Source organism: Xenopus laevis, chromosome 8S, assembly GCF_017654675.1.
Source record: "Xenopus laevis strain J_2021 chromosome 8S, Xenopus_laevis_v10.1, whole genome shotgun sequence".
In the NCBI taxonomy this organism is placed as follows: Eukaryota; Metazoa; Chordata; class Amphibia; order Anura; family Pipidae; genus Xenopus; species Xenopus laevis.
This window is the reverse complement of record NC_054386.1, coordinates 58,457,616-58,518,563: the sequence shown is the minus strand read 5'-3', so window position 1 is coordinate 58,518,563 and position 60,948 is coordinate 58,457,616. Positions and strand designations below refer to the sequence as shown.

Genomic DNA, 60,948 nt, shown 5'->3' with positions numbered 1-60,948 from the left:
ATTTACAGATACCGATCATTTAGTCTGATCAACTGGCTATAAAACATAATGTTTTATTTGAAAATGTATGTAATATTTCTAGTAAGGCTTTTGGGGCAGGGCATAAATAGGTATTATCTACCCATGGGGGCTCTGATACAGATAAAGATGTCAGAGTTGACAGCAAACACACTGCAATAAAACAAGACATCCTTCAAAAACAGAATTTGTATACATGTTATGTCGATTGTTAATACAACTTCAAAAACTATGGGTTTATTTTTGTATTAATTATTAATATGCCAGGTAAGCAGAGAGTTGTAACAACCAAAACCCCTGCGGAGCATGACACAGCCTACTTTTGTCCCAAACATTTTGTTAAAAATGAAGGAAAAATCATTTACTTTTAAACTGTGGTGGAACTACCAGAGGTGGGGGTTCACACCCCCTGGGGCCCGCTGACAGTTTGCGTGCAAGCGAAACCGATGCGAAAATTGTCTCGGGAGGGGGTGGCTGCACTGCCTGCACCCGGGCCCTGTGGTTATGTTACTGAAAACTGTGTACTTCTTTGATAATGATAGTGTTTGCCTATTTTTATATTTTTATAGACTGAAGTATGCATATTTGCATTTCATTTTCAAGTCTAAGCTATGTCTATGTTGATATCCTTCAGCCCATTCTTTCCTTGGCATTAGAGTACTGTAGTAGCTGCCAAACTATGAAAGGCTTTTTTCAGCTGAAGTGTTTGCCGTCTTTATAGTTATCACAGGGTGAAGTGCTGACAGCTTTAGGGTTTGCCTCCAATTTTAGGACCTAATGGTTAGTTCTTCTGTGGTTAGGTTTATAAAGTATTCCCTGCAGGCAATGACACCAACAGCGCTCTCTTTAGAATTGTGCAGAAAAAAATATGCACATTTAGAGATAAAGTGGCAGCTTTTATTAATTTTATTTGCATGAGTCTAGGTATAAATACCTCTAACAAGTGCACAGTATCAGCTCAACTGAAAATAATCCATTTTCCACTGTAGTAAATTAAAGAAAAATGATCAATAATAACTGACATCTTTTTCAATCACCCTTAGATTCAGAAACATATTGCGTCTTCCAAGACAGAAAGTATCATGTTGGAGAAAAATGGCATCCTTACCTAGAGCCCTATGGCCTTGTATATTGTGTAAACTGTCTGTGCCGAGAGGTAATACAATTTGATGATAATTATCCAATAGGAAGAGATTCAAGGAGAACTAAAGCTCAAAATAATTTGTCTAGTTAAGTGACGCCTCATTGTCATGTGCCAAGCCCTCCCTCCAGAAACATTTTCAGAGGGCTTGGCAAGCATAGGGACTCCTGCGAGCATGCATCTCCCCACCCCCACTGCTTGCACGCTCGCTAAAGCGTCACTTTAAAGAAAAAAAAAAACGCGGGGAGGGGGATTTCAACACTATAGATCAAACAGACCCTGCGGGCCCCCCTTTTCCCCGGTCCCCTGTGCGACCGCGGGGTATGCTTCCTCTATAGATACACCAGTAGAACGGTTCCTCCAAAGATGTCCCCTGTATCTACCTTTTCTGCTGATTCACAGCAAATGTTGTAGGCTGCTGCCAATTTAAAATATTAGAGACTGGCTCATAATATACAGGATATATACAATATTCTCTGTTTTAAGTATTGGTTCCACTTTAAAGGGCAAGTCAAACAAAAAATAACAATTTGCCTTAAAGGAAACATAATTCTAATAAACTTTGAAATATACATTTAATAACAAATGTGCTTTTAAAGTTACAGGTATTTGTAAAAATAATTGCTATTAAAAGCAGCATTTGCTTAACTCTTGGTTGTTACTTTTTAAGCAAAAGTCTTAGTTCCCCAGCAAGGACAGGTATGTTAATCAGCTACCTTGTCTTACATTGTTTCCACAGTCTGTGCCATCGGAGCAGAGAATAGACAGGGATTGACATTGTTTTCAGTAGCATTACATTCAGGGGATTATTTACTAAAATCCGAAAATTTCTCACTATTTTCTTAAAACCACTTTGAACAAACTCCCGTGCACATTTTTACCATATTTATCAATATATTTACTAGAAAAAATCTGGTGTGGGAAAAGACTCGATAAAATCATTTAAAATTTTTGACACCCGAAAATTATAAAATTATTGTACAAAACCCAGTGCAGATCATTATATCTTCTAACTGTAAACAGGACATCTACCATTGACTTCTACATGACCTCATCAGGTTTTAGATGGAGTACTTTTTTATTTGAATTTTAGCAACATCGAAAAAGTAGAGGTTTTTTTTTTCTTCCAAAAAATTGTGTTTTCCCCTTTAAAACTCTGACCAGAAAAAATCAGAATAAATAACCCCCATAAAAATACCTGAAAAACCATAGAAAATATGTAAAGAAGGTATATTGGAAGGTTGCTTGAATTATGTTTTCTTTTATTAGGCAAATAATTTGGGTTGACACTCCCTTAAAGGGGTAATTTGCTTTAGGAATATATACCCCAAGCTTATTCAGTTGGGTTTATGCACTTCAAGCTAATAATATCAATGTTTTTTATTTTTACACTGACATACCTAATTACACAGATTGAAAGAAAACCATAACGCCTGTGAATTTGTTTGCTATCTGTGTGTTTGCCAGTTCCCCACCCCCCTAGGGTCTCACCATAATGCAACCCCACCATTATCTTGTTCCATTGTAAAGTGATGGATTCTGGGACCTGAAGTCCCTCTGCTTTTCAGAGAATCTGTTCACCACCCACTTCATATCCCAGAATTCATTACCTCACAATGGAACAAGTTTGTACACTCTCAGCATAAGGGATATTGGGAAATAGTGTACTGGACTTATTATCATTGTTTTCTTCAATCTTTGGAATCAGGTATGTTTGTTTAAAACAAGAACATTATATAATGAACAAAGTACCCCCTCTTGTAAAATATAAGTATATTATAAATCACAGAGGAGTGATGGAACATGGAACTAAGGGGAACTTCTAATATCCTCATATTTTTCAACTGGGGTTACTTTATTTAGTATAATACACAAGTTTTAGTGAGTCATTTGACAGAAATGACATCAGAACTCACCGTTTATAACGGATGACATCAGAACTCAACGTTTATAAGGATATCATTTACAGGATATTCATGGCTTTTATGTATTATACTGTATATAATACTTTATATGATATGAGAACTCCTGAAAAAAATAAAGTTGTATTAGGTCAGTTTACAGCATATCAAAATTTAATTTAAAAGAGAATTAAATCCTAAAAGATAACTTGTCATATTTTATAGAGTTTATACCAGCAGAGAGGTTAGCAGCAATATTCCCTCTAATTCCTTTTGGGCTATGTGCACAAAAAAATATTTTGTGTGCACATTTTAAACCTGTGTGCGCAGAATTGATACAAAATTTTGTTTTCGCACAAATTTCTTTGTGCGTACTGGGCTGGCCTCAAAATATGTGTGCACTGGCCTCAAAATTTGTGGTCTCACGCACAAGTGCACACCTTATAGGGGACATTGGTTAGTAGCCCTATAACATTAATGATTTAGTTCTTCACCTTTGTCTATAACATCTTTTATTCATGCTCAGTGTGCCATGGGCAGCTGTTGAGAAGATAAATTTAGGGGTGGTTGGAAATCATTCTGCAGAAAATGAGGTTTGTCTGTCCTAGAAGGTCTGTTTATTAAATGCAGATGCATAATACACTTGAATGTGAGTTGGTATGTAATTAATTTGCTTTGTATCATTACTGTTGTATAAAATATCAATACTAAATATTGTGAGATATCCTAGAGGCTTAGGCAACTAACGGCAAATCATGTACTGTGAATCAGCACTAAAGAATATGGGGCTGTTGAATAAATATCTGATGGGTTGCCATGGATTTCTAGGCCTGGGCAGATTCATATAGATTACATTACTTCATATACAGTAAATCCTGACTGGACCAGTGCAAATACCCATATCTACCAATCAGACCTTTGTTTTATTTTATTTTATTTTGTGTCTTGTGTTAAGCTGTTTCACACAAAAAACCTATGTGGTTGATATTAGCAATTGCAGTAAATTATATATTAATAGAAGGGGAAATACATTTACAATAAACTCTAGAGTCGGTTTTTGCGGTTTTTGCAGGATTCTCTACCTAATTGTTCAACACTGTTTATGTGACTTTAAAGCAACAAATTACAGAAAGCAATTTTTCATGATTTTTCAGAATTGTATTCTGAATTAGGTTCGGTATTCTGCCAAATCTTTTATGTAGGATTTGGCGTATGGCTTTATCCAGAATTTATTGATTCCCTACTAAAAAATGTAAAAGCTTTAGCCACTTTGAAGAGATGTTGAATTTTATAAATAAAGGTCATACCTCATATTTATTAGGAGTTTCTGGGTCAAATTAATTAAGGCTTTTTTTGCTCCCCACCTTCCAAATTAAGATGAGTTTTTAGTAAAAGCCATGTCTTAAATACTGGATGTAGCATTGCATTTTTAAATAGAGACTAGTTTTGCTCCACTAAACCCCATGGCCAGAAATCTTCCTTAGCTCAGGAAAACAGTTGAAAGTGTGCTGAAAACAAGCCAAAGAAGAACTAGTTATAGTCAATTAAAGTTACTAATAGACCATAAAGTGATTTCTGATGCCCATATTAAAATCATGCTTGGCAGTAGAGTTAATGTGAGATTTATCTTTCAGAGTGGAAATGTTCTTTGCAGTAGAGCGAGATGCCCAAGTCTACAATGCACCAACCCAGTTTATATACCACAATTGTGCTGTACACGATGCCCAGGTAAGGCTGGTATTTCTTGTGAGAAAAATAAATGTGTCTTTGTGCCTATATAGTTGAATAAAAAATGTATATAAAAAATGTATTGTACATGAGGAAGGGGTTGGTCCCAGAAAACTTGTGCATCAACTTCTGCAATAAAATGTGATAAAGGCAATTGTCAGAGTTGGTGTGTGCCTTCCCCATATGCAGCCTGGATTGTATATTTGGCCTGGAAGTGGTCTGGTAAGTGGATGCAACCCATAGAGACAAGTAAGTGGTATGCTGCTGCAACAATCAATTGTTGTTTGTGCCTATATAAACCTTTACAATGCCATCTATAATCTGTTCTTTTATAAGTATCCCCTTACTTCTACCAAGCCCCCTGGTTACTAACCTATGTTGAACCCCAACCCAACTTCTAGCAGAGCATCAAGGCAATACAGGTATGGGACCTGTTATCCAGAATGCTTCTGTAATCTGGATCTTTATAAATTAAGGGGGAATGTAATATTGGTTGCTAGTGCAAAAATATTTTGCAATGCGAATAAATGTTTGCCTTTGGGAAATTTATTATATTTCCCCATTAGTCTACTAGAGAATTATGTAAACTTCAAATAAACTCAACAGGCTGGTTCTGCTTCCAATAAGGATTCATTATATCTTAGTCGGGCTCAAGTACAAGGTACTTTTTTATTATTACAGAGAAAAAGGCAATCATCTTTAAAAATTTGGATTATTTGGATAAAATGGAGTCTATGGGAGACTGCCTTTCCGTGATTTGGAGCTTTCTGAATTATGGATCCCATACCTGTATTATGGTAGTCTGGAGAACAAACAATGCCCCAGCATTACCATGCCTAGCTTTGCCTAGCCAGATTCATGTTTTGCCGAAAACAGCTAAGCTTACTTGCCATGTCAACTTCTCTTGTTATATTTACACTGCACCAACTGATATTGTAAGGTGCTTAAAAATTCTATAATTTTCATTTACCATCTACTAAGTAACAATAAGCCTTTGATACACAGTAAAAATCTAAAAACAAACCCACTCTTAAATGAGGCCTGGTATATTTTTTTTAAGGACTTTTACTTACGTTATGGTGGTGCTACTCCCTGGATGCCTGGAAACATAAACATCTCACTGTCAATGTATAATACAAATAGAAGCTGCATACACAAGTGCTTAACCCATTTATCCATATCTGATATTGTAATGGCTGACTAAATGGATTAAGTACCCGCAACAATACTGAGCTGTGCAACTTCTTTTTGCATTATAAATTAATGCATGTTTTTAGAACACTTCTAAAGTTGTTAGTGCAAAATTTCTCTCTAATGAAAATGGTAATAATAGACAAACTAAGCTGAGCTTAGTAATAAGAAAAAAAATAAATACATAGAATAAGCAAGAAATGGAGCAGTCAGGTAAAGGCAGGGAAGTGGCCACCTCCAAACATCCAGATATGGCAGTGAATAGAAATATGACTCCGCAGAAATTAACAAAAATGGCACATAAAGTGTATGCCCCCTAGATATTCGTCTAGCATTACTGAAGCAAACCCTGGTGCACCCAAGATGCACTTTTACGCAAAAACAAACTGTAAAGTAGTTACAAGCGACATAAGCTTCCACTTATAGAATAGGTTGATATCCCAGTGGTGTAACTAGATGTTACTAGGCCACACAACAAATTAAATTCTGGGCCCCAAAAACACTGTGGCCCTTATTTTGACAGACATTTTAAGACTGGGACTATGGGCCACAGTGTCTGAGCTTTTATTGCCTTTTTTTACCTTTAGAAAGCCATTATAAAGGATATCCAGTTCAAGATTGGCCATTTGATCTTTGATAAAGCAACCCTTTAGGGTCCTTGTGGGTGTTTACCCTTTTTACAATTCTCCAAAAGAGAAGCTTTCTGGATGATAAGACTTTTTATATTACATAAGGTCAAGTTATAACACCAAAATACGTTGAAGCACCAGTAATGGCACACTGCCCCACATAATAAATAGTAGGCAATATTGTGATGAGATTTTTAATTTTTCTGGTGGCAATTATTGCAGCACAGTTTGAAATTACACATTTTTTCATGAATAACCTATATTTAGACCAGTGCTTCTAAGCTTTTTCTTCATGGGACCCAAATTATATTCAGGGTTTTATGTAGTTAAAGTATTAATTTTGCAATAACCACTGCATTATCTGTTTTTTCATTCTCACACTCAAATTTGGAATTGGTGGAAGAACACTATTTGTGGAGGTATTCTGTGATCAGAGAAGTCTACTGCCAAGACCCAGACAGCATTCTTTGCTCTGTTTCCTTGTTCCTTTGTGAGCTTTCATGATAGATAGATAGATAGATAGATAGATAGATAGATAGATAGATAGATAGATAGATATACATATTGTGGGGGTTCACTCGCTGGTAGGCTGCAAAAGAGGCGACTTCACACACCAGGATCAGTTTAAGGGCTTCCTGCCCGCGTTTATTTTCCAGCGGCTGCAGAAGTTTCCCCACGCAGGGGGAAGGTAACCAAAAAACAGCAGTTTAACAGAAATATCCAGCCTCCTGGCTAACACAAAATAAATGCTTTGCTTTCTCTCCTGAAGCTGAGCAATACCAGCAGTTTGTCTCACACACATTCAGCACTGCTGCTCAGCATCAGGTGTACTAAATAGGCCTAGGGCCTCTTGAAAACCTGGCCTACGGATTTGGGAATCCGCCCCACCCTACTCTTGCGGGTTCCCAGTAAGACCAGTACCGGATCAACAATTAGAAAAACCTTGCAGAGAGACATAGTGTTTCTCTGCTAAGAGCACTACTCGTCTCACCTCAGTAACAATATCTGAGAATCCGTGGCCCAACATACATACCATCAATCACTTTTCCCCAGGAAACTGGGGACCTTTTTGTCACCATACCACAATATATACATATACAAACTGTACAGTACAGTAGATACATTTGTTTTATTAACGATCCATATGTCCAGCTAATAAGCTTGAAAAAAAGACATGCTCAGGCCCAAAACTTTGCTTGGATGGTGTTGTGACCAATTTTTACTTTCTTTAAAGAAGAAGAAATCTATCTCCAACATACCTCAATTAAAAGATGTGTACCGTTTTTATAATAAACCTGACTGTATGCAGTGAAATTCCCCCTTTGTTTTACTTACTGTGACAGCTTCAGATAGAAAACTTCAGACCGTCCCTAACTGCTCTGCAAGGAAACAATCATACTTTCAAACGGGGGAGCCTCCCCACAACTTATTATTATTATTATTATTAACATGTATTTATATAGCGCCAACATATTGCGTAGCACTGTAAAGTAACTGTGATTATACAACTACATCACATGAATTACATACATAGAACATATGGAGTAACAAACATCACAATCAATACAGGTACAAAGAGGTGAGGAAGGCCCTATGCATAGGCATACAGTCTAAAGGGAAGGGAGTAAGACACAAGGTGTGGGAGTGGGCAAGATCGAAGTAAGTGGGTGAGAAATGTGGTGTTGTATGTGGTGTTGCGTTTGGTAGTTAAGCAGAGTGAGGGTAGGCTTCTCGAAAGAAGTGCGTTTTCAGAGATTTTTTGAAAGCAGAAAGGTTGGGAGAAAGTCGGACAGATCGTGGGAGAGCGTTCCAGAGGAGGGGTGCAGCCCTTCCAAAGTCTTGAATGCGAGCATGTGAGGAGGTAATGAGAGAAGAGTTGAGTAGCAGGTCAGTAGAGGAGCGAAGTAAGCGAGTGGGTGAGTATATAGAGATGAGTTCAGAGATGTAGGGTGGAGCAGAGTTGTGAAGTGCTTTGAAAGTCAGTGTCATTAATTTGAATTTGATTCTGAAAGGTAACGGAAGCCAGTGCAGGGATTGACAGAATGGCGAGGCAGAGGATGAGCGGTTGCTGAGGTGTATGAGCCTCGCAGCAGTGTTCATTATGGACTGGAGAGGTGACAGTCTCTGGAGGGGGAGGCCAATTAAAAGAGAGTTACAGTAGTCTAGACGCAATATGATGAGAGAGTGAATAAGAATTTTGGCAGCGTCTTGGGTGATAAATGATCGTATTTTGGATATGTTCCTTAGGTGGAAGTGACATGATTTAATAAGTGACTGGATATGAGGAGTGAATGACAGGGCAGAATCTAGGATAACCCCAAGGCACCGGGCCTGGGGAGAGGGGGTGATAGTGGAATTGTTAACTATGATGGATACTTCGGGGATGCTACTGGTGTTTCTTGGAGGAAAGAGAACCATTTCAGTTTTAGAGAGGTTTAATTTAAGGTAGCGTTGCGACATCCAGGTAGAGATAGTGGACAGGCAGGAGGAGACGCGAGTTAGGAGTTCTGGGTTGAGATCAGGAGATGAGAGATAGATTTGAGTATCGTCAGCATAGAGGTGGTAGTGGAAACCATACGAATTTATTAATTTGCCAAGGGAGGAAGTATAGAGGGAGAATAGTAATGGTCCCAGGACAGAGCCTTGAGGAACTCCAACAGAAAGAGGTAGGGGAGAAGATGATACTCCATTGTAGGAGACACTGAAGGAACGATTGGTGATGTAAGAAGAGAACCAGGACAGGGCTGTGTCACGAAGGCCAAGCGACTGGAGGGACTGGAGGAGGAGAGGGTGATCTACAGTGTCAAATGCGGCTGAGAGGTCAAGCAGTATTAGTAGTGAGAAATGATTGTTGGCTTTAGCGGTTAAAAGGTCATTAGTTAGTCGAGTCAGGGCAGTTTCCGTGGAGTGTTGTGGCTTAAAACCAGATTGTAGGGGGTCCAGCAGGTTATTGTCAGAGAGGAATGAGGTAAATCGGTTGTAGACTAGGCGCTCAAGTAGTTTAGAGATGAAAGGTAGCAGAGACATAGGTCGGAGGTTGTCAAGATTGGAGGGATCAAGAGAGGGTTTTTTCAGAATGGGGGTGACAAGAGCATGTTTTAGTTGAGAAGGAAACAGTCCAGTTGAGAGCGAAAGATTAAATAGGTGAGTTAACGCTTTGATTAGACAAGGATTGGTATTGCGGAGAAGTTTCGAGGGAATTGGATCAAGCGGGCAGGTGGTAAGGTGAGAAGAGGCCAGAAGCTTTGAGACTTCCTCATCAGTGACAGGGGTGAAGGAGCACAGGAGAGACTGGGCAGTGTGGAGGGAGGGTGGTGGAAGTCTAGGGGGGTTGAGTAGTGTAATGTCCCTTCTGATAGTGTCAATTTTGTTTTTGAAGTGCTCAGCAATATCTTGAGCAGAGACAGATGTGCATGGAGGGGGTGGAGAAGGGGAAAGGAGAGTGTTAAAGGTGGAGAAAAGTTGTGCTGGTTTTTTAGAAAGGGAGTTAATGAGTGAAGTAAAGTATGTTTGTTTGGCTTGGAAGAGGCTGGTGTTAAAGGAGCGCAGGGCGGATTTGTAGCTCCAAAAGTCTGATTCTGAACGGGATTTGCGCCAGCGACGCTCAAGTGCACGTGAGTGTCTTTGGAGCGCTTTTGTATGAGCAGTATGCCAAGGTTGAAGTGGTTTGGGTCGAGAACGTTTAGTTTTTATAGGAGCAAGCTCATTTAGGGCAGTGGTGAGAGTACTATAGTAGACAGAGGTAGCCACATTAGGACATGAGATGGCTGAGATATTAGAGTGAAGAGAGTCAAAGGAAGAAGAGAGATGTGACACGTCTACAGCTTGCAAGTCACGGTAAGTACGTGTTTGGGGAATAGCAGGGGGTGAGGAGGGAGTTAGTGAGAGTTGAAATGTGAGCATATTGTGATCAGAGAGGGGAAATGGGGAGTTAGTAAAATTGGAGGTTGAACAGAGTCTGGTAAATATGAGATCCAGAGCATTACCATTGGAGTGAGAGGGGGAGTCTGAGCACAAAGATAAGCCTAGGGAGGAGGTTAGTGAAAGAAGTTTAGAGACAGAAGAGTTGTTGATGTTGTTAACGGGTATATTAAAGTCACCTAATATGATGGATGGGATGTTAGATGAAAGAAAGTAAGGAAGCCAGGCTGCAAAGTTGTCCAGAAATTGTGCAGTTGGTCCTGGTGGTCGATATATAACTGCAATGCAGAGTGAAACAGGAGAAAAGAGCCTAATGCAGTGAGCCTCAAATGAGGAGAATGATAAAGAGGGAACAGGTGGAAGAACTTTAAAAGTACAGCGGGGAGAGAGAAGCAAACCTACCCCACCTCCAGGTCTGTTACCAGGTCTAGGAGTATGAGTAAGGTGTAGGCCCCCATAGGACAGGGCAGCAGGTGAGGCAGTGTCAGTAGGAGAGAGCCAGGTTTCAGTAAGCGCAAGTAGGTTAATGGAATTTGCAATGAAATGGTCGTGTATAGCGGTGAGTTTGTTGCAAACAGATCTGGCATTCCAGAGAGCACAGGAAAGATTAACTGGGTTTTTGGGTATAGGAGTAAGTGTTCTGTACTGATTGAATTTGCTCCGGAGAGAAGGAGTTTGTGGTCGTGATATAACTGGGATGGGGTAAGGGCCAGGGTTTGGGGAAATGTCCCCAGCTGCCAGCAATAGAAAGGAAAGATAGATTAAGTGACAGTGGGATTTATAAGTCCTTGGTTTGTATGAAAAGGAGGAGTTTTGTGGAATAGCTAAACAGAGTACTTTATAAACTTCATGTGTGGAGAGGGAAGGAGAGGAGAGTAGAGAGGCTGAGATTTGTATAGAACTGGGATTTGATGGAGGAGGTAGTGAAAAATGTTTTATGAAGCATGAGAGTGAAAGGAGGAGAAATGCAGGATAAAGCATGTTTGGAGTAATAAGTAACAAACTAGCAGGTACAAGCAAATCTGTTTTCTTCTTATCCCAGATGGTTCGCTGTTGATTGCAGGGGAATCCGGGTCCTTTTGCCTTGTCAATGCCTTGTCCAACTGTCTTGTTTAACTGTCATTTCTAAGCACTTGTGAAATTTTAGCACTTAGGAAAGGTTAGCACTCATGCCATGCCCCAGACACGAGTGTCTTCAACTTACTTCCCAGAACTCGAGCAGCTTTGATTGTTTCCCTATAACGCAGCCAGCGACTGTGTAGAAATTTGTATCTGCAGGCCCAGTGCAGTCTGCATATTCTGATTATTAACCAGTCTTGCTGTATCAGCTTCTACAGCATTTCTAGCATTATTCTAGACTTATTCTATTATTTTAGACTTTAGTTCCCCTTATGCCTGTTGAGCGGACAACATGTAGCAGGCATTGTTCTAAAGAGGATAAAGATTGGTGAGTGCTTACCAATTTCATAGTTGTTTAGTAAAATGCTCTCCTTAGCAAATTTATCTATTTTCACCCTTTGATACATATTCTCTGAAAACTCCTATAAAGTGAATATAGAGCTATAAATGGACTGTGAACTATATTCTAACCCTCAGAGTTCCAGTGTGTCTTCATAATAAAGAATTCTGATTGTAGTACCTTTGTATCACAGGTCAAATAACAAATACAAAAAGTATTGAAGAAGTGATATCTATATTGGCTAATAATAAAAAATACATTGCAAGCTTTCGGAACACAAACTTTTGCCTGACGAAGGGGCCTTGGTGCTCCGAAAGCTTGCAATGTGTTTTTATTGTTAGCCAATATAGGTATCACTTCTACAGTACTTTTTGCATTTGTTTGTTTTTTATTGTTATTTTTGCTACTGGCTAACACGGTACCACAGTTTTTGATTTGTGCTATCACAGGTCAGACATAAATGACGTGTTTATGAACAAATGACCCTCCTTTTACACAAACTAGGTTATTCTTATGGCATTGCTCATAATTACAGTAATGCCCATGCTTTAGAAATTGTTAAGCATTGTGGTTTTTGTTTTATAACATGGATTCATTAGTTTCTTAACATCTAATTTTTTTAAGGAGATGGAATTTTACCCTGGGAGCATCACGAACCAGCCACCTACAGACAGCCTGCTAACAGAGAAGCGGTAAGAATATAATCTGTGGTGGTGTGCAATGCCTCTAATAGTGTTTAAGAGGAAAAAATCCCTCCTACATTCTTAATTAAAGTGATTTTGCTCCTATTGTAGCTACACATATGCTTGTACTGTATCATTGCACATTGAACTTTTATTCATGGAAGCAATGGAGGGAAGTGGTGTATTGACAAGACACTCAGCTTTTCAGTACTGCTCATTTCACAGACTATGCTACACCATGTTAATATTTCTGAGCCCACAGAGGCAATTTTGCAATGTAAATTGCACAGATCAAAAGCATGCCTTGAATGAAGCATTTTGTGGTAAGAGTTTGTAATGTTAAAAACTAGTTTATTATATCTTACTTATTCTGATGTACAGAGACACTCCTATCACCGTGCCCATGACCATTCACCTGGCCACAGCAGGCAAACAGACAACTCACATCAAAAAATCTCCAACACAAGAAGTAATCGTGGAGTCCTCTCAGATCCTCAACAGGCCTCGGGAACTATCGTGCAGATTATCATCAACAACAACCACAAGCACGGGAAAGGTACATTGCATCTCCAATCTGCTTTTACAAATCAAAGTATTAGTAAGACTATTTACTGACTATGTAAAACAGTGGAGAAAAACATCACAGGTGATGTTGTCCATAGCAAACCAATCAGGTCTTTTCTTATTGTAGGCAGTGGCACACTCCGATTCCTATCCTCCAGCCCAATTACCATCCCGCCTCCGCCCTGCCCATGTCCCACCTCCAACCCGCCTCAACTACCCCACTACCACCTTGCTTCCCCCTTCCTTGCCGGTAAAAGAGAGCTGCTGGGGAGTAGTGGGAGTTCTATTAGCTATAGAGGAAGCAGATCCCACAATCTGCGCCCCCCTGCAACTGCGGGGTCTGCTTCCTCTATAGCTATGCCATAAAAACTGGGTAACTATATAGCCTGTGCAAAATAAAAAAAATTCTAATATAGTTATAAAATGTAATGTATAAAGGTGGGGGCTACATGGGTCATACCTGTTTGCTTTTGAATCTGAGCTGCATACTAAGCATCAATTGCAAACTCACTGAACAGTTATGTCTCTTTTGCGGCCCCCTTTCAAGTCGCTGACTAACTCACAGTTAGAGAGCTGAAAAGCAGGAAGTAGTGTTCTGGCTATTATGTAAGACATCCAGTCACTCCAGCCTTTATACATTTCATTTTTGGCTAACTAACTATATTAGAAAACATTTTTATTTTGTACAGCCTATCTATTTACCCAGTTTTTATTTTTACCCTGACCGTTCCTTTAAATAAAATTTGTTATTCAATAGTAATGGATTATTTGCTCAGCTGACAGTCAGTATGAGAATATGCAGGAAACAGCAGGCACAGCTCCAATTATAAACACTTGAAGAATATGGAAGATGCCATTATACAGTTAACTGGACAGGCTTTTGTAGGTGTTAAGGCCAAGCACAGTTCTTAGGTTAATAACTGCTGTATCTCAACCTCTGTGCTTCAGAACCACTGACATGGCTGCCTTGCTTTCGTGACGCTGGGCTGAGGGCGGAGCGATCCTTCCATAGGCTGAATCCCTTTTTCATTCGCCCCCAGTCCAGCATCTCTGAAACAGCACAGAAGATCTTTTAGCCGTGTCGGAGGGTCGGTTCAGCACAGGTTTGCGGGGCTGGTGTGGCTTTGAGGGGAACTATTCCGGGTGCAGCAGCTACTTGATACTGACACGTTCCTATGATTTTTAAAGGAAGGTGTCAGTCTCACTTTAAGTTGCTTTGGGGAGTGATGCATTTGATAGAAATCTTTATGAGAACTTATCACGGCTTAGCTTTTCTGTGTGTTTTCTTTTTAAATATCTCATTTTATAAACTAACACTGCTACTACATCACTATTTTGCATGTTATGTCACTGTTTCTCCTCTCCTAGTTGTTTATGTTGTGTAATGTTGGCTTTAGCAAGCACTGCTTTATTTACTGTATATCATGTAGATCCAGGAAAATGTCAAAATCTTAATCAAATCCTGTTGCATGCCATGTTTTCTTACAGTATGTGTGTCAAATGGGAAGACATACTCCCATGGAGAATCTTGGCATCCCACCTTACGAGCCTTTGGAGTGGTGGAATGTGTGCTCTGTACCTGCAATTTCACAAAACAAGAATGCAAGAAAATAAGCTGCCCAGAGCAATATACATGTAAATATCCACAGAAGATAGATGGTAAATGCTGCAAAGTTTGCCCAGGTATTTCATATTGTTTTGATGGTATTATATTAATGAGAAGCTCACCTTCATTAACATATATGTTGTATGTGGACTCATTTTCAGCTGGCCTTAACTTTTTATTTTTTAAAGTTGGCGACTGATAAAACTTTTATATTCTGCCTCTTTTCATCCTGCAAGTGAAAATGCTTTCTGGTTGTCAGGGTCACTGTTCCTGGCAAAACATTTTTTATTTTATTTGGTTCATGTTTATATACATTTTTCTATTCTAACTTCTGCACTGTGAGGATAAATGCACCCAGAGATATAGCAGTTTCAATTCCAAAGCTGATAGGAGCAAAACAAGCAAATATGTTGAGTGGCTTCACCAAACAGCAGTTTTATTGATCTTTTTAAATAGATACTGATACCAGAAATTAAACCTTTTTTACATCTATCTTAATATTGTCTTTGAATGAGACATATTTTGCCAAAAAATTATTTTCTCTATGTTTTTACTTTACCTATCGACTCCCCCATTTGTGCAGCAGTTCTCAGTTAGCATTAGAAACTGTAACTGAGAGGCTGAGAAAGATTGGTAAAACAGTCAGGTTTAGTAACAATGATAGAAGACCTATCAGATCAACATGACCTACAGTATAGGTATAGTTAACTTTTAGGGGGTTATTTATCAAAATCCGAAAATTTCTCTGAATTTTCTGAAAAATACTCCGAGCCAATCCACACGCATTTGTTCCCCTTATTTATCAATACATTTTCAGGAAAAGTTATTTCATGGGAAAAACTAGTATGATTGAGCGCAGATCAGGATATCTTTGGGACATCTTCATGAACTCGGCAGGTCTGAGTTGGAGTACTCTTTTATTTGGAATTTTAACACCCTCTGGGTTTAATAAATCCCAACAAATTTGAAGGGTTTTTCTCACAAAAAATTGTGTTTATCCCCCTTAAAAGACCAATGAGAAAAAAAAACAGACTTTAATAAATAACCCCCTAAATGTACATTAATATTTTGAAGAATAGGTTTAAGTGTTGGTATCACTTTAATATACTATCGAATCTTACTTGGGTCTCTACTTATACTGCACACATTGGGAGGCAATGGGAATTACCCACACTGCATAAATGAAGGAGCAATCTACTGGGAGAAGCTCAGAAGAAGTGGAAGTTACTGTGATTAAGGGATCTTCAGGGGTCTGTTACTGATCAATATAGATGTACGAGGGCTTTGCAAGACTTTATCACATGGGGCAAATTTCTAAAATCTAAAGCCTGAAGCACCATTTGGCATTAACCACTATTTTTAGAGTAGGTATAATGGATTAGTGCCGGGTGGGTAAACTGTCTTATTTTGAATACATACATTATTATCATGTTGTGTTCCAGGCTTTGGCAGCTTGGCAACATCCATCCGGTGGTGTATCTCTATAACGATGCAATAAGGTTACAATATGTGGCTATGCTTAACTTTATTAAACATGATGCAAATTAAATTGCAAAAGTGATTAATTTAATGTAATGATAACTTGCTTGATAATGCAGTGCACTGGCAGCCAAAAGGTTAAAGGGATCCTGTCATCGGAAAACATGTTTTTTTCAAAACGCATCAGTTAATAGTGCTACTCCAGTAGAATTATGCACGGAAATCCATTTCTCAAAAGAGCAAACAGATTTTTTTATATTCAATTTTGAAATCTGACATGGGGCTAGACATTCTGTCAATTTCCCAGCTGCCCCTGGTCATGTGACTTGTGCCTGCACTTTAGGAGAGAAATGCTTTCTGGCAGGCTGCTGTTTTTCCTTCTCAATGTAACTGAGTGTGTCTCAGCGAGACATGGGTTTTTACTATTGAGTGTTGTTCTTAGATCTACCAGGCAGCTATCTTGTGTTAGGGAGCTGCTGTCTGGTTACCTTCCCATTGTTCTTTTGTTTGACTGCTGGGGGGGAGGGAGGGGGGTGATATCACTCCAACTTGCAGTACAGCAGTAAAGAGTGATTAATGTTTCAGAGCACAAGTCACATGACTTGGGGCAGCTGGGCAATTGACAATATGTCTAGCCCCATGTCAGATTTCAAAATTGAATATAAAAAAAATCTGTTTGATCTTTTGAGAAATGGATTTCAGTGCAGAATTCTGCTGGAACAGCACTATTAACTGATTAATTTTGAAAAAAATGTTTTTTTCCCATGACAGTATCCCTTTAAGGTTATAAGAGCAATAAATTCTGGTTCTATTTTTTTAAATAAATAGCAGCTTTCCTTGGCTGGTGAGAATGTCAAATTCTTGATGACTTTCCCACAGGTCAGTTAAGGATAGACTAAACCCAGCTCCAGTCAGCAGATAAAGCAAAGCAATCATGTCTGAGCTATTAGTGGCACTAAAAAGGAATATGGCTTTGGGAAAAGCGGTCTTGTGCTTCCCTACAATTGTGACGTTACAATACCTTAACCAGTGGACTCTGCCTTCTCTTTTCTACCAAAACAACATGACTCCTCATATAATGCTGTCATTCGATCCTAATTTAGCAAAAGTGTAAGAATTATAAGAATACGATTTCCAGTAAATCACAATTTGTTTGACATCACTGATTTCTTAAAGGGATACTGTCATGGGAATTTTTATTTTTTTTAATTAATCAGTTAATAGTGCTGCTCCAGCAGAATTCTGCACTGAAATCCATTTCTCAAAAGAGCAAACCAGTTTTTTTATATTCAATTTTGAAATCTGAAATGGGGCTAGACATATTATCAATTTCCCAGCTGCCCCAAGTCATGTGACTTGTGCTCTGATAAACTTCAATCACTCTTTACTGTTGTACTGGAGTGATATCACCCCCTCCCTCCCCCCCCCAGCAGCCAAACAAAAGAACAATGGGAAGGTAACCAGATAACAGGCCTCAGTTGTGGATGCAGGCCTGAGGCCAATTTCAAAAAGTATAAAGCCCTGTCTAAGTAATTCAAGTAAATATGCAAGTGCATGTAATTTTGAAACAGGGTTTTTTTGTTACAAAGTTATGATCATAATATTGATAAGCCACCATACCACGTCAAGGTAAAAGCCCACATGGTGGTCCCTAACTTATTTATCTTTAGTCATAGTAAAAAAGGAATATTACCTCTCTGTAGTAACAATTCTTTATGTAAACATCTCCTGTGCTTTGGTTTCAAACTCTGTGCTAAATCCTCCCCCGCCAACTGCTAAGCGGCTTCTAAGAGGGAGAGACTGCCTTAACCAACGCCCATTTTAGAAAAGTAGAAGTCAGGTGTTGTAATTAAAAACAAAGTAGAGTGATATGTGCAGTTGCACAATAGTGTGTATATGTGTAAGTGAAATGTGAAGGTGTGTATGGTAGTGATAAGGGAAAGTGTATGTGTATTTGGGAGTATGTATGTAAGTAAGCATAGAATGAGAAAGTGTAAAGGAGAACTAAATGAAAGACACAATAAGTGTGTGTGTACATAGAGAAGTGTCTAATGGGACGTTGGTTTTTTCACGGCTAGATCCTCCCATGCCGCTAGCATTTATGGCTTTTAAGAGAGAGCGATTGCACAAACCAAGGCACAACAAGTGAGGGGGACCACCAAAAATATAAAGGGGTGGGTATGAGGGTGCAATAACCACATGAGCTTAGCCAAAGCTTCCGGCAAATACATAACTATGGGGGGGTTGTGGATGCACACCTGAGGCCAATTTCAAAAAGTATAAAGCCCTGTCTAAGTAATTCAAGTAAATATGCAAGTGCATGTAATTTTGAAACAGGGTTTTTTTGTTACAAAGTTATGATCATAATATTGATAAGCCACCATACCACGTCAAGGTAAAACCCCACATGGTGGTCCCTAACTTATTTATCTTTAGTCATAGTAAAAAAGGAATATTACCTCTCTGTAGTAACAATTCTTTATGTAAACATCTCCTGTGCTTTGGTTTCAAACTCTGTGCTAAATCCTCCCCCGCCAACTGCTAAGCGGCTTTTAAGAGGGAGAGACTGCCTTAACCAACGCCCATTTTAGAAAAGTAGAAGTCAGGTGTTGTAATTAAAAACAAAGTAGAGTGATATGTGCAGTTGCACAATAGTGTGTATATGTGTAAGTGAAATGTGAAGGTGTGTATGGTAGTGATAAGGGAAAGTGTATGTGTATTTGGGAGTATGTATGTAAGTAAGCATAGAATGTGGTTATTGCACCCTCATACCCCCCCTTTTTACTTTTGGTGGTCCCCCTCACTTGTTGTGCTTTGGTTTGTGCAATCTGTCTCCCTTAAAAGCCATAGATGCTAGCGGCATGGGAGGATCTAGCCGTGAAAAAACCAACGTCCCATTAGACACTTCTCTATGTACACACACACTTATTGTGTCTTTCATTTATTTCTCTTCTACACCCTTTCATTCTATGCTTACTTTCATATATACTCCCAAATACACATACACTTTCCCTTACCACTACCATACACACCTTCACATTTCACTTACACATATACACACTATTGTGCAACTGCACATATCACTCTACTTTGTTTTTAATTACAACACCTGACTTCTACTTTTCTAAAATGGGCGTTGGTTAAGGCAGTCTCTCCCTCTTAAAAGCCGCTTAGCAGTTGGCGGGGGAGGATTTAGCACAGAGTTTGAAACCAAAGCACTGGAGATGTTTACATAAAGAATTGTTACTACACAGAGAGGTAATGTTCCTTTTTTACTATGACTAAAGATAAATAAGTTAGGGACCACCATGTGGGGTTTTACCTTGACGTGGTATGGTGGCTTATCAATATTATGATCATAACTTTGTAACAAAAAAACCCTGTTTCAAAATTACATGCACTTGCATATTTACTTGAATCATTTAGACAGGGCTTTAAACTTTTTGAAATTGGCCTTAGGTGTGCATCCACAATCTCCCCTAACCAGATAACAGCTCCCTAACACAAGATAACAGCTGCCTGGTAGATCTAAGAACAGCACTCAATAGTAAAAACCCATGTCCCACTGAGGCACATTCAGTTACATTGAGAAGGAAAAACAGCAGCCTGACAGAAAGCATTTCTCTCCTAAAGTACAGGCACAAGACCTGGGGCATCTGGGAAATTGACAAAATATCTAGCCCCATGTCAGATTTTAAAATTGAATATAAAAAATCCTGTTTGCTCTTTTGAGAAATGGATTTCAGTGCAGAATTCTGCTGGGGTAGCACTATTAACTGATGCGTTTTGAAAAAAACTTGTTTTCCGATGACAGGATCCCTTTAAAGAATATGTTCCATATCCTCACCAATCATATGAAGACTGTGGGAGATCACTCTTTAGGTAGTAGCAGCAGCAGCTCCTTTCACACAGATAGTAGACAGTACAACTTTGCAACTTAGGCAACTTTGGGCGACTATTGCAAATGCATCGCCGCGTGTGCATTAGCGCAGGTGATTTTGCGCTGTAGCCTATGGGGAAAAGACGCTGAGGCAGTTCGGGGAGATAGTCACGCAAAAGACATGGCGATAAGTCGCCAGGCGACAAAATCTCCCCGAATCTCCTCGTCTGGCCTTACCCTAAAGGAGCGTGATCATTCTCTAAGTCACTAACCTGAACTGGCGCCCTAAGAGATAGTACCTTAGTGCTTCTAGAGCCCACTTAATGGCCAGGCACTCCTTTTCCACAATGGCATAATTTCTTTCCCCTGATGTTAGCTTCCTGCTAAGGTAGGCCACTGGGTGTTCTTCACCCCTGATCACCTGGGACAAAACAGCGCCTAGTCCTACATCTGAGGCATCTGTTTGAACTTTGAATTCACGGTTAAAATCAGGGGTTATCAAACTTGGGCACTTACAGAGAACAGTTTTTAGATTATGGAATGCTGTCTCTACTTCTGGGTTCCATGTAACCATGGCAGATTTTCTACCTCTAGTTAACTCTGTTAGTGGGGATGCGATAGTGGCAAAATTGGGCACAAATCTCCTGTAGTAGCCTACGATTCCTAAAAAAGCTCTTAATTACCCCACTTCCAATTACATATCCCAGGTAATGGGCCTCTTCTAGCCAAGGGCACATTTTTTGGGTTGGCTGTTAAATCAGCCGCTCTGATTGAATCCAGAACAGCCTGGACTCTGGGTAAGTGACTTTGCCAATCTGTGCTAAAGATGACCATGTCATCAAGATAGGCAGAGGCATATTTCTGATGGGGCTTAAGAACACGGTCCATCAGCCTTTGAAATGTAGCTGGGGCCCCATGTAAACCAAAAGGCAGTACCTTGTACTGGAGTAACCCTTCAGGGGGTAGAAAAAGCAGTTTTCTCTTTGGCCCTGTCAGTTAATGGAACTTGCCAGTAACCTTTTGTAAGGGCAAGGGTGGTTATATACCTTGCCTGGCCAAACCTCTCAATCAGCTCATCCACCCTGGGCATGGGGTATGCGTCAAATTTAGAGACCATTTAATTTTCTGAAATCATTAAAAAAACTGAGACTGCCATCTGGCTTAGGAATCAACACAATGGGGTTAGACCACTCACTGCATGACTCTTCTATTACCCCAAGCTCTAACATTATTTTAACTTTGTCTGAGATCGTCTGCCTGTGAGTCTTATGTACTCTATAGGGTTTCAAGTTTACTTTTACCCCGGGTTCTGTCATAATGTCATGGTTAATCACCATGGTTCGTCCTGGCAACTCTGAAAACACATCCTTATTTCTCTGTAGGAATTCTTTTACCTCTGACTTGGCGACAGGGTCTCAGATATTTTTACCTCTGGGACTGAACAACCTGCGGTTTTCCTAGGGACGGTTACAGCCGCAAGGGTCTCACGATCCTTCCAGGGCTTAATCAAATTTACATGATACACTTGGTAGGGTTTCCTTTTCCCAGGTTGATGCACACTGTAATTATCTTCTCCTTCCTTCTCTACAATCTCATATGGACGTTGCCATTTTGGTAAGAATGTACTTTCTACTGTGGGAACAAGAACCAGTACTTTATCCCCCGGATTAAAGGTTCTCACCGTAGCGAACGATTATACACAGGGGACTGGGCCTCCTGAGCCTGGTGTAAATGTTCCCGTACAATAAGCATCACCTTTTCATTTCTACTTTGCATTTGGCTGATATGTTTGATTATGCTCTTAAAGGGAGTGGTTTCCTGTTCCCAGGTCTCCTTAGTAATATCCAGGAGACACCTTCAAAAGGAGAGAACCCAGTGGAAGCTTGGGGCACCTCCCGTATGGCAAACATGAGGTAAGGTAAAAGCCAATCCCAGTCCTTACCATCTGTGGCTACCACCCTCTTTAACATGCCTTTTAGCGTTTTGTTAAACCTCTCTACCAGCCCATCTGTTTGAGGGGTGGTACACTGAGGTACACATTTGGGTGATTTTCAATAACTTACACAAATCTTTTGTTACCTTTGACATAAAGGGTGTCCCCTGGTCAGTAAGGAATACCTTTGGGATCCCTGTACGTGTAAACATCAGAACCAACTCTTTGGCAATGCTTTTTGACGAAGCATTCCTTAGTGGGATTGCCTCGGGATACCACGTGACATAATCAAGTACAACAAGGATATATTGGTGTCCCCTAGCAGATCTGACTAGAGGGCCTACCAGATCCATGACAATCCTGTCAAAAGGTAACTCAATTATAGGCAAGGGTACAAGGGGACTTTTGAAATGTGGCATTGCTGCCGTTAACTGACAAATGGGACAGGAATCACAATACTGTTTTACATCTCGGTGTACCCCAATCCAGTACAACCCAGTCTTTCATTTTCTCATAGACCAAATCTCTCCCTAACACATGGGCATGGGCCAGATCCAGCACTGTATGTCTATGGGCTTGGGGAACTATCAGTTGGTCTATCCTCTCACCCCGTACTTCATTTACTCTATACAGTAAATCATTTTCCATTGCAAAATGAGGAAATATTGTATTAGCCCCTGGTTCCTGGGGCACCCCATTTACAACCTTTATTTGTTCTTGAGCTTTACTTAAGGTGGGGGTCCCTTAATTGGGCAGTGCCAAAATTATCCCGGGCAATTGGTAGATCAGGCAGATCAAGTTCAGGCTCCACATCCTCTCCTACCAATACCTCTAAGGGGAAATTGCAATTTTTATTGGGAGCCACTCCTACAGCCTCACCCGGGGGAAAAACACTCTAAAGGCTCCGGACATATGGGAAGATTAGACTCTAAAAATTCACGACATATTGGGGAAATAGACATTGAAGGCACACTTCCCTCCTCGCACCCTTTTACTTTACCCCATAAGTCCCAAAACACAGGAAAATCACATCCCAAAATAACATTATGCATTAAAGTTGTTATCACTCCCACTTCATGAATGCAAATTCCACCAGCTATTTTAAAGGAGAGTGAAGTGGTAGGATAGTTCTTAACATGACTGTAGCTTCTGCTTGTCTACCAGGCTGGCATGAACCAAAGTTACCAGACTTCCAGAGTCTAGAAGGCCCAAAACTTCCTGTCCGTCTACTTTGCCGGTACACATTTGTGGCTCCACTTATGCCCCAGGTTCGGCAATACAAACAGGCTTAGCAAATAAGGTCAAATGTTCCAGGGTAAGTGGGCAACTGGCTGCCATTGGGGAGTGGTTAGCCTAAAATTACTGCTCATGACAGCGCCAAATTACTGCTCATGACAGCGCCAACAAATTACTTCTAATTCCTCTATCCCTAACTTGCAGGTCTGTTTTAGGGCTTTGCCCTCTCAATGACTTTGTCACAGAATCATTTCCACCTTTTGGGGCCTCTTTCCACCCTTTAGTGGTTGGTATGTCTTTACCTATACCCGGCGCCTTTTGACTCTTAGAGCCAGCACTTTTAGCTATTGAACTTTTAAGAAACCGCTCCACCAGGGCCACCATATGGTTAGCATCACTTGAATCAGCTTGTCCTGCAAATCTTTGCAGCCAGAGAAAACGATCCAGGACCACTCTTTCCACCATTAGTGCAGGAGTTAATTCCTCTGATTGTAGCCACTTTTGGACAAGATGTATTAAGTCATACATCTGAGACCTTACAGGTTTGACCACATCAAATGTCCAGGGATGTACCTGCTGGGCCCTCATAGCCAGGGTTACTCCCAACCAGGACACTATTTCCGCTTTTAACTTTTGGTACTGGTTGGCATCCTCTCTATTCAAATCAAAATAAGCCTTTTGGGACTCTCCGGACAAAAAGGGAGCAAGCACCCCCACCCACTGGTCAGTTGAAAGTTTTTCCCGCTCTGCCACTCTTTCAAATATAGAGAGATAAGCCTCCACATCATCCTCTGATGTCATCTTTTGTAAAGAGTTTTGCACTCTTTTATACACAGAGACGCACTCTCTTGATCCACTTTGGGACTTTTCCATAGCCTCGATCCGTTTTAGAAGCTGACTGCTTATAGCCTGCTGTTCCTTTAAAGATGTTTGAACAGCCTCTGCAAGTATTTGATTAGTCTGCTGCTGATGAGCATTGGCTTGCTGCTGATGAGCATTGGCTTGCTGCTGATGAGCATTGGCTTGCTGCTGATGAGCATTGGCTTGCTGCTGATGAGCATTGGCTTGCTGCTGATGAGCATTGGCTTGCTGCTGATGAGCATTGGCTTGCTGCTGATGAGCATTGGCTTGCTGCTGATGAGCATTGGCTTGCTGCTGATGAGCATTGGCTTGCTGCTGATGGGCATTGGCTTGCTGCTGATGGGCATTGGCTTGCAGCAGATGATCATTGGTTTGCTGCTGCCGAGCATTGGCTTCCTGCTGCTAAGCATTGGACTTTACAAGTTGTTTTAGAATCTCCTCCATATTGCCAATGTTCTACTGTGCTTGATAAAACATTCCTTTAATATGACTGTCTCTTTATGGAGCTGCCCGCATCTGAGCACCAATTGTGGGAGATCGCTCTTTAGGTAGCAGCAGCAACTCCTTTCACACAGATAGTAGACAGTACACAGGTTTCCAGCTGATCTTTGTATGTGATTTTATTCCACACACCAGTTTACACACAAACATTAAAGTCCATAATCTTTTAGGAGGCAGAAAACAAAATAGTTCCAGCTGTGCTGGTAAAGGAAAATGTATTTTTTCCAAAGGATCCACAGCCCCACTTGGGCAATATAAGTCCAGAAAACAAAATAAACTGTTAACTCACAGTCCTTTGGAGATTCCCTGTGCTTTTCTCCTGGAAGCTGCTCACTCCGCAAGCACTTTAGGGTAGTAGCTGGGTAGCCAGTCCTTGTTACCAGAGAACTTGTCTCCTTGTGGAAAAAACTTGTGCACAGCAAATAAAGTACTTCAGCTCACACACAGATAACCTGCAGTTACAATGGACACTCTTCAACACAGCCCAATAGCTTTCATTTTTCTCTCTCACACTCTCCAGGGCAGAGCTGCCTTAATTGAGCCCCCACCTTTTTACTCCAAGTGAGGCTAATCACTCCCCACTGCTGCTCGGAGCCTCATTTTCACAGCCCTCTGTACTGCTTCATAGAGGATTCTGGGAGGGATATCCTTCCATCTATGATTTTCCCAACCATGCTACAAGACAAAGAATTGTTTCCAAAATAAAATGACGTAGACAGATGGAGGCCTTGTAGATTTTTGTCCTTCTTCATTATTGAAGGGCATCCAACAAAGCAGTAATTTGCAACTTTGATATTGGCCTCCCTGGTGGTGTCCAGACCAGATGAGGGAGGAAAGAAATTGTGACAGCAATTTGGGGGCTTTCCTATTTGCTCTCTAGGTGGCTGCAGAAGCTGAGTTTGTTACATGGTGTGAAGTCTTATTTGTTGTCACATATATTCTTTTCACCTGTGACTGAATGACGGATGTTATTATATATCTGAAGAAGAAAATGTTGAAAATCTAGACAGACAGAACATTGTTTGTTTTTCTGATTAATGTTGCATTTAAAGGGCCATATCTCTGTTATAAAAATCAATAAGTTTGCTTTCTGTAGTATCCAAGCTCTTCGTGTGTAGATTACAATCACAGTATATATGTATTTCCTTACCAGTTATTTCTCAAACTACAGAAATAATCAATTAATTTGTTTTCAATATTATACTTTATTAACTGTAAAATTATTAATAAGGAAAAACTTGTATCTGCTTATTTGCTCTTGCAAATAAACCAGCACCAGGGGTAGCTATGGTACATATTCCCTGTGTAAGGCTACAGTAAAATAAAGATGCACTATTACTCAAACTGATTACTTTACCCCAATATTGCTCCAGAGAGGACCTTAATTGTTAGAGAGTAGTGATGGGCGAATTTGCGGTGAAAAATTCGCGAAACGGCACCGGTGTCCCGTTTTTTACGCCGGCGTCCGATTTTTCGAAAAAAAATTTTTTGACGCTGGGGAATTTTTGCCGCGAATTTTGCCGGGCGTTTTGCGAATTTATTCGCTGGCTGCGAATCGCGCAAATTCGCCACAAATTCGCGCCTGGCGAATAAATTCGCCCATCGCCCATCCATAAATGGATGCAGCGCACAAAGTGGTTCTTGGAACTTAACCATAGAATGTATGAACATCATCCACATAGATGTTCACTTACACAGAACAACAGTGGTTTGGCATATACGCAAAAATATCAACAGTCATTATAGATTCCTGCATAGCATACACAGCATCTACCAAGGTACATTCAGCTTTCAGCCTTTACCCTAAGTGAAGTGCACTCACTCCTACTTCTGGGCAACTAGCACCTGGGATCATAATCCCACTTAACACTCCTCCATGGAGCCTCATCTTATCAGATAAAAGCCTAAAAATATAGGGGCAGATTTCAAATTTTGAAATTCGAATTTTCAAGTTTTTTTTTGAGGAATTCGACTAGTAAATAGTTAAAATTAGATTCGAGTTTTTTTAAAAAAACAAAACAAATTTGATTTTCCCTTTAAGAATTCAAATTAGACTATTCGCCACCTTAAAGGAACAGTTCAGTGTTAAGATAAAAACTAAGTAGATAGGCTGTGCAAAGTAAAAAAAATGTTCTCATATAGTTAGTTAGGCAAAAATGTATGTATAAAGGCTGGAGTGGGTGGATGTCTAACATAATAGCCAGAATCCAACTCCCTGCTTTTCACTCTATAACTCTGAGCTAGTCAGTGACTTGAAGGGGGAACACATGATCGTAACTGTTCAGTGAATTTGGAATTGATCCTCAGCATTCAGCTTGGATTCAAAAGCAACATTTGGCCCCCCCTGAAATCACTGATTGGTTACATTACTAACATAACTAACTATACTAGAATTTTGCACAGCCTATCTCTTTACCCAGTTTTTATTTTTATACTGAACAACTCATTTAAAAATGCCAAATAGCTTTTTAAGCCTATGGGGGACATCCAGGGATCAATTTGGAGTTTATTGCAGCCTTCCTGAAAATTGAGTTTTTTTCTGAGAAAAAACTCAAATCGAATTCGATTTGAGTTTGTGGGTCGATCCCAGGGCCGCCATCAGGGGGGGACAGGGGGGACAAGCGTACCGGGCCCGGGCATGAAGGGGGGCCCGGCAGCGCTGCATTTTTTTGAAGATCCGGGCCCCCCTTACGAGCGCCCGAGCCGTACGTCTTGCCTCTTCAGTGCCGAATGCGGAAGTGCCGAAAAGCCGAAGCCGATGCGACGAAAAGACCCGAAGTCACGGAAAAAGCCGAAGTCCCGAAGTCACGAAGCGCCGAAAAGACCCGAAGTCACGAAAACAGCCGAAGCCGAAGTCCTGAAGCAGCGCAAATACCCGAAGTCACGAAAACAGCCGAAGCCGAAGTCCTGAAGCGGTGAAAAGACCCGAAGTCACGAAAGGAGGCGAAGTTGAAGTACTGAAGCCATGAGTTCAATTCTACTGAACACCAGTTTGTGTTTTTTTTTTTTTTTTAATCCCCTGGCCACCAATGTATTATTTTAATATTCTATAGGCCCCTGCCACCAATCTTTTTTTTAAAACTTTTGTTTTTGGGGCCCCAATTTTTTTTTTAACTCGTAAGGGGCCCCTTGCCACCATTGTTTTTTTTTGGGTTTTTTTTAAAAAAAAAAAATTAATTTTCTTTTTGGTGGCCCCAAATTTTTTTAACTTGTAAGGGGGCCCCTGCCACCAGTTTTTTTTTTTTTTCAAAAAAAAATTATTTTTTTTTTAAATTTTTTTTGGGGCCCCAATTTGTTTTTAACTTGTAAGGGGGCCCCTGCCACCATTTTTTTTTTTTTCTCCAAATTTTTTTTTTGGGGCCCCAATTTGTTTTTAACTTATAAGGGGGCCCCTGCCGCCAATGTTTTTTTTTTTTTTTCAAAAAAAAATTAATTTTTTTTCAAATTTTTTTTTGGGGCCCCAATTTGTTTTTAACTTATAAGGGGGCCCCTGCCGCCAATGTTTTTTTTTTTTTCAAAAAAAAATTAATTTTTTTTCAAATTTTTTTTTGGGGCCCCAATTTGTTTTTAACTTAGAAGGGGGCCCCTGCCACCAATGTTTGTTTATTTTTTAGTTTTTTTTACATTTTTTTTTGTTGGGGCCCCAAGTTTTTTTTAACAGGGGGCCCCTGCCACCAATGTTTTTAAAAAAAAAAAAATTAAATTTTTTTTTTTTGGGGCCCCAATTTTTTTTATAAGGGGGCCCTGACCATCAATAGCTTTTTACAACTTGTGTGGGGGGGGGGTTACTTTTTTAGCGCTGATGTCTGTGTGGTCTTTTAACTGCGATGTGGGCGGGATATGGGGCGGAGCTTGGTCGTCAGTGTGGGCGGGGCCCAGGGGGCCCCAAAAATTTTGTTGTACGGGGCCCCGTGATTTCTAATGGCGGCCCTGGTCGATCCCATTCACCCGAGTTTGAAAATTTTGATTTTCTTGATAGATTTTGATTGGTCGTTTTTATTTGAATTTCAAGATCAAGGTGTCAGGGAGCCGGGAGCTAACTCCAGGGAGGTAGTAGGGATCAAGGAGGAAGCCCTCTTGAGGGAGCAAGGTCGCGGTATCTGAAGGGTTAAGCAGAATCAGTAGTAGTGGTCACAGGCAGGAGTTAACGAGGGCAGGCAGATCAGAATCAAAAGTCCAAAGTCCAGGCAAAGTTCAATAACACAGGCAGGTAACAGGAATCACGGACAGGGAGCAGGAATCAAGGCTGGAAGCAGGAATCAGGGCAGGGAGCAGGAATCAAAGCTGGAGCAGGAATCAAGGCTGGAGCAGGGATCAAGGCTGGAAAACAGGCAGTACAGGAACCCAGGATCAGTAGTGATTTGAATCCTATTCCTGGGCGCCGTCACAGTGTTTTGGGCGCCCTTTTATGACAAGATCGCGGCACCAGGGATGACATCATCATGCAGCAACACTGCAGCCATGTGTTCAGCATGGGCGCCGCCATCTTGGATCTTCACTGTGACCGCCGGGAATGTAAACAGCGCTGTCGGGTACTTCTGGCAGTCCTGACACATGGGAGTTTCATGGGGTATTTTACAAACTCCCAGGAACTATAAATTTGACCCTTGATAAATCTGCCCCCTAGAGTGATCTATGAAAGTGAGATAACCTGTCACTGGCTGGACCTGACCTTGTCTAGGTTCCAAGTGCAAACTCTTCCTACCTGCTCTGGGGGACTGACTCAGCTTTTATATTAGAACACAGTGTCATCTAATGGCTAAACCTGGCATAGTTACGGGTTGTGCTTTAACCCAGGAAATGGAGTCTAGCTCCTACGTAACTAAGGGGCCCTTAAGTGGCCAAACTTTAGGGAAATGCAATATAAATGGGGAATACATTGATCAGTCCCCTACACCTGTATTTAGCTATACTCTTTGTATTGTGTATTCTGCATATTGTCCATCACAAAGCCAATATGTTACACCACCTGTAGAATCTGTAGACAAGGGGGTGTCTACTCAGGGACCTAAACACCACTAATAGAAAAAAGCAATATTGCTCCCCAGAAGTTTTAGTCCACTGCAGAGATTATGAATTATTTCTCCAAAAACAAAAAATAAATAAATAGAAAAAGCACCCGGCTTTTAATTGCTTGCATGCTAGTTGAATTTAGTCACCTGATGCCAGACCTACAGAAGTGTGTGACAGGATGACACTAATCCAGCCTTTTGTCTCTGAGGTCAGTTCTACCTTCTTGGCCCAAGTGCTAAATTGCAATGAGTCTTAACCAATCCTTTGTTCATCCAGAGTCCTTCAGAGCCAAGGCAATATTCACGTAGGAGCAAGAACCTCTTGCCGATGGTAGAAGACATTAAAATCAAGAGCCACACAAGTACATCTATTTTGAAACTAGACTTTCAAATAAGGTATTGTGCATGTGCCCCCATGGTAACTGGTACCTTCACACATAACTGATAAAAAAAAAATCAGAAAAGCAGGATTACCACTGTAATAATTACCATGCTGGCCACATCGCATCCGCCCCCCCCTGCACTCGGCCATTCGCAAAGGATGATGCATATGTGCAGCCATGCTCAAAATAGGGCTATTTACATATTAATAATAATTAGTCCACTATTTGGAATTCATGGGTGTCATGTAATAAAAGTCACAACTTTACACCAGGTTAAACCAAGCTACCAATCCAGGGTCTGGCCACATGAGCAGATTCTGGGAGATTAGTCGCCCCAGTGACAAATCTTTTCGGGGCAACAATCTCCCGAACTGCCTTCCCCCTGCCCTTCGCCGGCTAAAATGAAAATCGCCTGGGGGGCCCGAAGTTTCCTTGTGAGGCATCTAAATGTTTGCTTTGTGTTGCTAGAGCTGGTGCAGTCTTAGTGACTTTGATTACATTGCTTCACATAAGTCTAATCAGAAAGAAATCGATGGGGGAAAAATGTAATCAAAACCCAGTTTTGTTTGGCAGTTAAACAAAATACAAAACTGGATTGTCATGTCCTCCTTGACGGATGACACAGAAAAGAGTAATAGAATAGAAACAAATTATGACAAATGTACAATGAATTTAAAAGATAACTGACATATAATACTTATTTATATAAGAACTGACTGTGGAGCTCCACAGCAGGACATTTTTGGAAATGTGGAAATATCAATGTCCTTTTCCTCCTTTTCCTCTTACTGCAGCACTCATTGCTTTGGGATATATTTCACAGTATCTACTATTTGGTCTTGTGCAAATCCTTCCTATATAGTCTACATTAAGGATGCACCCAAACCACTATTTTGGATTTGGCCGAACCCCCGAATCCTTCGGGAAAGATTTGGCCGAACACCGAACCGAATCCTAATTTGCATATGCAAATTAGGGGTGGGAAGGGGAAAAATCTTTTACTTCCTTGTTTTGTGACAAAAAGTCACGCGATTTCCCTCCATGCCCCTCATTTGCATATGCAAATTAGGATTTGGATTCGGTTCGGCTGGGCAGAAGGATTTGGCTGAATCCAAATCCTGATGAAAATGGTAGAATCCTGACCGAATGCCGAACCTAATTCTGGATCCGTGCATCCGTAGAAAAAATCAGAGAAAAAATTCTCTCTATCCAGATTTTGCAGCAACTGTAGACAAAATAAAAGTACTGTGGCTTTCATGGCATTTTATGATTGAAATATGTCTATAAAAGTTGACTGTAGCTAAACAGTGGTTTTCCAAAATCCTACAATCTAACTTTGCCATTGTGTGTTGTTGCAGAGGAAATTTTTGACCCTCATTCTGGGGACAGAGATTCCTTGTGTAGTGAAGAAACCATCCCAGTATATGAAGCTGTATTACTGGAGGAAGGAGAAACTGTCAGGAAAATTGCTGTAGTGACAGATGACCCCCCCATATCAGACATCCATGTGTGGATCATTCAGAAAGGTAACAGGAGCTTTCAGTCTGTTCTTAGTGTGTGTGGGAGCAGTGGAACTGATGGAAATCCAACTCTCGTGCTGCTTTGTCTTAACACAATCAACTCTTGTTCTTGGTAGGTATTCTGCGCCAGTTTTACACAGAAAAAATGCCCACAGAAGAATTTAAAGAGCAGCAGGAATTCAAACAAATAACAAGGACAACACCAAGTAATTTTGCATGAGTCTTCAAAAGCCTAAAACCACAGGCTTTTATATAGATTTTTATATTACTAGTAAAATTTCTCTTGTTTAAGAACTTTTACTGCTTTCTGCTTGCATGCATATTTAATAATTATATTTAGTGTTATAATTTTCAGCAGATATTTTTGTTTCCAAACAAGGATCAGTGATTATAGAAAGCAAGGATAATAGTCTGTTACTACTGGTTGCGAACTTTCCTGGTGGTGGGACAACTTTTTTTAGGGCTGTGACCCCTCTTGTTGGCCTGTTTTCCTTTGTAAAGACACTATTATGATTTGCAAAATTAGTTGCAATGCCATAAAAATTGTAGATAATTCACTTGAAGCAATTTAGAAGTAATTTCTAGGCAGATCATAAGGTTTTATGAGGAGAAAAGTACTAGTTTGTATAGGAGTGCATTTCATAATCTGCTCTGATCTAAACTGTCTGTAAATCTGTTCCACTATACCCCATAGCTCTCTAAACTATGCGACCCATTTGTATTTACAGATGAAAACATATTAACCAGTGAGAATTCTACTTATAAGTATCCCATCAGTCATCTGGCTGTTATCTAACATTTAGGGGCATATTTATCAAGGGTCAAAGTAAATTTTCGATGTAAAAAAAATTGAAATTCGAAGTAATTTCTTGGATACTTCGACCATCGAATAGGATACTACGAATTCGACTTAGAATTCAATTTGAAGTGAAATCGTTCAACTATTCAATCATTCGATAATCGAAGTACTGTCTCTTTAAAAAAACGTAGATTTCAATATTTCACCAAATTAAACTTGCCAAAGTGCTATGTTAGCCTATGGGGACCTTCTAGAGCATTTTTCTAAGTTTTTGGAATTCGAAGTAAAATCTTTCGATCGATCGCTGAAATCCTTCAAATCGGTTTTACTTCGAACGCAGGATACCCAAATTCGCTGAAAAAAACTTCGACTTCGATATTCGAACTCGAAGTATTTCAATTCAATGGTTGAATTTCGAAGTATTTTTAACTTCGAAATTCGACCCTTGATAAATCTGCCCCTTAAAGAGAACTGTGCACAATGAATATAACTTTCCTTATCTTTAAAGATGAACTATCGCAAAATGAAAATTTAATATTAGTTCCAGCACACTGAAACTTTCTAAATACAATCAATTAAAGATGATGTACCGTTTCTGAAATAATCAAGTTTATCTTCACTATTCCTCTCTAGCTTCTGTTTCTCCTCATTCTTTTTTCATTCAGGAGTTTGATGTCAGATGAATGATTCAATATATCTTATAGGGGGCTCTGTTTGACTAGAACATGTATTAGAGCTCACTTTATTAAAATCACCAGAAATCCTGTCTCTCTACATGCAAAGTTTGTGCAAAAGGCAGTTATTTTGTTAGATTTTGTTTGTACTGGAATCAGTTGCTTGAGTGAGCTCTAATACATTTGCTAGGAAAGGAAGCCCCCCTATAAGATATATTGGATCGTTCATCTGACACCCAACTGCTGTATGAAGACAGAATGAAGACAACAGATGCTGATAGAGGAATAGTGAATATGAACTTGATTATTTCAGAAATGATGCAGAATATTTAATTGACTGTAGTTAGAAAGTTTCTTATTTCAATGAGAAAACTAATACTGTATTAAATTTTCATTTTCCCGATAGTTCCCCTTTGAAAAAACACTTGATGGTCATAATGAACTAGGGTGCTTCATACAGTTTAACAAATAGTCCAAAATGCTTCCCCGTATATCAAGTTACATAGCCCATTATGCAACCATACATCTTCATATCCTGCATAATAATCCTTATCAATTGCCCCATAAACATCAATGCCACCAAAAAGGTGTTGTACAACAATGCCCTCTGTATGCTATAATAATGTGTGTACACTGTAATGAGCAGCCCTGTCCTTACCATCTGCCACACAGTCAAAGACTGAAAACCAGCACCCTTATTTCAAAGTGCAGAACAGTGTGCAAAACTGCAGAAACATGGTGGTTTGATCCCATTTTTGCACTTTGCACCCTGCCCTGCACTTCATAAATAACCCCTATGGTGTTTCTATACCTTATACTAGTGCAATGGCCCTCCTTAAACCCCAATAGGTTACGCCACCGCCAGCTTTCTTCATTCCTTACTCTGATGGGCCCATTAGATTGGCAGGGAGGTTCGATTTGTAGCATTTTTCTCCAGAGGCAGTCAGGCTAGTTACCATAGTATAGGGTCCATAAAGTCCTAAGGTGACTTGTCCACAGGGAAGCATAAGGCTGTTAAGAAGAGATCCTCACAAGGTGTTTTTGGGCATGCAGACCAAACTGCTTACTGTAATTTTAGTTGGAACTGCTGACAAGGCTGTGCTATGATTTTCCAATACAGTCAAGAAAGTCCAGCTATAAAAAATTAATTAAAGGGGTGGTTCACCTTTAAGTTAACGTTAAGTATGTTATAGAATGGCTAATTCTAAGCAACTTTTCAATTGCTCTTTATTTTTTATTAAGAGTTTTTGAATAATTTGCCTTCTTCTGCTTACTCTTTCCAGCTTTCAAATGGAGGTCACTGACCCCATCTAAAAAACAAATGCTCTGTAATCATACAGATTTTTGTGACTTCTACTCTTTATTGCTCATCTTTATTTTCAAGACCCGTCCTATTCATATACCAGTTTCTTATTCATATCATTGCATGGTTGCTATGTTAATTAGGACCCTAGCAAAAATGAGCAGCAGAACAAACAATTAAATATTGCAAAAACCACAATAAAAAATGAAAACCAATTGCAAAATTATCTCATTTTTTACATTATATTAAAAGGTACACAACTGCTTTAATGGTTCATCATAAAATGTGTATTTTTCTGGGAAAAGTAAAGCTGTAAAGCATTAAACATGTCAAATGACAGAAGCTTATGTAGTTTGATATAAGAAGCTTCACTGACAGTTTTTACTTTTTTTTTAAGGTCAGTGGAAAATCTTCAGTGAAGGGGAAGCACAAATAAGCCACATGTGTGAAACACGAGTTTGTGGGACAGAACTGGAAGACTTGGTGAAGGTTCTGTATATAGACAAGAGTGAAAAGAGACATTGTTAAAAGCAGAACTCAGAAGGGGATTAAAATCCAGCAGCTGCCTAAAGACAGTGAATTTGTAGCTGGACTGCAGGCTGATTCTGTTGCAGAACCCAGAATGTCGGGACTGTTACACATGATGTGTTGCAGAAAGTAAATGGCAAATCCGAGTGTATAGAAGCATTTAAGTGCATCATCTATGCCTTAGAGGGCTGGCATCCAATCTGAAAAAAACACATTTATTTTTGTTCAATGAAATGTTTATGTGGATTAATGCAATACACATAAAGCAGTAGGAGACAACATATAAGTGTGTGAATCAATGTATTTCTGCAGACCTTGGCATGCATGCTATTTTATCACTGGTTAATATCTTGGGTGCTGCTTTCACAACACAGGGATCTCAATACTTTAAGTCTGTTAGGGAATCACCTAAACATTAATTAATCCCAATAGGATTGTTTTGCTTCCAATATGGATTATTTATATATTAGTTGGGATCAAGTACAAGGTAGTGTTTTATTACATTGAAAAAGGTAATCATTTTTAAAAATGTTAATTATATTATTATGAGAAGGCCTTCCTATATATCGGAGCTTTCTGAGTAACGGGTTTCCAGATAATGGATCCCATACCTGTATTATTATCTTGGCTGTGAGTGTCATTTTGTTAGTAAATATTGCATTGCCAGTGTATTATGCCTTGTCTTTGAAGAATTCTAAGTAATATACTTTATTATGATATGTTGGCAGAAAAACACTGTGCATCAGGTGAGTAAAGGTTTTACTCTTCGACAATATACTCATAACAGTGGTGAACAAAGGATCAGCTTTGCATAAAATACAATTCAGCCTGGCACAGGTTAAGTACTAAAGGCAAAGGTTGGGTTGGTTCCTTTTTGTTTTTGCACTTCTGTTAAATCATACCAGCGTTACAGTAAAAGATCCTATAATTTGTGGCCCTCCAGCTGTTGTTGAACTACCTCTATCAGTATCACAAAATCAGGATGCATGGAGATATAGGCCGTCAGTTTCTGTGTGTCTAATATATAACCATTAAGCAAGAGAAGGGAAAAGGAACATTAGGGTAATATGTTGGCTCAAATGTACATAATGAACTTTTATCAAATTTCTTCTCTGGCACATATTTATCAGATCCAAAAAGCCTCAGTGCCATAATGAATATTTGAGAGCCAATTATCTTCCCATACAGCATTATTTATGGGTCAGCATCTCATGCCATATAAGCTTGCTAACAAGATGAAAGTAAAAACATCCAGACCAGAACAACGACATGATATTTGTGATATTTTCACTCTTTATTAAAATGTTGAGTTTTTGCATCATAGATAGATATTTGGTATACTTTCCTCTTCTTTCTATTGTCAAATGAACAGATTAGCCATAACTGGCAAGAAGCAGTAGAATATAGTTGGTTCCACAACCAGTCTAGAGGATGAGGCTGACTATTACTCTTCTAATATCAACTCTTTGTTTCAGGTTGTTATGTACTCCATATAAATGGGCATAGTCAGATTTAGAAGAGTATGAGGTTCTAAAACAATGGTCATGGTTTATTTTCAGTGCAAAGCTACCTGTCCTTTTGCAGTGCAGCCCTGCAGCAGATTGGTTACCTTCAGTTGTCTGCAACACAAGACAGCATTATGAAGGCATATAAAGGGTAGTGAAATGGGAGTGCAGGTTTAATAACATTGTGCATCTAGTCTGGTGAGCCGTTTTGCTCTACTTTTTCAGCAACACTTCCTTCCTAATTTCTGACTGATGCTCAGATGACATAATTTTATATCTGGAGTAACAGGATAGATTGTAAGTAAAGTTGTTGGCAGTCAGATTAAGGTGGTTAGTGGGCAACAAGCAGTTGTGATTAAGATGCAGCAGGAGCTTTCCCCTACAGTTAGTTGCATCTACACTATTTTAGGATTTGGACAAATCCCAAATCCTTTGTGAAAGATTCAGCCGAATACTGAATTGAATCCAAAGTCTAATTTGCATATGTAAATTAGGGGGGAAGAGAGAAAGAGAACTGTGTGCTATGTACATGGTTAAAAAAATTGTACTTATTTTTGTGTGACACATAATTTTTTTTTTATTTGGACTCCAGCTGGAAAATGTATTTTGCTTACTGTATCTGGGCAATTGAATTCACCCTCTTATCTCTTGTATGCTAGCCATATTTGTTATTTATTTTAAACTGGCTCCAGATGGACCAATGCATTCAAAAATAACCAGGGTTGACCTGTACAAGATGGTTCCATACAGCTTTATGAATCTAATTCTGATTGTGTCAAGAGCCACAATCATACCAGCACCATATATCTATCACAATGAAGTCATTTGGCCATTCGGTGAATCAGCCAGGGTGTGAATAGGTGTATTCCAATGGTACCTTTCCTTTTATGTACAAAGTGTCCCAGAATGATTGTTTATTTTCAGAATCCCTAAATACCATAAATACTCTGTATCTACCCACTGACTGCTGTATATCTGACCTATGGTTTGTATTTAGTATATCAACTCAATCACTGAGAAAAACCATATTATGTACTGCCAGGGTTATAAATCTTTTTTTAGCTGTTACAATAGTTAGAAAACATACTGTATAATCCATGCAGGACTGACATGAAAATGTAGTGAACTTCTGTTATGGTTTTTCTGCCATGTTTTGTCATTATTATTATTCTCTTTTGTTTTATGGCACCAACATATTTCCAGCAGTTTCACTTAGAATTTTCCATCATTCACATTTGCTTCTGCCTCAGTGGAGCTTACAATCAAATATCTATCACAAAGCAGTTAACTTACCATTTTGTTTGTTGGACTAGTCTATAGAAGGACACTGAAGAACCAAGAACAATTGCACCAAACACAAAGACGACAACAGCTCAAGAGTAGAGCACTGCGATTCCCATTGTCAGCTGAGACTTGCCAAGAGGTGTGGAACAAAAGGTTTTGAAGGTTAACTACAAAATTCAATACTGAATTTTTTCATGATAGGAAACTTAGACTCCATGGGTTCTTTTATAAGCAAAAAAAAACAAATGAATTCTGTAGCTTCCAAATGATCTACCAGACTCCCTCTATAGAAGCTCTGCTACTTTACTGGGTTTGGAACTGCTACACTTGGGGGCCGATTCACTAAATTCGAGTGAAGGATTCGAAGTAAAAAAACTTCGAATTTCGAAGGTTTTTTTGGCTACTTCGACCATTGAATGGGCTACTTCGACCTTCGACTACGACCTTCGACTTCGAATCGAACGATTCGAACTAAAAATCGTTCGACTATTCGACCATTCGATAGTCGAAGTACTGTCTCTTTAAAAAAAACTTCGACCCCCTAGTTCGGCAGATAAAAGCTACCGAAGTCAATGTTAGCCTATGGGGAAGGTCCCCATAGGCTTGCCTAAGTTTTTTTGATCGAAGGATATTCCTTCGATCGTTGGATTTAAATCCTTCAAATCGTTCGATTAGAAGGATTTAATCGTTCGATCGAAGGAATAATCCTTCGATCGTACGATCGCAGAATTTGCGCTAAATCCTTCGACTTCGATATTCGAAGTCGAAGGATTTCAATTCCTAGTCGAATATCGAGAGTTAATTAACCCTCGATATTCGACCCTTGATGAATCGGCCCCTTAATCAGGTGATCACCTTTTTTCTCTACACAAAGGAAGAAACTAAAAAACAGCAAAAGAGGAGTGCTCTAAATTTGATAATATAAAAATGTGTTTATTTAAAGGTTAAAATGAATTCACTGACTATTAGCATACTTTGCAAAGACACAATGCCCTACCACAGCAGTACTGGCCATAAAGACGACAGAGGGGGAAACAATTAATGACCCCAAACTCATAGTAGAGGAATTTGCAAATTATTACTGCACAAATCCACCCTATCCCAATCCAACAACACCCACCTCCCCTTCCTAGACAGTATATCTATCCTGATCTTTCATCCCTATGACAAGGCCACCCTAAATCGACAAGTTACAATAGAAGAAGTAAAAGAAGCCATTGTCTCACTCCTGTCTAACAAAACACCAGGCATAGACGGTGTCCCCTTCAACTGGTACAAAGCCCTCCTAGAACAGCTGGCTCCCCAACTGCTTACCACTCTTCAAGCTTCCTTTGACTCTGGCTCCCTGCCCCCTTCATTTAGTGAAGCGCTCATAGTAGTGATCCCAAAACCTGGCAAAGACTCTGACCAGTGCAGTTCATATCGGCCAGTCTCCCATATAAACACAGATGCCAAAATTCTTGCTAAAATACTTGCCATGAGACTCCAACGCTACATAATAGAACTGATCCATCCAGACCAATCAGGATTTATGCCAGGCAGAGCTACTAATATTAACATAAGGAGACTTTATACTAATATCGAAACTCAACATGACAATGTGGGGACCAGAGCAGTGGCCTCCCTCAACTCAGCAAAGGCCTTTGACTCCATAGAATAGCCCTACCTCTGGGAGACCCTCCATAGGTTTGACTTGGGTGACCAATTCATTAAATACAGTGCTACGCAATATGTACACTGCTACGCAATATGTTGGCGCTATATAAATACATGTTAATAATAATAATAATAATTAAATGGATACAAATGTTATATCACTGTCCAACTAAACGGGTCAGGGTCAACAGACTAATATCAGACCCATTCCCATTCCTATTGAGAAGAGGTACGCGACAGGGATGCCCGTTATCTCCATTTTTCTTCGCCCTAGCAATTGAGCCCTAGCCATTGCCATACGCAAATCAGAACAAATTGTAGGCCTCACACTTGGCCCGCTTACTGAAAAAAATCTCCCTATATGCAGATGATCTGTTGATCTACTTGGCAGACACCCAGAACTCCATGACAGCACTACTTAAGGTAGTGGAGCAGTTCGGAGAATTCTTTGGCCTTAAAATAAATTGGGACAAATCCCTTCTATTCCCCATAGATCACTGCCCCCCCAACAACCTCCCCCCAATGCTCCCCTTAAGTGAGTTCAAGACTTTAAGTACCTCATAAGGATTAGGACTCACCCTGGTGGTCTAGTGGCATACAGGGGCACCCGCCATGCCCTCAGCGGGTACACCTGCCGCATGCGTCTTGTCCCATCGAGTGCCAGTTCTCCTATGGCGCGCACGCCGGTGCGCTTCCTGGTTTATATGCCGACATGATGATGTCATCGTGCCTGGCGCAAAATTCAAATTGTATAAAAGGGGAATTCGAGGAATCAGCACATGGCCCATTGTTAGGTTCTATTTGTTAAAGTTCCTGAGGTTTTTCTATGTGACTCCTGTTTGATCGTCTGTGTTTTGACCCTTGCCTGCCTGTTTGACTCCTCTGACCTCTCCAATCCTCACCCTTGCCTGCCTGTTAACTCCGAACTCTCCAATCCTGACCATTTGCTTGTCCACTGACTATTCTATGCTCTCCAACCCTAATTCCGGCCTGTCTGACTAATCTCTGCTTGTGCTGGCCCAGCCTGCCATTTCCAAGTGGCGTTCCTCCATCCTGGTCTGAGGATCGTGCCCCTTTGCTTGTCCAGAACGGTTAGCTTTGCTCCTCTCTCAAATTAGACCTGGCAGCATCCAATTAGCTGAGGGCTCCTCCCGAGGTGAAAGGCGGCGGTTATAGGCAGAAGTGAGAGCCCAGACCAGGGAGCTTAGCTTGGGTTCTGGATTTAGGGTGCCGTTCGTGACAGTACAATGGGCCATGAGAAAAAAAGAAATGGACGCCGAAAGTCATGCTACCTTTTTCAAGAGGCATGTAAGTTATATCTCAGTTTTTTCCCCCACAACTTCCCTACTGATGAGGAAGAAGCAAGGTTCGTTATGACCTTACTACAAGGTGACCCACAAGTCTGGGCACTAAGATTACCCCCCTCTGACCCTGCCCTTCTTTCCCTAGAAGCATTTTTTGCTACCATGGCCATGTTAAACGATGACCCGGATCATGCTAGCTCTGCCGATTCCGCGATTCGTAAACTCCATCATGGGAAAAGAGTAATTGAATAGTATTGTACAGGATTCCGCCACTGGTCAGTGGAGTTGGGGTGGAATGATACAGATCTTTGTAGTCAATTCCAGGTGGAACTTTCTAGCTCTGTCAAAAACAGCCTGGTTAATTACCCTCCTTCATCCACTTATGTAATGACAAATCACTAACTCGTTTCCTAACCCTCACGGGGAACCCATGCAATTGGAGGCTACACGCTTGTCGCCTGAGGAAAGGGCCAGTAGGCAATCCCTGGGTCTATGCATATATTGTGGGAATAAGGGGCATTTCCTTAAAAATTGTCCCAAGAGGCCAGGAAGTCCTCATAGCCTAAGTGGAAAAGGGATGCTCCATTTGGCTAGTGAGATTTCCTCTCCCCAATTCGCCTCAAAAAACGTAGAACCTGTCGTTTTGTCCTGGTCTGGGGTTTCAGTTCGGCTTTGGTGGATTCTGGGGCTTGGGGAAATTTTTTAGATGCTGCCTTCCCAGAAAGGTATAATATTCCATTCATCCTCCTATGAGGATTTCTGCTATTGATAAAAGCCTACTGGGGTCAGGTCTGGTAACCCGAAAATCCAAGGCATTATCCATGTGTGTGAACAATATGTAAAATTCGTATGTTCCTTGTCCCAGTTAATTCTGGGGTTACCTTGGCTACAGGAACACAACCCCCACATTGATTGGGTAACTGGGGGGGGTTATCCAGTGGGGTTCCAAGTGCAAGGATTCTTGTCTAGCTTCCACTCTTATGGTGGCAGTTGCTTCCCTAGAGAAACTTCCTTCTGTTGAGCATTGTTCTAAGTCTCGTTCTGGGGTACAAAGTTCTCTATCGGCAGTTACATCCATTCAGAAAAGAGCACCCGATAAAACCCATAGGGAGGTACCCAAATATCAGGGGACTTGGTTTGGCTATCCACAGGGAATATCAATCTTAAAATCCCATTTCTTAAGCAGGGGCCCAGATATATTGGTCCATATCCTATTGTGGAGATTGTGAACCCAACCTCTGTCTGTCTTAAGTTGCCTGATAAGTTTATGTTATCTAACTTGTTTCATGTTTCTATGTTGAAGCCAGCTATTCAGGTCCACCAGCAATCATGTTCTCCTCCAGTGTTGGTGAAGAGTCTGGTCAAATCTGACACCAGGGTTGACCACCTTAGGAGACAGTTCCATTCCAGCACTCCTGGTAAGCTTTAGGGTCCAGTGGGCCCTCCTAGAGGGGGGGTAATGTAAGAATTAGGACTCACCCTGGTGGTCTAGTGGCATGCGGGGGCGCCATTCGTGACACCTCAATTTGGTACACTTTCTCCGGTCCTTGTCACAATGACAATAGAGGAGACTCTTTGGCTAATCAACCTGTAAAGTTGGTGTCTAGGCTCTACAGAAACCTCCTAGCTAGTGTCCCCCCTTCATTTCATACAGCTCCAGCACAATGGAAAATGAACATCCCAGAGCTCACCCAGGATGACTGGGACAAGGCCACAGAAACTATGTACAAAAGTTTGATAGCAATGAGGGATAGATTGATACAATACAAAGTATTCTACCAGCTATACACAACCCCACTTAAACTAAAGGCAATAGGTAAAAAGGACAATGACACCTGTCCCAAGTGTGGTACCCCAGTAGCCAACTTTCTTCACATGATCTGGACTTGCCCAGTAATAAACACCTACTTGTCGCAAGTAATGGCTTCTTTAGCAACCACCCTGGAATTCCCACAAATACTCTCCCCCATAGTATTTCTCCTGGGTGTAGTGGAACACCTAGTGCCCATTACTTATGAAAGATTGAGGTTTAGGGCACTGGGGCCCATCCCACCCACAAAGGACCTTGATAAACTTAGTTCATTCTACGATACCCAAGATAAAGCTTACATATGAAGTGAGAGGTACAGCAGATAATTTTGAGAAGGTATTAAGTCCTTGGTGGGAAATGGGCCCGGGCCCACTACCAAGAGATCACTATGCAACCCGATAATGCATCTTTTTGACTTTGTACCAGTATTGACTTCCAAGACAAATTCAACCTCAAAATAAGCTGAAACCTTTGAAAGTAAATCATCCAATACCAGTGACACATGTTTAACTGTACACATGTTTATTGATCTATTAATGTTTTTTGTTGTAATGGTTTTTAAAACAAAACATAACCTATAAAAAAAATAAAATGCATTCACATCAAAGTGAATGAAAAAGACTCTCAACATTTTAAAATCCCCTTCAGCCTCAACATGTTTCCTATTCCAATAGCACTTCCTCAGACTCCCCAGCACATCCACCCCTTATTAATCTAGCTATTTCCTTTAGGTTTATTTGTATTTTTAACATTAGGCCTCACCCATATTAATTGAATCAAGCTATAACTAAACACCTTAAAGGGGTTGTTCATTTTTAAATTAAACATTTAGTATGACGTAGAGAATGTAAACTAGAATGTGTTAGTACATAATGATGGTTGAATCTGACCCATTTCGCCCAAAACTCACAAAACAGCAAAAGTTCACCAAAATGCATTAAAGTCTATGTCAAATTTTTTCACCCATTGAAGTCTATGGGTGTCATTTTGGAGGCAAAACACCGAAAAAAAATTCTCTCATCACTATTATACAGTATGTAACCTACCCATTAAGCATTTATAACTTTATATTGAACCAAACAGAGATTAGTACAGGCTAATGGACACTGTTTGTAATGACACCCTGAGGTGGTAAATATGACTATAGCAAACTAAGCATTTTTGCCTTCATTATTTTAGCTGGTCCCACAAACAAAGAACACTCTGTTGATGTTATCTATAAAGTTTTGAACTGGCTGAGCTTCCCAAAATACAGTAAGAGAATGGAGAGGTCCAATAATTAAAGCTTTATGGCCCGTGAGATCCATTTTAAACCCAATACCTTCAGCTGATCTTTTGAGCAGACTAAAATTTTTCTAGCTGAAAGCACCAGCAGAGCACAACAAAAGAGGGATGCTCATTTGAAGTGAGTCATGAATGTCATGTGTAGGATTTTCACTAGGTGCAGACGTGATCCTTAAAGGAACAGTAACACCAAAAAATGTAAGTGTTTTAAAGTGATGAAAATATCATGTACTGTTGCCCTGCACTGGTAAAACTGATCTGTTTGCTTCAGAAATACTACTATAGTTCATATAAATAAGCTGCTGGGGAGCAATGGTGGAAATTGAAAACGGCTATATGGCACAGGATAACTAATGGATAAAAGATAACACCATTAGACAGACAGAGCTTATTTGCTATCTGATCTGTAACCTAAACCTTGTCTCCTTTGAATGGCTGCCCCCATTGCTACAAAGCAGCTTATTTATATAAACAATAGTAGTGTTTCTTAAGCAAACACAGCAGTTTTACCAGTGCAGGGCAACACTGCATTATATTTTCATTACTTTAAAACACTTTTATTTTTTGACGTTACTGTTCCTTTAATAAGCTCTTGGCTCAGAATGGTGCTGCCCATTGCTAACTTGTGTCCACTTCACAGCACGCTGATGAAAATATATCTGCATTTGTCAGATCTGTAAATGAGACTGGGAAAATAGATATTACTTAAGTCCCCATATTTAAAGTGTGAGCAGATGCCTTGGAGATAGTGGATTTTAGTACTTGCCATAGCCATCTCAAACTCACATTTGTGTCTTATTCCTCAATGAGCAAGAGCTCATTTGAAAACTCTATCCTTTCCTATGTGCCCTGCTTGCTTTGATTACTCATTAATTGCTCCACATAAATTCAAGCCCAGCAGGGGAATTGAACTAGTGCTAAGAAATGGCTAAATGGTTAAACAAGCCAGTAGGCAAATGTTAAGAACTAACATGGTTTTTATATGTTAAGGCAAAGACAGCAAAGCAATCTGGTGACATATGGGTTAAAAGTGCTGACTTGGTAGTGAGTCCGATTTCCACTTATTCCAAAAACTGGTGCTATTTATGGTTCTGTATAATGGAGTGGATGACACCAAATATTCCAAAATTAGGCACAGTCAGTAAAGCAATGTGGTGGCATAGGAGTAAATTACCAGCTTGGTGAAATGAAGGTTGCAAGTTTGGTTCCTGCTTCCAACAGCTGATGCTTTTCATGGTTCTTTATAATGGAGTGGATGACAGCAAATATTCCAGAATTAGCCAACGTCAGCTAAGCACTTTGGTGGCATAGGGTTTAGAGTGCTGGTTTGGGATGGAGAAGCTTGAGTGTTTGATTCCTACTGCATTGCACATCTGTGGTTTGCTGACACTTGTTTTAGTTCTTTATAAATAAAAAAGCCTCAGCCAACAAATTTGACCAACCATGCGCGACACGTTGTAGTGCTTTTGGGATTAAATGGCTATACTTCTTAATTTTGGCAAGTTTGCTCATCTGTATAAGCCTATGCTAGACTTTGCTGTATATATATATATATATATATATATATATATATATATATATATATATATATATATATATATATATAGGGATGTAGCGAACGTCGGAAAAAAAGTTCGCGAACATATTCGCGAACTTGCGCAAAAACGCGAGCGGTTCGCGAACGGTTCGCGAACCCCATAGACTTCAATGGGAAGGCGAACTTTAACATCTAGAAAAGACATTTCTGGCCAGAAAAATGATTTTAAAGTTGTTTAAAGGGTGCAACGACCTGGACAGTGGCATGCCAGAGGGGGATCAAGGGCAAAAATGTATCTGAAAAATCTGCCTGTGTGTGCTTGGAAGAGATAGTGTAGGGGGAGAGCTGTTAGTGATTTCAGGGACAGATGATAGTAAGTTTGCTGGCTAGTAATCTGCTTGATACTGCTCTGTATTGGAGGGACAGAAGTCTGCAGGGATTTGAGGGACATTTTAGCTTAGGTAGCTTTGCTGGCTAGTAATCTACTGTTCTCTTTAAACAACTGCCATACGTTGACCTTGTAGGCATTGTTTGCCCAGTTTTTTTGGACGCAGCCACTGAAGCACAGTTGCCAGAAAAAATATGCCATATAAATGCTGAAAATAGTCATTTTTCGCCATACGTTGACCTTGTAGACATTGTTTGCCCAGTTTTTTTGGACGCAGCCACTGAAGCACAGTTGCCAGAAAAATTATGCCATATAAATGCTGAAAATATAAATTTTTTTGATTGCAGCCACTGAAGCACAGAGGCCAGAAAAATTATGCCATATAAATGCAGAAAATATGCATTTTTTTGGTCGCAGCCACTGAAGCACAGTTGACAGAAAAATTATGCCATATAAATGCTGAAAATATAAACTTTTTTGGTTGCAGCCACTGAAGCACAGAGGCCAGAAAAATTATGCCATATAAATGCAGAAAACATGCATTTTTTTGGTCGCAGCCACTGAAGCACAGTTGACAGAAAAATTATGCCATATAAATGCTGAAAATATAAATTTTTTTGGTTGCAGCCACTGAAGCACAGAGGCCAGAAAAATTATGCCATATAAATGCAGAAAATATGCATTTTTTTGGTCGCAGCCACTGAAGCACAGTTGCCAGAAAAAATATGCCATATAAATGCTGAAAATAGTCATTTTTTGCCATATACGTTGAGTCAACGTATGGCAAAAAATGACTATTTTCAGCATTTATATGGCATATTTTTTCTGGCCTCTGTGCTTCAGTGGCTGCGGCCAAAAAAACTGGGCAAACAATGCCTACAAGGTCAACGTCGTTGACCTTGTAGGCATTGTTTGCCCAGTTTTTTTGGCCGCAGCCACTGAAGCACAGAGGCCAGAAAAAATATGCCATATAAATGCTGAAAATAGTCATTTTTTTGGTCGCAGCCACTGAAGCACAGTTGCCAGAAAAATTATGCCATATAAATGCTGAAAATATAAATTTTTTTGGTTGCAGCCACTGAAGCACAGAGGCCAGAAAAATTATGCCATATAAATGCAGAAAATATGCATTTTTTTGGTTGCAGCCACTGAAGCACAGAGGCCAGAAAAATTATGCCATATAAATGCAGAAAATATGCATTTTTTTGGATGCAGCCACTGAAGCACAGTTGCCAGAAAAAATATGCCATATAAATGCTGAAAATAGTCATTTTTTGCCATACGTTGACCTTGTAGACATTGTTTGCCCAGTTTTTTTGGTTGCAGCCACTGAAGCACAGAGGCCAGAAAAAATTAAACCAGTAGGGTTTGCACCCTAGTTTGTAACGGTGGCGGAGGGAGGAGGAGGACGCTAAAGGACAGCTGTGTGTGGAGTCATGAGGCTTGAAGAGAAGGACAGCTGCATAGAAGTCAGAACAAGTCTTCCGGCGTGCAGTAACCCTCCGAGATCCACCCCTCATTCATTTTAATAAAGGTCAGGTAATCGACACTTTTGTGACCTAGGCGAGTTCTCTTCTCAGTTACAATCCCTCCTGCTGCACTGAAGGTCCTTTCTGAGAGCACACTTGAGGCTGGGCAAGACAAGAGGTTCATGGCAAATTGTGACAGCTCTGGCCACAGATCAAGCCTGCGCACCCAGTAGTCCAGGGGTTCATCGCTCCTCAGAGTGTCGATATCTGCAGTTAATGCCAGGTAGTCCGCTACCTGCCGGTCGAGGCGTTCTTTGAGGGTGGATCCAGAAGGGTTGTGGCGCTGCCTTGGACAGAAAAACATTTGCATGTCTGACGTTACAGACTGGCCAAAGGGCTTTGTCCTTGCAGGTGTGCTCGTGGCAGGATTACTGGCACCTCTGCCCCTGGAATGTTGATGAGTTCCTGAAGTGACATCACCCTTAAAAGCATTGTACAACATGTTTTGCAGGCTGGTTTGTAAATGCCGCATCTTTTCGGACTTGTGGTATGTTGGTAACATTTCTGACACTTTATGCTTGTACCGAGGGTCTAGTAGCGTTGCGACCCAGTACAGGTCCTTCTCCTTAAGCCTCTTGATACGGGGGTCCTTCAACAGGCATGACAGCATGAAAGACCCCATTCTCACAAGGTTGGATGCAGAGCTATCCATCTCCGCTTCCTCATTATCAAGGACTGCATCATCCACGGTCTCCTCCCCCCAGCCACGTACAAGACCAGGGGTCCCCAAAAGGTCACCACTAGCCCCCTGGGAAGCCTGCTCCTGTTGGTCCTCCTCCTCCTCCTCCACAAAGCCACCTTCCTCCTCTGACTCCACTTCTGGCACCTCTCCCTGCGTTGCAGCAGGTGCCTGGGTTCGTTCTGGTGATTCCGACCAGAAATCGTGCGCTTCCAGCTCCTCGTCACGCTGGTCTACAGCCTCATCTGTCACTCGTCGCACGGCACGCTCCAGGAAGAAAGCGAAGGGTATTAGGTCGCTGATGGTGCCTTCGGTGCGACTGACCATATTTGTCACCTCTTCAAAAGGTCGCATGAGCCTGCAGGCATCGCGCATAAGCACCCAGTAACGGGGGAAAAAAATCCCCAGCTGTGCAGATCCAGTCCTACCACCCAGTTCAAAAAGGTACTCGTTGACGGCCCTTTGTTGTTGCAGCAGACGTTCCAACATAAGGAGCGTTGAATTCCAGCGAGTCTGGCTGTCAGAAATCAAACGCCTGACTGGCATGTTGTAGCGCTGCTGAATGTCAGCAAGGCGTGCCATGGCTGTGTAGGAACGTCTGAAATGGGCCGACACCTTTCTGGACTGGGTGAGAACGTCCTGGAATCCTGGGTACTTGGAGACAAAACGTTGGACTATTAAATTTAACACATGTGCCATGCAGGGCACATGTGTTAAATTGCCTAGTCTCAACGCTGCCAACAGATTGCTTCCATTGTCACACACCACTTTTCCGATCTGCAGTTGGTGTGGGGTCAGCCACCGATCGGCCTGTGACTGCAGAGATGACAGGAGTACAGATCCGGTATGGTTTTTGCTTTCCAGGCACGTCATCCCCAAGACAGCGTGACAACGGCGTACCTGGCACGTCGAATAGCCTAGGGGGAGCTGGGGGTGCACAGGTGTGGAGGAGGAGAAGGAGGACCCAGCAGCAGAGTAAGAAGAAGAAGAAGACGAGGTAGAGAGCGATGGAGGAGTAGAGGTGGTGGCAGAACCGCGTGCAATCCGTGGCGGTGACACCAACTCCACTGTTGTTGTTGAGCTACCCATTCCCTGCTTCCCAGCCATTACCAAGTTCACCCAGTGGGCAGTGTAGGTGACATACCTGCCCTGACCATGCTTGGAGGACCATGCGTCAGTAGTCATATGGACCTTTGGCCCAACACTAAGTGACAGAGATGCGGTAACTTGGCTCTGCACATGTTGGTACAGGTGTGGTATTCCCTTTTTAGAAAAAAAATTGCGGCTGGGTACCTTCCACTGCGGTGTCCCAATTGCTACAAATTTGCGGAAGGCCTCAGAGTCCACCAGCTGGTATGGTAAAAGCTGGCGGGCTAAGAGTGCAGACAAGCCAGCTGTCAGACGCCGGGCAAGGGGGTGACAGTCAGACATTGGCTTCTTACGCTCAAACATGGCCTTCACAGAAACTTGGCTGGTGGCAGATGACTGGGAATGGGAACAGGTGGTCAAGGTGGAAGGCGGAGTGGAGGGTGGTTCAGACGGGTCAAGGAGAGCAGAGGTAGAGCAGTAAGATGCTGGACCAGAAGGAGTGTGGCTTTTAGTTTGCCTGTTGCCTTTGAGGTGTTGCTCCCAAAGTGCTTTGTGCTTGCCGCTCATGTGCCTTCGCATAGAAGTTGTACCTATGTGGCTGTTGGGCTTACCAAGGCTCAGTTTCTGACTGCACTCATTGCAAATTACAATGCTTTTGTCAGAGGCACACACATTAAAAAAATCCCACACTGCTGACTTTTTGGAAGTGTGCGATCTGGCGGTAACAGTAGAAGTTGGCGGAGTTGGCGGTATTGGCGGCAATGGCGGGTGCGTTGGCCGGCTGAACACAGGTGCCGATACATGTTGTTGCCCTGCTGATCCCTGCGGGCTGTCCTCCCTGCTTCTTCTAAGTCTTATTCTCCTACTGCCTCTCTGACTCTCCGTCTCTCCATCTGAACTACCCTCCTCTTGCTCTCTTCTACTAGGCACCCACAAAACATCAATCTCCTCATCATCATTCTCCTCAGATGCATCAATTTCTTCTGACACATCACAGAAGGAAGCAGCAGCGGGGACCTCCTCCTCATCACTCATTATGTCCATCTCTATCGTGTTCTCTGCCAGAATTAAATCTGGTGTAAGGTCCTCATCTCCTTCATCTTCTTCTGGCAATAATGGTTGCGCATTACTCAGTTCAAGAAACTCATTGGAAATAACTCCTCTGACCCCAGTGAAGAAGGGGCACCGGTGGTGGAGGAAGTGTTACGTGGGGTGGCCATAGCAGTGGAGGATGAGGAGGATGTTGTGGTAAAGTTAGAAACGGTAGAGGATGGGGTGTGCTGTGTAAGCCAGTCAACTACCTCTTCAGCATTTTGGGAGTTCAGGGTCATTGGCTTTTTAAAACTGGGCAATTTGCTAGGGCCACAGGATTGCATAGCAGCACGGCCCTAGCACGGCCTCTGCGTGGCGGCCTGCCTTTGCCTGGCATTATTTTTAAAAAAACAACAACAACAACAAAAACTCAGTTGGTTTTTCTGGAAACGATAATACACACAGCTAGATGGCGGGTTGAAGAAAACACTGTGCAAATAATGCCTACAAAGTCAACGTATACACTACTACAGCGGTGGATACGGATTACGTAAAATATATGAATGCTGCTTGAAAAAAAGTAACTCAAGTGGTTTTTCTAGAGACGATAATATTATCAATATTTAGACAAAATGTGAACAAGCTCACACAGCTCGATGGCGGGTTGAAGAAAACACTGTGCAAATAATGCCTACAAGGCCAACGTATACACTACTACAGCGGTGGATACGGATTACGTAAAATATATGAATGCTGCTTGAAAAAAGTGACTCCGGTGTTTTTTCTGGAGACGGTAATATTATGGATATTTAGACAGAATGGGAACAAGGTCACACAGCTCGATGGCGGGTTGAAGAAAACAGTGTGCAAATAATGCCTACAAGGCCAACGTATACACTACTACAGCGGTGGATACGGATTACGTAAAATATATGAATGCTGCTTGAAAAAAGTGACTCCGGTGTTTTTTCTGGAGACGGTAATATTATGGATATTTAGACAGAATGGGAACAAGGTCACACAGCTCGATGGCGGGTTGAAGAAAACAGTGTGCAAATAATGCCTACAAGGTCAACGTATACACTACTACAGCGGTGGATACGGATTACGTAAAATATATGAATGCTGCTTGAAAAAAAGTAACTCAAGTGGTTTTTCTAGAGACGATAATATTATCAATATTTAGACAAAATGTGAACAAGCTCACACAGCTCGATGGCGGGTTGAAGAAAACACTGTGCAAATAATGCCTACAAGGCCAACGTATACACTACTACAGCGGTGGATACGGATTACGTAAAATATATGAATGCTGCTTGAAAAAAGTGACTCCGGTGTTTTTTCTGGAGACGGTAATATTATGGATATTTAGACAGAATGGGAACAAGGTCACACAGCTCGATGGCGGGTTGAAGAAAACAGTGTGCAAATAATGCCTACAAGGTCAACGTATACACTACTACAGCGGTGGATACGGATTACGTAAAATATATGAATGCTGCTTGAAAAAAAGTAACTCAAGTGGTTTTTCTAGAGACGATAATATTATCAATATTTAGACAAAATGTGAACAAGCTCACACAGCTCGATGGCGGGTTGAAGAAAACACTGTGCAAATAATGCCTACAAGGCCAACGTATACACTACTACAGCGGTGGATACGGATTACGTAAAATATATGAATGCTGCTTGAAAAAGTGACTCCGGTGTTTTTTCTGGAGACGGTAATATTATGGATATTTAGACAGAATGGGAACAAGGTCACACAGCTCGATGGCGGGTTGAAGAAAACAGTGTGCAAATAATGCCTACAAGGCCAACGTATACACTACTACAGCGGTGGATACGGATTACGTAAAATATATGAATGCTGCTTGAAAAAAGTGACTCCGGTGTTTTTTCTGGAGACGGTAATATTATGGATATTTAGACAGAATGGGAACAAGGTCACACAGCTCGATGGCGGGTTGAAGAAAACAGTGTGCAAATAATGCCTACAAGGTCAACGTATACACTACTACAGCGGTGGATACGGATTACGTAAAATATATGAATGCTGCTTGAAAAAAGTGACTCCGGTGTTTTTTCTGGAGACGGTAATATTATGGATATTTAGACAGAATGGGAACAAGGTCACACAGCTCGATGGCGGGTTGAAGAAAACAGTGTGCAAATAATGCCTACAAGGCCAACGTATACACTACTACAGCGGTGGATACGGATTACGTAAAATATATGAATGCTGCTTGAAAAAAGTGACTCCGGTGTTTTTTCTGGAGACGGTAATATTATGGATATTTAGACAGAATGGGAACAAGGTCACACAGCTCGATGGCGGGTTGAAGAAAACAGTGTGCAAATAATGCCTACAAGGCCAACGTATACACTACTACAGCGGTGGATACGGATTACGTAAAATATATTATGGCTGCTTGAAAAAAGTGACTCCGGTGTTTTTTCTGGAGACGGTAATATTATGGATATTTAGACAGAATGTGAACAAGGTCACACAGCTCGATGGCGGGTTGAAGAAAACAGTGTGCAAATAATGCCTACAGGGCAAATAATGCCTAAAAGGTCAACTTATACACTACTACAGCGGTAGTAAAATAAAAAAAGTAAAATAAAAAAAAATGAATATTAAAAAAAAAAATTAAAGTTGGTGCTGCTGAACTACTAGGAGCAGCAGATTAGCACACCAGTCCCACTCCCCAACACTGCTAGACTAATAGCACTGGGCTCTTATAGTAGTAGTAGTAGTAGTAGTAGTAAAACAACAAAAAAATAAATAAAAGCAGTCCTTACAAGGACTACTGTTATTGCAGCAGTCAGCAGATGAGATCAGAAGCAGGACAGCTGCCCACTGCAGCTACATACAGAGCACTGCAGTAGAAGGTAGATTACTAGCCAGCAAAGCTACCTAAGCTTAAATGTCCTCAAACCCCTGCAGACTTCTGTCCTCCAATAACAGAGCAGTATCAAAACGATTACTAGCCAGCAAACTTTCAACTGTCCCTGAAATCACTAACAGGCAGCAGCTCTCTCCCTACACTATCTCTTCAGCACACACAGGCAGAGTGAAAAAACGCTGCAGGGCTTCGGTTTTTATAGGGAAGGGGAGTGGTCCAGGGGAGAGCTTCCTGATTGGCTGCCATGTACCTGCTGGTCTGGGGTGAGAGGGCAAAAAAAGCGCCAACAATGGCGAACCCAAAATGGCGAACGTCGCGCGACGTTCGCGAACTTCCGGCGAGCGCGAACACCCGATGTTCGCGCGAACAAGTTCGCCGGCGAACAGTTCGCGACATCTCTATATATATATATATATATATATATATACCGTATATATATACCGTATATATTATTATATTGTAGCCTTTTGTTAATGGCTTCATTGTGGAGATAGAATTTTAGCTTGTATGTATTACCCCAATAACTTTCATTTGGTAAGTCCTCTTTCATTTAATACCGGGTTGTAACTACAGAGGAAGCAATCTCTGTGGCTGCAGGGGGGGGGGGCAGGAGTTATAGCGGCCCCACAAGGCCCTAATTCAGATACAATTTCAATAAATATTGATAAAACAAGTCAACCTGTAGACATTTTGGGGGCCCAGTAGCATCTAGTTACATCACTGATTGGATATATAAAGAATCACTGATCATTATTCAGCCACTCATTAGGTTATTTGTTAGCAAAATATTGCTAATATGTTTCCATTTTTTGGTTTCATTTACAAGAGGTTGATGTTGCTAAAGCTGAGCAGGACCAATAAAGAAAAAAATCTATATAAATGAAACACCCATACGTTCTTATGTGATATGTTTCCAAGTCTTTAAAACTCTATGATCACTCTTTGTGAGTTCATAATTCATTGAGTTTGTTTCAAATAAACTTTATCTTTTACAGTGTCGGACTGGCCCGGCGGGATACCAGGAAAATACCCGGTGGGCCCCGACCCGGTGGGCCCCCGCCGGGCCAGTCCCCCTCTCCCAAACAGTTTTTAAAAAAATAATAAAAAAAATTTCAGCGCATCGCAGCGCCGTTTGCGTATGCGCGCCGAGCGCCGTTTCCGTTTGCGCATGCGCGATGCGCCGCCTGGGCAATTATGCCGAGCGGCGATTCGCCTAACAAGTAGGTAGCGGGGGCCAGAGGGGGGCCCTGGACACCAGTCCCGGTGGGCCCCGGGCCCCCCAGTCCGACCCTGATCTTTTACCTCAAGTGATCTCCAGTAAGCAAATTTCCACAACACTGGAAAACAGATCAATTCATGATGCAGAGCTACCACTGCTGCAGTAGCAAAAGTTTACTGGTGTACTGGGGCCCAGATACTGAAAATATAAGGTATTTTTTGGTAATATACCCTCCCAGAATCCCAGGAGACACTTAAATGTACTATGGATCAATAGAATGTGCCTGTGAGGTTACCTGGTGGTCTAGTGGGTCCAGGAGGGATGGCAGGGATGCCCGCAGCCATAGTCCTCTGCACTTGATTCGCATTTGCACTATGGCACACACACCAGCCGGCTTCCGGGTTTAGGCGTCTTGCGCCATGACATCATCTCATTTTGGTGCGAAGTTTAAATCTTTAAAGGGGCCATGGGCAAATTCCCATTGCCCAACGTAAAGGTCTTTTCTGAAATTCCTTGGTGCTTTCTACTGTGCTTTTGACTTGTTTCTGACCCTGCCTATTCCTGGCTTTTGTCTAATCTGCTGCCTGTCCTGACAATTGCCCATTTTTGACTCCTGCCTGGTACTGCGATTTTGGTGTGTTTTCACCTGGCCTATGACCCCAACTTTTCTCTTGTTTGCTGAATCTGGACTGCCGTTTGGTTTGATCCGGCCTGTGACCTTGACTATGCTTCTTGTTCTCGTTCCTGTATAACGTGCAGTTCCCTTGACTGCCCAGAACTCTCCCCCCCCCCGGGCCTCACACTCTAAGACCTGCCGGCACCCAAGTAGCGGAGGGCTCCTCACGAAGCAAAAGGTGGCTGTTATAGGTGGAAGACTGAGCCGCGACCAGGACCTTGGGGTTTGTTCTGGGTTTGAGATACCAATTGTAACAGTGCCTGCACAATATAAGAACAGGTGTAATGGTCAGGGGTGCTGCAGCAATGAGGTGAGTTGAGGGCAAAATGAGTTACCAGGGATGAGCGAAACAGTTTGCCACATTTTGCAGAGAAAAAGCACCCATCGACTCTAATGGATAGGACAGAAAAATGTTGTGTGGTTTAAAAAAAGTTGCACAGAGCTGTCAGATTTTGGCAGATTAGAAATACATGACCATTATGCAGTCCCTCTTGATTCAGTGTCTGGTCTGATTTTAAAGTCAGGAAATATGGAAATTATAGACAGCCTTAAAGGAGAAAGTAAATAGAAAAATGTCCCAGCCCAAACAAGCACCACAGAGTTATCCTGTTTCTGCTTCATCCTTCTTCGCACTGGATGTGCATGCAAAGGAGAGTAAAAAGAAAAATGTATGCAAGAATCCAGCCACGGCAATTGAAGGACAAAGAAGTGAAAGAAGAAGAAGATAACTCTTGTATAGAAGTACCCTGAGCTAGTGCAGTTTTCTAGCTACAGGGGTAATGATCTGGGGTATCAGGTAAGCTATTGTAATCACTGGGTGGTGCCTAACATTTGGCACCCCCCAGGGATTTTAATTTTCCTACTCCTTTACAGGGTTTATTTGGATTCCTCAAGATCAGTGAATTCAACCAGTGGCTTGGTCCAAGAAGAAGACCCTACAATCCCCTAGAACTTGTAAATGGCTCTCTAAGACTATGGGGCACATTTACTAAGCTCGAGTGAAGGATTCGAATGAAAAAAAATGTGAATTTCTAAGTATTTTTTGTGGGTACTTCGACCATCGAATAGGCTACTACGAACTTCGACTTCAACTCGAACAATTCAAACTAAAAATCGTTCGACTATTCGACCATTCGATAGTCGAAGTACTGTCTCTTTAAAAAATACTTTGACTACATACTTCGCCAGTTTAAACCTACCGAGGTACATTGTTAGCCTATAGGGACCTTCCCCGTCACTTTTTGTAACCTTTTTTTGATCGAAGAAAAATCCTTCGACCGATCGTTTAAAATCATTCAAATCGTTAGATTCGTAGGATTTTACCGTTCAATCAAACGGTTTTTACTTGTTTTGTTGGCATATTAGGTACCATAGGGAGCTGATTCAAACAAAGTTGCAAAGACTCCTCAGGAAGAAAAATCTGAATAATTCTCTTGTGTTTAGTTTGTCTGGGCTCCAGTTTGTGGAGGAAGTGAATGAAAAGTTTCAATAAAGGCTTTAAAGAAATCTCTGGAAAACCACCCCACTAACAGTGTTCCAGGAGGATGCTCTGTTCTGAATAGCAAATACGCTGAGAAGCTAATCCAGTGACTTTGACATGCCACTGAAGACATAATGAAACACAACTTAGATTGGACCGCAGATGCAGGAGACGTCTAACCAACATTGCTTTTGCTCATGTCTGGTTAAAGTTCTCCAGTACCACTTCTACTTACACCCAAAACTAGGGAGTGAAACACTCTAACATCGACTTGGACTGGGCTGGCGGGACACTGGGAAAAAACCCGGTGGGGCCCCCAACTCTTGTGGGCCCCTCCAGCCCAGATCCGCACCCTTTGTTTCTTCCTGCTGTGACCAGTGTGCTCATGTGCGCATGAGCGGATGGGGGCCCTGAGGCAGCAGCCTTGGTGGCCCCCGGGCCCCCCAGTCTGGCCCTGCCAGGAGCAGTAACGCATAGCAACCAATCAGCAGGTAGCTATATACTAGTCACCTGTTTAAAACCAAACTTTTTATTGGCTGCTATGAATTACTGCTCCTGTGAAAACCTAGTGCCTTATATTACATGGGGGGGCGGGGGCTGTGCCTTCTATTTCATACAAGGGGAGGCCTGTACATAGAAAGATAGATTGTTGGTATGGGGAGCTTGAGCTGCATTATTAAATAATTTTATTAGATGCCTATGGGAACTGTATACATTTCTAAATAATATTATGGGGCAATTTTGCACAAAAACACACATGAAACAGTGTTTGAAAGTAAGAGGAAAAAAACAAAAGGTTTCCCTTATTATACATCCAGTGATTGATTGATTGATTGATTGATTGAAACTAAAGATCTGACAAGAAGAAGGCAGACAAATATATTGTATTTATGTGCATGCTTGTGTTGAACTTCCCTAGACATATAGGGGGAAATAGAGGAACAGCAAGCATGTTTAGTTGCCTATCCCAGGTGCATTCTGGGTGACTTATCTGGCCAAGTTGGAGGGCTTAATATTGGCATGTGGGGGCTGGTTTGATGGATTCCCAAGATTTAGAATGAGGCAAAAAGACTGTTAACACAGAGCTCTTTAAAAGTGCGGAATATACATAAGTACAGTTTATTCATTGAATATTTATTTTCACTGTTAAAGTGCTACGGGACAATTTGTTTTACCCTTAAGGTAGCCATAGATGCACCAATATCATCATATGAAAGATCTTTCGTACTGTAATCATAGTGTGTGTGGTGGGAAGACAAGGCGACCGATATCAGTAAAAAGCTTTGGATATCGGTCGTCTCGTCGATCGGACAGTACTGAAAATTTTGATTGGGCACCTTTGAAGGGCATCGAACATTGTAAACTTAATGCTGAATCATCAGATAGAGCTAAATAATTCTTTTTGTTTTTACAAGCATATCTGACAATTCAGCTCTTAACTTTAGTAGTGTAGACAAAATATCTTTTGTACTACCAATGGTCATGGGAAAGGTTGTAATTGTAGCATGTATGGCCACCTTTACTACTTAGCCTTTCCTCTGTAATTCTAAAGATAATATTCAGCACAGGCATAAATGGAGTCAGACATTTGCATCCAAGCAGTCTCCTTCTGTTGTTTGTAGTGGTCACTAGAATAACCAAGTCAGGTGCAACAGAAGCACCGTCCCTGCTGGGTTATAAGGTCAGTAAATGCAATCGTTGCAATTTGCACCCTACACTGTGTTTATAAATTACCCTTTATGAGTTTCAGACAATTATGTTATTTTATCTACAGAAATCACCAATAACCTGTAATAATATATATTTATATGCATAATGATGTCATCAGTTTTTACCAGAGCAACAATAACACATTACATAAGTCAGTAAAACTTGTGTATTAAATGAATAATATGCAACTTGAAAATATTAGAGGTAACCTCAATGCTCCATAATACCATGGATTACAGAATATGGCCTATCAATATATACCAATAGGTGGTGAACTATTTACTTTATAATACAACTAAGAACCATCAAGGTAAAATACAAACATGCATCAAATATTCTTGGCAGAAAATAAGACCTAATTTATAAACCACGTGTACTGGATTTTGAAGGAATAAATTTGGTCTGTGTTTAGGTGAGGATGCAAATAAACTCTGCAATGAAATGGCCAGGCTCATATGTAGGTCCAAAACCACAAAGACAGCCATTTAATAACCTACTGATCAACAAATCCTTGGTTCTGGTCTCCCATCCCAGAGACTGCTCTGAATGAAACTGAAAAAAAACCAGACTATTTTAACCAGAGTGCTGTGGAAGGAATAAGACAATATAAAGCACTACACATGTGTTGGGATAGTACCCATTATCTGTATTCAATGTGTAATTTTCCCTCTGTAAGTAGCATAAGCACCCCCTTCCGATTATACAAACAGTGCCTCTTTTCTTAGAGCAGCTTGTGGTTTCTGGGTCAGTCCAAAGAAAACACTAGTGTCCACACTTGAAAAATGGCATTTTTGTGCCGAAACATTCACACATACTATTTGCATCATGCTTTTTTTAGAGTCCAAATCTGAAAAAAAGGAATATAAATGCATTAACTGTGAATGAGTTGCCATAGAGTTGCCAAACAATCTCCATAAAATATTAACCTTTAAAGGCACTTATGCTAGAGCTACAGTATGGATTTAAAAACCAATAATTATTGCTGAGTTAAGCAAGCAAGCTGTCAGGTTTGCCAGGTGATACTATTGGTTTAAAATAAGATGGTATGCTACAATTTTCCTCACTATTTGACCACCTATATCAGTGATCCCCAACCAACAGCTCGTGAGCAACATGGTGCTCACAAACCCCTAGAATGTTGCTCCTAGTGGCCTCAAAGTGGGTGCTTATTTTTTAACTCCTGGGTTGGAGTTAAAAAAAATTTGCAAAAAAAAAAAAAACAGATGAACTGCCAAACAGAACCTCCTGTAGCTGCCAATCTACATAGGATTAGCAAAATAGCCAATCACAGCCCTTATTTGGCACCCCCCAGGAATTTTTTCATGCTTGTGTTGCTCCCCAGCTATTTTTACAATTGAATGTGGCTCACGGGTAAAAAAAAGGTTTTGGACCCCTGACCTATTTGAGCATTTTCTAGTTAAATAAATAAAGCTACAGCAAAGAAAAAAATGTATACTTTCACCTTTAACACAGCCTAAGGTAGAGTAAATTATTATTTTAATGTAATACGACCTAAGGCACATTCCTCAACCCAGGGCAAATTTGCACCTGGGCATTAAACCAGGACAACCAGTCACATTTTTGCTTTCATTATTCTAACTGCAGCTGGTGTAAAAAAGTTCATTGCTGCTATAGGTTACTGCTGGTAAATGAGCCCCATGGTTTGCATTTGCGCCTAGCCTGGTTGGCATTGGGCAGGTAAACAAGTCAGAATGGCATTGCTGATCATAGAAGGTAGGATCACTCTGAAGAAATTGCCTCAGGTGGCTCAGGGGGCAATGCCCTGCAGGTTAGCAGGCACAGATAAACGCCATTCCTGATAGTAATAATAAGAACAGAAATTAAATTTTTTAAGGCAGAATATGGACTCTTTGTGCTAGAGATGTGACCCCTTCTTTTACTTGAACTAGTGCAAAAGGATAAGCACAAGAGGGATAAGGGTGTGGCATCTGGTAGGAAGCCTCAGGGTGGTAGCAATGTAGGACCGCTCCTGGTGGCTGATCAATTTTATAGTCTGCTATGTAAATAATTAAGCTCTGCATTAGTTCCAACACATATGGAACTACCCTGAATGTTTTAACTTCCACAAGGTTGTATTGATCATGTTGACCAGTGGCGGAACTACCAGGGGAGCAGGGGGTGCGAGTGGGCCAGGGCCCCCGGCAGCCCGCGCTGCCGCACGGAGGGGTGCAGGGCCCGGCTGCGTGTCACGCACCAGGGCCTGCCCCCTCTAGTTACGTTACTGATGTTGACCTAGGCAGCTACCAAGGGTACAACTGGGGTTGCAATTCCAAAAAACTACAAAAACATTTGCTGCATGATATACTCCACACCCACTCTAAGTCCATCCTGGCTTTCATTTAAAATAGAATAATGTTAGAAATGCTGTATTTTGTATACTAAATATAAACATGAACTTACTGCACCAGAAGCCTAATAAAACAAATGATTTAAGCTTTCAAAGTTGGCCACAGGGAGTCATCATCTTGTAACTTTGTTAAACATCTGCAAGACCAAGACTATGCATATGCTCAGTCTGGCCTTGCCTTCTGTTGGGAGGTTAAGCTTAGGGATTGTCATAAATTATCAAAACAGCACAAGTCAAATAATATCTGCCATAGAAGCCTGCACAACAAGACTGATTAATAAACAGAATATGCAGACTGCACTGGGTCTACGGATACAAATGTCTTCACGGTCGCCGGCTGCTCTACATGGAAACAAACAAAGCTGCTCGAGTTTTGGGTAGTAAGCTGTTCACACAGAAGTGGGTGTGTCTGTCCTCACTTACAGAGAAGCTGCACATGCAGTTCAGATCAGCTCTCTGCTAACAGGTTATGGGCCCAGATACCAGCACCACTGGTATCTGATCCTGAGAATCTCTGGAGAGACAGGCAGAAGCTGAGC

General features: G+C 41.1%; 1 protein-coding gene across 1 annotated transcript; it reads left to right on the top strand.

Moving 5' to 3' along the window:
* The first annotated feature begins 278 nt into the window (after positions 1–278).
* Positions 279–35,224, top strand: chrdl1.S (chordin-like 1 S homeolog). Its single transcript, XM_041574680.1, has 9 exons — positions 279–285; positions 1,062–1,174; positions 4,695–4,788; positions 12,613–12,680; positions 13,053–13,227; positions 14,724–14,918; positions 31,485–31,652; positions 31,763–31,852; positions 34,820–35,224. Exons 1-9 carry the CDS (start codon positions 279–281, stop codon positions 34,948–34,950), a joined length of 1,041 nt encoding a protein of 346 aa, XP_041430614.1. The 3' UTR covers positions 34,951–35,224.
* Positions 35,225–60,948: the final 25,724 nt, after the last annotated feature.

What these genes read in the sequence shown, in the direction of transcription:
- chrdl1.S (XM_041574680.1), top strand. An exon ending in AGCCTGCTAACAGAGAAGCG is followed by an intron (nt 12,681 to 13,052) that starts GTAAGAATATAA and finishes TCTGATGTACAG; the next exon opens with AGACACTCCTATCACCGTGC. An exon ending in TGTGTGGATCATTCAGAAAG is followed by an intron (nt 31,653 to 31,762) that starts GTAACAGGAGCT and finishes TGTTCTTGGTAG; the next exon opens with GTATTCTGCGCCAGTTTTAC.